This window comes from Haliaeetus leucocephalus, unplaced genomic scaffold, assembly GCF_000737465.1.
Source record: "Haliaeetus leucocephalus isolate CR32 unplaced genomic scaffold, Haliaeetus_leucocephalus-4.0 Scaffold526, whole genome shotgun sequence".
Classification (NCBI taxonomy): Eukaryota; Metazoa; Chordata; class Aves; order Accipitriformes; family Accipitridae; genus Haliaeetus; species Haliaeetus leucocephalus.
Genome location: NW_010972962.1, coordinates 6,887,206 through 6,959,294, shown reverse-complemented (window position 1 = coordinate 6,959,294; position 72,089 = coordinate 6,887,206). Strand labels below are relative to the sequence as shown.

The 72,089-nt window shown below is 40.9% G+C and overlaps 1 protein-coding gene across 1 annotated transcript; it reads right to left on the bottom strand.

Moving 5' to 3' along the window:
- Positions 1-13,523: 13,523 nt before the first annotated feature.
- EPAS1 (endothelial PAS domain protein 1) lies at positions 13,524-51,952 on the bottom strand. Its single transcript, XM_010576538.1, has 16 exons — positions 51,933-51,952; positions 49,949-50,139; positions 38,790-38,941; positions 38,108-38,192; positions 37,483-37,601; positions 37,175-37,377; positions 28,160-28,266; positions 22,936-23,083; positions 21,969-22,177; positions 21,458-21,645; positions 20,939-21,049; positions 18,752-19,236; positions 17,515-17,638; positions 17,312-17,429; positions 16,619-16,789; positions 13,524-15,888 (listed from the first exon to the last, which is right to left on the bottom strand). The coding sequence occupies exons 1-16, from the start codon at positions 51,950-51,952 to the stop codon at positions 15,737-15,739; spliced, it is 2,583 nt and encodes an 860-aa protein (XP_010574840.1). The 3' UTR covers positions 13,524-15,736.
- Positions 51,953-72,089: the final 20,137 nt, after the last annotated feature.

Sequence of the window (72,089 nt, the reverse complement as noted above, 5' to 3'; positions counted from 1 at the left end):
TGTGTTGCACAGGTTTTTTTTAGTGAAGAAACATACAGCATGATACTTTCGCTGGTCTAGAGGTTCTTTTCTGCTTACTCATCCCGGAGGGCTTAGTCTGTTACGGTTTTTTTGTTGTAAGCATAAACATTGTCTAACCATCGGGGAGACTTTGTCTGTGATCAGATCTGCTGATGTTAATGTTTCCTTTAGGAACTAATAAGAACACCTCAAGAAAAAATGTTTTTACATTGAGGAAAGATTGTAGAGTAAAATATACACAAATTATATATTTCCTGCTGCATAAGTATTTTGCCTCTAAACCCATCCTTTTAGAACTAAAGCAACTGAGGGGAGAGATGGTACTTTAGGAGTTTCAGTGTTTATTTTTTTATATTTCTAAGTGCGTGCCCTTCATGATACTCTGTAGCATTTCTTGGCAATTCTCTGCAGAAAATTTTGAAAAATTTGTGGAATAAACATTAAAAATTTATTAAGCAGCTGTACCTCAAAATCCTAGAGTAGTACAGTATCTCATTTCTTGCTTTCCTAAGGCTGTTAACAACTGGGTCCCTTACAATTCAGGACAGTTTTAAGGTCCTCGTCCTACATTTAGGTCAGTGAAATAGGCTCCCACTCTTTCACGTTTCTGTTGAATTCATAAAGTCTCTTTGCTGAGATCAGACTGCACTATCTGAGGACACGGAAGAGAAGAGCAAATGACATGGGAAGGGTTAAGCATGAAAAATAACCATAACAACATGACCTTTCCTGCTCGAGGGCTGTAGACTATCATTTGTTCTGCAAATGGTTTTCCTTGTCCAAGCAATGTATGATTGTGAGTTTTGAAATGGAATTGAGTCACTGTTACTCAGTTTTGTTTGTCTTTGCTCACTTTGTGCAGCTGAACCTCCTTCAGAAAGATATGGTGGTTCCTCCAAAGTATTTAAAAAGTGCAAGCATAGCAGCTGGGCCAGAACGTGGTGAAGGAACATCTGTAAGACTAGAGTTCTAGATGAAATTCAGCATTTTAACTTCACAGGGGCAGGTCTGTTAGCTTGCTATGAGGGGGGTCTGCTAACTGCCCTGGATCACACTGTGTCCAGGGTAGTCAGTGCATCAGGCTGTAGTTTGTGTGGTTTAAATTAGGATGTATTAACTGATGTTCATAGATTCACCGCTGCCACTATTTAGGATTAGAATTTGGGAGCTTAGCTATTAGTGATTGCTTAGCTACAGTTACACAAATGCTGAAGACAAAGTGTTGCACTACCAAATAGGGAGAGCGCTACACCCCTGGGAATGCAGGGGAAAAGGGTTGTCATGAAACTGTGAAGCTTAGTCTCTAGTTAGAAAGTGCTCCAATCAGCAGACCTGTTGTGATTATTTTATGTGAAATGCTGGTTTTGTTGATGCAAGGCAAGATGGGCTGAGCATGAAGAGGTGACCGAAAATTGCCTAGGGGATTCATACGTAATGCTGATGTAATGCACTGCTAAGCTAAAAAGAAGTGTACAGCAGTAGTGTGAAAGCGTTACTGGTGAGTGGCAGGTGCTTAGAGGTAGAGGTGGATTTAAATACCTCCTCTACATTGTCATCCCATGACTAAAATTCCTCTTTCTTGCTTCATATTATTTATATCTATGGAAATTTCTGCAAAGCCACAAATGGCTTCAAGGTTCCATCCTCAGAGGTACTTTGAAAACCAGCAGGGAGAGAAAATCCCTGCACCAGAGAGCTTCAAATCTAAATGGACCAGTGAGGCAAGGAAGGCAAGGGGTGCTACCCCCATCTTCTTCCACACCTGTGGTTCCTCCCTGTGTGGCTGCAGAGCCTCCTTCCTTCCTGTGGTCAGCAATTGGGAACCTGCTGCCTCCTGTGCAACACACCTTCTCAGTGCCCACATGTAGCCTCAAGACTAACCTTCAGGACCTTGCTGAGCACCCTCAGAAGGTCTGTGGACCTCTGGTGCTAAAATGAGGCCAAAGCTGCCATTGGAGGTTGGCTGCCATGGTCTCCGTTTCTTAGTCCTCCTGCTGAAACTGTTGCTCCTGCCTCTTGCCCCAGCACCCTTTGGCACACCCAGCAGGCTTTTGTGGCTGTGGCGGGGGAAGGCGAGTCCCCATGGCTTCCTGGGGCATGGGCTTTCTAAGAAGAGGTGCAGTGTTGTGGTGGGGGTGCTGTTGTTCATTTCTCTCCTCTCTCCATGCTGCTTTTTGGCCCCCTCTGCTGTGCCCTCCCTCCCTCTCGTGCCAGTGTGTGCCAGTCCCCCCCGGGCCAGAGGGGTGCCCAGCTGGGCTGTGCAGCTGGTGTAGTGGGGGCAGGAGGCAAGGGCAGCCCCCGTACCAGCTGCATCCTCACACAGGAAGGCCTCCACAGGCTGTTTCCACATCTGCTGGAGAGGTGACGTGTCTGCCAATTTACCAGTCGCGTATGGCTTGCTGCCCTTACAGCTGCATAAAATCCATGAGAATCAGTCCCGTCCTCCTCCTGTGCCCCTCATGGGAGGATGAGCGTGCCCGGGGGATGCTGGCAAGGTGGTGACTACCCCCAGTTCTGCTGAGAATGGAAGCTGCAGCTGGCAGCACAGAGGGGGCATTCTTTGTGTCAGGGCACATGCCCCTGGAGGGGCAAAACAGGCTGTGCCGAAAATGAGAGAGGAGTTGGCAGGTGTAGTAGGGTGGTAAAGGCTGTGCTCCCTCGCTTTGAGGAGCGCCATCATCCTTTTCCATTGCTACTCCTGTATCCCCGATGACTCTAAGCAATATTCCAGCTTCCACCTTTAAACTTGCTTGAACGTGCATTGCCATGTCACCTGCTTTTCACCCATATGCTCTAGTTAGTGAGCTTCCACTTGCAGTACTCCCAGCGACATGATTTGCCTCTTTTCAGCAGAAGGTAGTTTGTCTTAGGAGAGTATTTGTTAAACGTGATACAGTCTTAAATTAACATCTGACATAAGTGTTGCTGAAAGAAAATGGATCCCACCTATTGTGCAGCAGGTATAATGGGGCTTCTTAAACAGCATGGTTTGGGAATAACCCAATTCCTTAATTAACTCTCTTTTTCTATGCCAAACACAAGCTGCTCAGGCAGTTTTATTCTTTTCCCATGTCTGGGAGGCATTACAGTGTTTAAAAGACTTCTGTAAAGCTACATGTTGATTTTTAATAACACCTGTGTCTTGAGGCTGATTGTAGGGGATTGTTGTCTGTCATTAGTCAGTCATCTTGTTTAAGCTTACTAACCAGTTTGTTGTCAAAAATATCTCTGTTTTGGAAGAAATCTGACACCTTTTTGCTCTATTTCTTTGACAGATTAGTTTGCTTTTCCTCGGCTCCTGTGCAAAGGGAGTCTGCCACCCTGGAACCAAGCTCCTGTTTGAAATAACTAGTATATACCTAAGAAGTATTCATGAAAGGATTCAGGCTTTTTGTTTGTTCTTTAATTATTCCTAATTAAACATCAGAGGATCACTTGAGATAGTTGGAAGCTAAAACGCTTTTTCTGCATAGAACTCTTCTCTCAGTTATTTACCTGTTACGGTACAGCTGATGAGTAGCTCAGGTTTGTCTCCTATGAGGGAGAAAAACAAAAGTACTTTCAAATGTCTGGTTTCTGTGGGTGGATGTAGGCTCTGGCTAAGAGTCATGTACATGTGCTGTGGTGGTAGCAGCCATCAGACTGGTCCTGTGACCCACCGTGTACTCTGCCCTGGTCCTACCACTTCTGTCTCTGCAGGCAGGCTCCACCTGATACAGAGGGTGCTCCTATGCAATGGGCATCTTTGTTCCAAGAGTGGGAAAGGGCAGGAGGTGAACAGCCTTGTGTCTTCTCACCAGCGATGCTCCTCCTTTTCCCCTAGGAAAGTTCTGAAGGTTAACCAGGCAGAGCCCATGTGGAGTCCCTGCTGTGGCATGATAAATCTTCACCCCATCTCCACAGACTGCTTGGGGAAAGGAGGTTTAGTGATTGGTACCTCTAATCCCTTAAAGCCCCACTGACTCTCAACTCAGGATGTTATAGGTGACATGTGAAGGACTTAGAGCTTCTGTCATAATCTGGGATGTGTTGTAGCAGGAGTATATTTCTCATTCTTGGCTTATGGCTTTAGAAGGAAATGGGTTGCCTGGATTTTTGTCTATAGATGTATTATGCTTTGAATGGGAGCCATTCTTTCCCCAGCTTTAAACCATGTCACTGTGCTTGTTGTCCTGTGATCATGCTACAGGCTAAAAAAAGATAACCTCTCCTCCCCTCCCCATCTCCATGCCCTTTTACAGGTATATCCAGCACCTTTCAGACAACTCTGAACCATAGTTGAACCTTATATATTCCTACTGAGCAGGTCTAGTGACACCCATAGTAACCTTGATGGTAAAGGTGGAGTGCTCTGTGACCTCCTAACTCTGCAATGTACTTGTCACTTGTTCAGCAGATGGTCTGGGCAGCTACTTAGGCATTCAGAGGGTCAGAAACAAGCCTTTCTCTGATTACTATTATATATTGTGACTACTACTTTGCTTTCCAAAGCAAGGGTGGGGTGGACATTTGTGTGTGATACTAAACGAAAAAAAAATTACACAAGAATGAGCAAATTCAAGCCAAGACTGTTTTCAGATTATGATTTCAAGTTTATCAGAGTTGTGTGGGGGTTGACAGTGTCGCCTTTTGTGGTACCATCCCATCATTGCGTGTATTCCCTTGTAAGTCTCTTTGTGCAGCTCTCTGTGCTCCTATTGACTCATGACAAAAAGCTCCAAGGAGCACTGGCGGGTTTGTATTGCAGCCTGGGATGGCTCAGTAATGAATCCCTGAGTGGGAATTTCCATCTCTGCTTCTAGCTTCTGTCTCCTGCCATGGGCTATCTATATATATGTGGCTCATGGTTTAGATAGGCTAATGAACCAGGAGGGTCCCAGTCTCTACCCAGGTCTTAGACATGTTGTACACAGGCGCCAGGGAAATCAACTCCTCCATGGGGGAGCATGGTCAGCACAGCACAAACTCCCTGCTGCCTGCAGACTGGACTATCTTAAGCCACCAATTTTGAACATTCAGAACATATTTGTGACCCTACCAAAGCAGTTAATAAGACTTTATTTTCATTTAAGCATGTTCACAAAGTGGAAGGCAATGTGACTCCCTTGCATCAATATACAGCCTGAGCTCCTGTAAATTACAGGCCATGTTGTAATAAGATGGCTTTTTGCCTTTAAGGTTTAGCAGAAAAATTCTGTAATGCCTTTTTTTTTTGCTATTACTTGCACACAGGAATTGACTAAGTAAAGAAAGACCATTATAACTGTGGTTTCAGAGGCTGTTCAGCTTGAAACAAAGGGATTTCTTCACATTCAACCTCATTAGTCTGATTAGTGGGCTTGTAAAATGAAGCATGAAAATGAAACATGACATAGACATGAATTGATTGTACTAAAATCTACACAAACTGCTGCTTGGAAATGAAAGGATGACAGCCATCTTCTTTAAGCTGTTTAAAAAGTTAAGTTTTCAAAGTAGCTCATTTTTTAGAGCCTGTAAACTACATTTCTGTAGCTGCTAAGGGGAGTCACTAAGAAGCTAAAAAAATCCAAATGAGTCAGGTGATTTCTTTTTTTTATTTTTATTTTTTTTTTTTTTTTAAATAGAGCAGAAAAATCTGAAGGTGTAACAAATTATCAGTAGAAAGAAATGTTGGGCCGGAACACGTTATGATTGGGTAGAAATGGATGACAGTCTACTTGTTTCCATTTAAAAAATGGAGAGAATAGTTGGCATTATTTTCAAAAAGGCCTCTTTGTATCCTGCTGACTTCTGCCTTCAAACACACTCTATCCTTTTTCCTTGGTTAATGTAAAAATACTTGTTTGGATGGATCGTGACTGGAGATCCGGAAGGAGAGCAAGTTTACTCTTTCAGCATTAGTTCAGTGATTGGCACCGTGTGGTGCAAGTGCAACGTAGCGTTCTATACCTAGTGTTAGCTGTACAGCTACAACGTATTCTCTTTAAAATTCAGTTTTGAATGCCTACTTCTCTTAACAGAGCTTAGTCCCACAAGCCCATATCTCTTTGGGTATGGACTGATTTTGTTCTACATACGACTCGTACTGTCAAAAGTAGGCCTGTCCAACTGCAGCGTGTGCCGCACTTGACTGCGCAACTGTCCACATCCTTTTTCTTCTGTAGCTAACTTTACAAAAAAACCCCAAAACACCCAAATAATTTGAATGTACGTTTCAGTGCTGCTGCAATACTACTTTCAAAGATGAGTCATGGTGGTACAGATAAGATCCCAGAACTCCTTTTGTAATTGCGTGGTCTGCATTTCCAATAAGAGCGTCTGGCAAAGGATGTCTAAGTGCTGTGTGACATTGTGGAAAGGTCAGCTGGCGATGTTCACTCAGGAGAAGAATTTGGCACCTTGGTAATGAAGAAAGGGAGGCTATAGCTGGGGGGTGCAGCAAATTGAGGAAGTATCTGATTGCTGTGTGTGAAATTATGTGTTGTGAGTGAGGGCTCCTGAGCACAAGTGTGCTTGGGGGACCCTGCAATGCTGCTTTTGGTCCTAGCAAGCTGCTGCCATTATAGTGTGGCTCACTGGGAGGAGCCGGGTACAACACTAGCATAGTGGGTGTGCTATGCTGTTGTCCTTCAAGCGGTGAAGTTTGGGGGTCTAGTTTGAAAGGGGAAAGAACGGGTTTTGGAAAGCTTCCTGGGGCAATTTCCTGTTAGGCAGCTTTTACTCTGCATGGTATTGCTCTGTAATGCCCAGCCACAAAGTATTTCCATGAACCATGGAAGTAACACATTACCAGGTTTATTTACCCTCTTGCTCCATATGTAAGTGAATTGTGTATTATCTACGTTAAACCTAGTAGATGGGTTTCGTATAGGTGACCTGTGTTGGGGAAAGCACATGAAATGAACAGCTTGCTCAGCCACTGTGCCTCTGGCCTACGACTTGAGAACAGGCGTGTCTGCCAGGCACAGCTGCAGCATGTCCTGCAGCTTGCTGGGCATTCCTGTGTTGGGGTCAGGAGTGCCCTATGGAGTGCGTGAGTTCCTGCCATAGACAGCAGAAGACCCATTTTTCAGGGGCTTGGGGGACAGTCGCCCCTCATCAACTGGTTTGTAGCATAGGCTTTGTAGACACGTGGGATTCATTTCCTTGGCATGAGTCAGGATGTGATTTTGCCTGTAAGAATCAAAATACTCTGAAAGATTTCCATGGGAAGGAGGCATAAAGTGGGGAAAAGGGAAGGGGAGGAAGGAGGATCACTTGTATTTTCTTGGAAATGTCCCGGGGAATGGCTCAGCAGGAGAGAGCGGGAGCATTTCCTGCTCTCTAAAGGTGGCTTGTTTGGGATCCAGTCTCAATGTACCCACCAGGGAAAGCATTCTCCTGGTGGGTTTTGAAGAGGATCTGCTTTGAGCAGGTTTCAGGACAAGTCTTTTGGCTATGCCCAGCATGGCAGTGTGCCATTCAGAGGCACTTCTTGTGGTTCTTGAGCGCTGGGCACAGGCACTTTTCACCCTGTTTATTTTCAGCACAGGTTTGTGGTACACTGAACAGGACAGAAGAAATCCTGGATAAACAAAATTGTATTTAGCTAAGTGTGTGTGTTTCTAATACAAAACCTCAGTGCAAACAAACCCTGCCCTGCAGGGACTGTGTTGCAGAAAGAAGAATGAGAACATTGTTGACTTGAACGTTCCCTGTCTTTCCAATGAACTTAAATGAGTTCCGGATATTTCATTGGTTCCTTGTTCCTCCGCTGGTTACCCAGACAAGTATTTTAGTGACTTTAATTTCATTTTTTTCTGAAGATGCTTTTTTCTTGGTCTTGCATGGGGGAGAGGGAGAATGTGTAAGGGGAGAGGTTGGAGAAGTCACTCTAAAAATGAAAGCACAAGTTGAAGTGTTTATTTGGTATATTAAGATATAATTGATGGTTCCAAAAGCCAGGTTTTTGTCCACTTTTCAGAGTGCTTGGGTGGCTTTGCATAGATTATGCTTGCTGTGGATCCAGGGAAGGAAGAAAGGGGTGCTAGATAAGAGCAAACCTACCACATAGTTGTTTAAGGTGTTGCCTATCATTAAACAAATCTCTTCTGCAGAAGAGAGGTTTTGAGAGGGAAGAGGGAGGTTGACCAAAAATTATTCAGTGTTGGTGTCTCCTTTATCTTTGAGATTTCTGTGGTGATCAGACTGGCCCCAAAACAGATGATACTGTGCACTCCACAAACTGACTAAAGATTAAACAAATTGAAGTTGTGAACACCAACCTGTGTTAAAAGGTGTAAATATGCTAAAAAAATATGAGCATTTCTGTAGTTAAGTAAGACACACGAAAGCTCATCTTGATGTTTGCAGCTGAAGTTAAAATAATGGAGAGCAACCTGTTCTTCCATTCAGCTTCCATTGGTTTGCTTTCTGTGAACTCCAGTGTGTTTTGGGGGCTGCGGTTAAGGACAGCACTATCTGTGTTAGCAGTAAGGCAGTAGACACAATTAGTATTGCCTGCCCTTCCAGGAGAAAAGCCAACAGATGTCATGTGACGTATCTAAAACTGGACGGTGACAACATCCATTTTATGCTTTGTTTGATCCAGTGTAATACTGTTGTGGTGCTGCTGTGTGGAGGAGGGGCTGAATTAAAATTATATATATATATTTGTATTGATCATAAGGCTCATCGTATGAGGCAACTTTTGTGGTTTGCCACTTAGAAGTCTGTGCAACTTCTACAAAATAATGCCAGGGAGCTGCGGGCTTCAGTCTGGGTTTTTGACAGTTGTGGGTTTTTTTGATTTATTCTTTCCCTTTCTGTCTCAAATTTGGTCTTTACCAACATCTTGAGAAAAAGAGAGCAGGACTTTCAAGCTGCTGGTTTTTTTCACTAGAGAATCTAAAATAAAGTGCAGTTGCATAAACAGTTATAACTGGGAAAATGCATTCCTGTCAATGTCTTTAGAAAGAACTTTATTCTGGGGAACTGTTGAAGTGGTGTTGTGATCACTTTACTGTCTGCGGGAGTGTTAACCTTTGATTTTCCTGACTTATGGGTTATAACTGGACAGAGATATCCCTGCAGGTCACTGTCCCCTGGGGCACTGCAGGGTTCTCAATTCTGAACAGGCAAACTCTGGAGTGAGTGCATAACTCAGGGCTGAAAATACTGAGGGATAAGCTGGACTTGGAAATAGCACCCTATGTGAACTTGTCGGTGTCCGTTAAACACATACAAGCATCTGGAAGTGCTCTAATGAGTGTATGTGCCTCTATCTCAAGCTTAATTTTTGTCCTGAACATGCAATTATTTGTATGGGGAGAAGATTTGGGGAACCATAAACATGGGTTTTCTTCCCACTAGTGTTAGCTCTATGGTGCTGTTAGGACTAAAAGAGCAAACGTATACTGCTCCTCTTATGGCAGGGAAATTGTTCTGGCTTTACAGACAGAGTTCAGCCATCTGGGGAAATTGCTCAACTTTGCTCTCATTTCCAAAACTGCAGGAGAAACTATATGTAGATCTGAAATTTGTTAGGATTTTGCTTGAAGAATAGTGTCAAGGGGATGATGAAAGAGATACTGTCTGAGCCAGCAGCAACTTTTTCATCCATACCCCACCATTGCTTGCTTGAGTAGCAAATGGAAAGAGCCATATAATAGCTGAGGAAAATGTCTGAAATCAATTGGTGGTGGTGTTGCAGGTCTCAGGGGGATGCACTAGCTTCATGTGACTTGGAGCATTAAATCAGCTTCCATGTTAGGGCAAGGATTGTGGTCTGTTGTGTCATGCCCAGCAACTAGAGTGGGAATGGGGTTTGGACATTTTCAACATGAGCTCAGATTAAGAACCACAGAAGCTGATGGTTTGGGCAAAAAGGGCTGGGGATCTGGCTGATAGTCATATCAAACAGACAGCCAAGGCAAGGACATGACCAGAGAGAACCTATAGTGGAAGTCCCCGAATCTGTGCTAAAAACTGCTGCCTGCAACGAGGGGCATGTAGAGGTGTGGCAGGTTGGAACAAGCTTGTCAGGAGGGGAAGGTGAGCTGGAGAAGGGGAAGGCAGCATGAGGCAGAAACCAGAATGATGAAACCACAGACCTAGGTAAGAGCTGGGAGCTAGGCGAGAAATGGGATTGGTGTTAGAGGAAAGGCCAGGAATCAAGATTAAGCGATAAGGGTTGCTTGCTGCAGCCAAGAATCATGTTCAGCTGTTGAGAGACTGGAGGACTTTCCATGTTTGATGGATGAACTAGCCACCCTGTGTTGCTGTGGTTTATCTAGGACCTTTGGTCCTTCTGGAGGGTGACACCAATACACCTGGAGGACGCAACACTTGAGGTAGGTTTCTGCCACAAGAGACTTCACTGGAGGTTTTTCTTTGCCAGTGCTGTGGGGAGACAGAGCTTCAGTCACTAGAGATGTTGTGTAATGCTTTTTCTTGCAAAACCCAGCCAGTGCCAGTCCTTCAAAGAAAGACCAGCAGTGAGACCCCAGATAAATAGCTTACAAATGGTATAATTTTAAAAAGTATACCTGGTGGGAGTTCACTCTTGTCTTCTGGTGCTGGTGCCTTTGAGTATCTAGGTTGCCAGCTTTGTCTGTAATTCCAAGATCTAAACACAGACTTTTCAAGCGGCAACATTGGGGTGTTGCTTATTTTTCTTTTTTTTAACGAAGCTAAGGGGAGTTGGGTTTTTTGAGATGTGACCCAGGTCTAAGCAGTCCTTCCAGCCACTGCGGTTAAGGTGCAGCAGTTTCCACAGCAGATAGCACACGAGCCAGGGACGCAGCTGCTGTTGCCTCCAGCTGCCTGCTGCTGTCTGGTGTCAAAAGGCAGTAGTAGCTGGTGCCGGTTGGCTTGCAGGTAGTCTTTGCAAGCCAGGTTCATGGATGTGCTTCTGTTCCCTAATGAGACATCTTAACCACATTACTAACTGAGAGGCATGACTGAAGAGAATTAAGTAACCCCTTGAATACAGGAGTTTAGGACTTTAAGGAAAATGTTCCATGTGAGACCTGTGGCACATTACAAGCTGCCAAAAATGCAGGCTGGCTTTCAGACAAAAGAAACGTCTGTGATGCTTCCAAACTGTGTAGCTAAGGTCTCTCTCTCTCTCTCTCTGAAGCCATTTTTTATTGGAGCGCCCAAAAATCGGGTACATATCAATTGCTAGAGCCTTCCTATGGTGCTTTTGTAGCTTCAGTTGACTAAGGAAAGCAACCATAACAAACAGAGCCCAGGGTAGTGGGAATCCACACCTGCCTTCCTGGCGGGCAAGGGTGAGCTCAGAGGCAGCCCCAGATAACCAAAAAGAGGCTGTTGTGCTGTGTGTTGGCTTGTGCTAAGAGAGCAGAACAGGGATGTGTAACAGATTTTGTTGTCCTAAGAAAACATTGTTAAGGATTTTCTTTTTTCTTAGAAATTGTTTAATCCTCTCTTGGGAAGCCTGTAAGAGAGTGGGGGGGGGGGGGGAGAAAGAAAATAATGCTGTTTATTTAAATGTAGGTGAATATTTCCAATTCTCCACTGTAGCTCTTAAAAAACAAAACCAAAAAAACCCACAAAAATATCTGGCATGTCTATGAATAGCTTTATAAAATTCCTCAGGGGAGAAGTAACAGATGAAACCTTCACCATCTAGAATTGGACCAGCTGTGTGTTGGAGTGAGTGTTTTCCTGTGCTCTGCTTACTGTCTGTCATCTCAAGCAAGTGTGATGAATCACCTACTGTCCACAGATCTCAGTAGTCCTTAGGAGATGGTGTCTTGACTGAAAATATAACTTGGATTTTGCTCCAAGTTATCTGGGCTTTTTTGTAGTTTTATTAGTAATCACAATATATACAAGGATGTTGAGAATTTCCTACAGTATTTTGTTGTAACCACTTGCTCAATAAACAGCGTGAATCTTACCTGCATGAAATCTGTGGTCTAGGAAAAATTTATGCTTGATCACTTTAAAAAGAAGATGACTGATAGACTTGAAAATCAGGCAGAGACTGAGAGAAGCCCAAGTCAGGAGAGGTTGGCAAAACTGCCTGATTTTTCAGCACAATGTAGTGAGTGTTGAACAACATAGTTGGGATCAGTGCTATGCTGTTAGAGATACAAGATCTGATGCCAAGAAATGGTGCTTTTAGGCAGTGAAAGATGATCTACACTTAATTTTAAGCACTTATGCTGGCCTACTGGGGGTGGGGTGGGGGCGTGAGGAAATAAAATTTTTTAAAAAGTTGTAATAAATCCCTGTTCAGCAGAACAAAACTTGGCTATTGATGCAATCTATGTATTATGTTTCTGGCCAGGGTTTGGGTCTTTTGGGTATGTAAATTGCAATGTCAGAGCTTAGCTGTCCAGGATGTTCACATAGGTAAGGGAAAAACACTAAAACTCACTAGCATGAGAAGTGTTTAGCCCTAGTAGAAAGTGGTGGTGGGGGGGGCTAAAGACACTTACGAGTATGTTCATTAAGCTACTTGAACATGGGAGTAGTGAATGCTGGAAGCTCTTCAGCATGAGAGTGCTAGCAATAAGCTGTGTGCAGACATCCCAAAAAATAATGCCTGGTAGCACTAATTTATATTAGCAATTAGTGATTACAACCTTTAAAAGATAAAATGGATCTGAATAGGTTAATCTCTACTTGAGATTGGCTTTTTTTTAACCCTCAGTTGGATTAAGATCTGACATGCTGAGTTAGTCTTTGTCCAAGTGCCCTGAAGATCAATGGAATGCTTTAAAAGAGAGGGTATGAGGTACACTACCTTTAGCTCTTGACTACCGGGTGTTGTGTGATTACTGTTAATTACAACAGATTCAGAGGCAGGGAGTTACTTTCTATGCCTGCAGAGCATCCCATCTAGAACAGGAGGTGACAATAGCCCACTTATGCAGGTTATTCAGAAGATTTGCTGTTGTTGGCAAAGCTCAAAGGTGCCAATACGGGCACTGCGTGTTTCAAAGGCAGTTATCATCAGAAGGGTCAAGCACCAACAGCTTCCACACAGGCCAGTCTCAATTTAAGTGCATGTATGGAAATGAGTTTCTTAATGTGTCTGTCCTCCTACAGCGTGATCGCTATTATTGCACAGGCAAAACTGGCAATTTCTATGTTTAGCAGCAGCATTGGGATAAAGGACTGGGTGGGTGAAGCAGAGGCATATTCATGGGCTTGTCAGGACTGCCAGAATATGGTGTCTTATGTTACTGCTACAAAAACTGAAGTGGGAAGCTGTGGCAATTCAGTCTCTAAAATGTTTTGTCAACTTAAATTTTTTATTTTTTTTTTTAAGGGTAGCATTACAAGAGGCAGACAGAAATCCACTTTGAAATAGAAGCAGCAGTCTGAACCATAGGATATGTTTCAGAAGGGCAGTCTGCAGGGCGTTAATCCTCTATTTGAGGAAAGCTGGGTAAACTCTACACAAAGGTTGGTGGTACAGACATTTAGCACACCACTTCCCAGCTCTCAAATATGGGTAGCTTTTGTTTGTTCTTTCATTCTTCAAAGATCAATGCAAACCTTTATTTTCTAGAAATAATTTAATAAATACTTTTCTTTTACAATGATACAACAAATAACAAATTCATAGCAAACGAGTCACAAAAAATTTAGGATCAGTATACTTTAATAAAGTATCAGTGTCAAAATACATTTCCTTATCAAGTTAAAGTTCCCATACAGTTATAATATTGTCAATAAGAATTTAGCAATATAGATTATGAAATAATTATGATAAAAAGTATGATTAATATTAAGACATGGAATATTTTTCAGAGTGTTTTAGTAAACTGTTAGGGTATAATGTTTTTAATGCTGAAACTACACAAATAAGGAACAGAAGAGCAGTATTCAAGTGTCTTTAATCCTTGAAGCCTTTAAGTCCTTGCCACTGCAAATTTGTCAAATCTGGTTTGCCACTTTTCATCAGATTTTGATGCTTACAATATATTTTTTCCACACAGTAATAACTTCACTTTAGGAATAGATTATTTTTGGTAATAAACTCCTGAAAGATTGCCTACAACAGGGACTAACTTTTTTTTTTTTACGTTATGTACCAATAACGAAAGATCTTCAGCTTTTCTCAGTATGTGTGGTTAAGACTCACTTAACACAGTGAACTCTGAAGTGCTCTATGAACCTAAGGCTCTCTTCTCTGCAAGTGTCAGTGCATGATACAAAGCAATTTCATAAGCCAGACTTCAGTGGAATCAGAAGTCTCAAAAGAATATATCTTTGTTCTAAGTTTCTGGGCCAGAATTTACCTTTTGTACATTGCCACTGTTCCATGTTCTTCAATGAAGCTATGATGATTTATACCAGTGGAGGAAACAAGATGATATATCCCAACATGTATCTAGGTTTGTATGTATTTTAAAGTCAGAACTGCTCACCTGTCTTTTATTACTTTAACATTTTTACTGTTTAAATATGTTGTAATTTAAACTTTCAAATCCCTTTGACTTTGAAAGCATCCAAAGCCTTATTTTTAAAAATATGTGCATGACAACTAATGATAGTTGGAAAGGAGCTCTGAAAATGTCTGGCTGCCTTTTAATGACATTTCAGCTACTGATTAATGTAAGGCAAGTAAAAATGATAGAGACCTGCCTGCCAGATATTCATCTCACTACACAATCCTTAATTCTTTTTGTCTACTTTTAACTGAGTTAGCCTAATATGTTGGGAAATACTACTTTAACTTTTAGTTTTAATGATTCAATATTGCAATTACATTGCTAGCTAGCATATAAAATGAAAAAGGGTGACATTAATCAGAGGTGTTAGTACTGGCCACTGGTCAGATTCCTAAAGCATCAGCAACAACATAACAAATTCTGCTAGAACTAGTAGTAACGGCTCTTAAAGTTGCTGTGTCACAGATATAGCAAAAGTACCAAGAGATGATTAACAACTGACCCAGCGAGAAATTAAAAAAAATCTGGTTTTTTTTGTAAAAAATGAAGGAAACAACAAAGCAAGAAACCCCAACACAAATGAAAACACAGGTCTAAATCCTCCACTGGGGTAAATCTGTAGTACTGCCTTGGCTGTAGAGCTAAGCCAGGTTAAGGCATCTGAGAATGTGGCTCGCTTCTGAGGAAAAAAGCTTACAAGGTGCAACTTTCACAGATACCCACAAACATTGCAGTTCACCATTCACATTTCTTTCAACAGCATGTATAAAAAGGAAGGAGGTGGGGAGGCAGAAGGGTGGGATTTTCCTTTAGTATGCTTTTCCAAAGTTATTAAAGTTACAATACGATAAATGCTGGAAAACAGAAAGACTCAAAGGATTTCAATTTGGCAGATCAACAAAAAACTGTGGTAGGAAATCAGATTTGTTTCATTCATCTTTGGCAATAAAAATAAATCTTTGCAGTACTGCAGCCAAAGTGTCACGTGATGAGGCATTTATACCACAGCTTTTTATGAGCATGAAATTTGAAGAAAATTTCAGTATATAAATTACAGGTAATGAGATAAGGGGAGGGTAATCAAACTCTCTAAACAACACTTTAATTGCAATGGAGAAAATACAGTAGATGTATTTCTTTAATATGAATAATAAAGTCAGTAACTTCAAAAGGCCACTATTTGGTAACGTGGACACGTTCAATATCTAAGTAAAATCCTGTAAAAGTGTATTGGTATTAGAAATTGTCTACTTGCAAAAATATATTTAAAAACTGAAGCTGTTTTGAACAGTATAGGCCATGGAATATTGCAGGATTGCTCAGGTGGCCTGGTCCAGTGCTCTGAGCAGTTCACTGCCCTGCAGAAGCATAGAGCTGCCCAAAACAGGGACATTCACCTCACAGTCATATCTTGTCAACTCAGGCAACAAGTGGGGTTCAAAGGAGGGCCCCAGCAGACGACTGGTCATACCTGGAAGAGATTAGTGAAGTAAGTCATGGTGCTGAGACCAGAGAGACACAGAGGACTTCTTTCCTCTCCTCCTTCTTCTGTTTATATCAGTTATAATTTCATTTTGTGTTTATGTCAATATGCCTCAAACCACCAGCAAATTACAGGTTTCAGAGCAAACCTACACATTGCTCTGCCTTAAACTGTTGCAAGCATGTCACATGGACATGGGCAGTTTTTCACATCCACCCCCAATTTAGATTGTTCCGAGAAAAATGATATTAGTGCAGATGAGGAAAGCGGTAGTAAACAACACAGTTTATAAATTAACACCCACTCCCCTTATATATTAAAAGGGACATACATATGTCTCCTTTAATTAATTAACCTTTAAGAAGGTATGCGTTAAGACTCTTAACTTACAAACCTCCCAAGCTGTTTAGTACAATTTAATCAATTCCATCACAAGACAAGTGTATGGATGGAGGTTGGCTGGACCTCCAAGGTAAAAAGGTATTAAGTTTAATTGAAATGAAGGGCAAAATTTTTTTCCTCATATATTACAAATGTAGACATTAAAAGTTTCACACTAAACAAGAGAATTAATTTTTCATTCTATGAAACAATACATATTTGGTTCTTAGCCTACCCCCCCCCCCCCCTTTTTTTTTTTTAAAGTGTTTTCTTTCATGGAATCAGTATTGGAACTAAATACCAATATTTTGCAGTTTTGGTATTTGACAGCTCTTACCCGATGCTTTATGAGCTGGCTGGGCAGTATAGTCCTGATAACGGGAACTGTAAAATGGAGGGGGAAACGCTCCTGCTTTCAAATTCTCACCAAGACTGCCACAGGTGGGTGGTTGCTGCTGCAGTTGATTCATTGGTTGGCTCAGACCTCTCAAGTTGCAGACAAATTCATCTGTTTCACATAGCAGCAGAAAAAAAAGTTAAATTAAGCCAGTGTAATAACTATAGTAGATAATACTAATTCAAAGCAAAGCAATCCTCGTCATGGTGGTCACATAGCATACCTACATCTTGTCACAAAGGAAGTCCAGAAACTGCACTAGCTCTAGAAGTAGTATTGCACCCAGGATATGCTTGTGTAAGGAAACAGTGTTGTAGAGAGAAAGTATCCTTTTTAGCTCTGAGATGCCTGCACCTTGGATCAGCATGAAGTAAACCCATCTCCATTAAGCTGATCTCTGTTACCTCCAAAGCAAGGATGTGAACATACATGAAACCATCTACCTGGTAGTTATCAAATGTATCTTAAATTGTTCAGCTCTTAGTGATATAACCTGATCTTTAACTTTCTCTTAGTCTAATATTTACAGAGCTTATTTACATTTCCTTTTGAAAGAGTCTTTGTTTCTATTCAACCTGTCTTAAAATTGTGTTTCGATACAAAACATTGCAAAACCACTTTCTTTTCTCTTACCAGTAAGAACACTTGTGCTGAGAGACTTCTTTTCTGTAACCAAGGAACAGTTTTCCCCTTTGAGAAATTTCATTCTCTTCCACATTAGGTGAGAAGGGTTAATGACAGATGGATCTCCCTAGAATGTGAAGAAAAGCAAAATAAATACACTACTGACCATGGTGAGTCCAAAGTTGTGAAGGGGATGCATTTCTTATGATTACCCCACTCAGCTGTTGCAACGCTTGTTCTTCGTAATCCAGTTGTCGCTTCAGTTTCAAACTGTTAGACAGAGCAATTCTTGCCGGGCTTACATCTATGCCTCGTTGCCCAAAAGCATCCAGGGGCCTGTGGAGAAAACGTCTCTGGGTAAGTGAGCAGGGAGGCAATTCTAAACCATCTTGTTCACATATGCAGATTCTTCTTTCATTTAAAGACATTTAAGGTGTTCTTTGACACATGACAGTGGACAGACCTCAAATGTCAGATGTTTTTATTTCTTTTTGTTAGTCATCCCACAAGCTTTGGAAACTTCTGACTTTTGGGATCAAAGACTAATGATAGTCTAGCATAAACAGCCTCTAGGGATCTCCAGGCAGACATAAAAATGCTGTGGAAAAGAAAGTCATGCAATTTTTTAAGGATAGGATTTTGAGAGCCACACCTGTCCCTTTGCTTTGCCTACAAAATATGAACACACAGGTTGCTGTTTGGGGACAAACCCTTTCCTTCCAGATGCATATTCAGACACTGGTATTTCTGCCAACAAGAAATCTCAGAAAGCAAACTGCACAGCTTCATGTTTTAAAGTGATCCTTGCTACTTTATGTACTTCCTGAATGTTTTAGCGTGACCAACAATGAAGACCCAAGAGCTACAGAGAAGCTTCTAGCTATGACAGGAAACTTCTAGGACTGTAGCCTGTGATCTACATCTCATCACATACTGTTCCCATGTGTAAAAGTGAACAAGGTGAGGAAGGGTTGTAGAAAAAAGCCTATAATTTTAAATCTTACTTACATATGCCAAAAATAAATGTACTGTCATCCCTCCCTCTCCTCTATTTTCTGTTGTGCAAAAAATATATGCAAGGTAAGAAAGTATGCATGGGTCCCAGCTTACTGCTGGACCAGTAAGCCTTTTCAGTACTTTTCTTAAACTGCAGAAAGTCAAGCAGGCTTTGCAGAATTACTGGAGTAATTTCTACCTGACCAGCAGGAAAATCCATTCATGCACCCTTACAGGCAATGAAAAATTAGCTCACCCAGTCTGCTTCCACTAGACTGACTGCCCCAGGAGAGCACCACACTAATTTCCCCAGAGGTGCAGTCTGATGCCTATCAAAAGAACTTATTCCAGCTGAACTGAGAAAAAAGAATTTTTTCAAGATTATGACCCCCCTCATCTCCCAAAATATTTTCTGAGTAAAATAATACATAGTTATACCACAAAAACTCTTACCTTTTTTTATATATGGGCATGCTTGGAGAATGTACTGATGGCCCTGAGGGGGAACTTGATAGGGATCCTGAGTATTTATCCATAAGTCTCCATTTAGCAGGAACATATTCTAATGGAGGATCAGGTGGCCACTGGGTGTTTGGTATTCCTCCCATCGAAGACAGGGGAGTGCTGGCTTGGTCATGGTACAGTGGCAGAGATGACCGACTCATGTTGTTGAAGAACACTGATGACAGGGACCCATGACCAGGGTTAATGTTTTTATTTGATAGCTGCGGGCGATATTTCTCTGTGAGGAACTGACTCTCTGAACCAGAAGCAAGGGGTTGGAAGATGGTACTCATGCTACTTAGACTCTGCTGGGTATTTTGTGCACTTTCAGAGAGAGGACGTTCTTCTTGGCAGATTGGGCTGAGCTGGAAATCCTCTCCGTCCATAGGAATGTAAGGAGCCAAGGTTTCAAGGTCCAGTTCATTGAAGTCAGTCTGTGCAAAAATAAAGTAAGTTCATAAAGAAACTAGAAGTTAATAGTAGTTGTGGCAGTTAGTGTGATATGCAATACTAGTAGATGCAAAGCTGAAAAATCACTGTATGCCAAATTTACCTATGTGAAACTGGCCAGCTCCTATTTAAAAATGTCTTATTTCTGTAACATACATGTTCATCATATCATCATCAGCAAAGTAATACAACAAACTGAAGAAAAAAACCCCTCCCAGATAAGCAGTATTGCTAAAGCAGCTTGCATGAAGCCTGCAAGATCAGTGTGATCTGAAGTAGATCTTGTGTTCCATTACACTTTGAATAACTTGTCTGCCAAGACTCTACAACATGTGGCATGTAGTTGAACCTCAGGGTTTTTCATGCTAAAATAGAAACACAGCTTTCCTGTAATCTAGCTACATGAAAAAAATGCATCTAAAAATGCAAAAGTTTTAAAATATGTAGTTGGAAGGGCACTATTGCACCTAAATCTGTAATTTTTTTTTCCCTTGGAGGACTAGTCATATTTAAATTCATTTATCTTGGTGTTTTACCAGAGCTGAACAGAGAGGGAAATCGATATGGGCCCACCAGCCAGATCATAACAGGGGCACTTTTCTAATGCTCATTTTTCCCACCAAAGCTGCTGATGTGGTGGGACACACCTGAGCAAGCAGATGCTGAATCTGACAAAACTGAAGTTTGCACATGTGAAGTCTTGCACTGAGTTTGATCCTGATACACATTTTCCTCCTATCTGTCCACTCTTTCTATTGCTTTCATTGCTGTTTCTATGTCCAGATTTAGATGAAATTTCTTCAGGACATTGACTATCACCTACCTAATTCTGCAAATTGCACTGGCAAATTGAGGCACCTCATTTGGGTCCCAATCACCCCAGACTTTCCATAGGATTAATAGAAGGAGATGAGTGTAAGGGCTGAGCTGACAGCCAGCAATGCCTGTTCCTTTCTCTTAACCATAAAGAAGTATAAGCTTTTAACAAAGGCATTTCAATTAAGTATCTAAACTTAGGTGGGCTGCATCAGGCCTATACCTCTTATTCACTAGCTCACCTGATGTAATGTTATAATAGTGGAGGATTAAGAGAGTTATTTATAGAGGGAATTTCCACACTTACACCCTGATTAGAATGCAGGAGATGGAGACCATGTTACTTTATGTGCAAGTAATTGTCACCTCTCTCTGAAATCCTCCGAGAGGTAAGACAAGAAGAATATATCCAAAATGACAGTTTTCATTTTGTAGTTGAAGGAGATATGTGCTATGAGGGGCATTCCTTCCTCATTTTGCCATTTTGCCAGAATTAGTTTATTTATACTTTGTTCTAGAAAGGATGTTTACTCACTAGTCAGTACACCAGATTTAAAAAAAATTGCTGCTGCTTATATTCCTTATCCAGTCTACAGAAGCTTCCAAATTCTGAAAGCTCTCTCCTGCTTCTTTCTTCTTAGCAGTGCCAGCACGGTGACACCATAAAGCACTTGCTTCAGAGAGTTAGGGTTAGAAATTTACACCCCAGCTTTTTAAAGTGCATGTTTTTGTTAGCATTGTGCATCAAAGCTTTGGTGTATACACGTTTGGATGTTATATCACAGTATCTGCACATACAGCATGCATCTGTACTACCTACTAGGAGGGGACTGATTTTTATGGCTTTTGGATGAGATATTAGTTCCTTACCTGGGAGGTGCACTGACTTTTTGATTCTGTGTCCATGGCAAAAAGTTTTTCAATCACCTCTATCTTAAGATCTTCATCCATAGAACTGTAATAATCTCCTGGGCTGCTTGGCTGCACAGAAATACGAATTTGCTATAAGCAGCAATGCAACAACAGATGCTAATGCTATTGGCTTAGCATCATGCCATTTATACTTAAGATGTATGCAGTACTGGAGGGATATAGATACACTGGGCCTTGTTAATAAGCAATGACATGATGCCTATCAAAAGAACTTATTCCAGCTGAACTGAGAAAAAAGAATTTTTTCAAGATTATGACCCCCCTCATCTCCCAAAATATTTTCTGAGTAAAATACATAGTTATACCACAAAAACTCTTACCTTTTTTTATATATGGGCACACTTGGAGAATGTACTGGATTGGACTGCTAACATGAAAACGTCATCTACATGTATTGATGGGACTTACATGTAAAACATAACATACTTTTTTTTTTTTTTTTAAAGCTCTTCTTACCGTGGAACAGCTGCTGTTGCTGCTTGCACTTGGAGTACTGCTTCCAGGTGCAATCTGAGGCATTGTAAAGGATGGTATCGTCAGTGTTTCACCTTGAGCAGTGTGGCTTTTTACTTCCACTGGCCATGCTTTGTTTGGTGTCGAAACAGTACTGGTGAAGGCAGGGGCTTCCTCAAACTTCTGTGTCCCTGGATGGAGTTTTAACAATATTAATGAATGCTTTTAGCTTGTGGTGTGTTATGATATAATTGCAGCTATTCATTAAAAGTAAACACTGCTTCTAGTTGCCATGACAATAAGTTGGCATAGACTTAATGCATGTTGTTTAGTCAGCAAGAAAGCCCAATTCTGCTCTCATTCACAGAAATTTTCCACTGGTGTGAGCACGTGGGCTCTTATAGCTATTAATCCCGCTTTGTACCCAGAGCAACCAGACTTGTCTATTAAGTTTCTAAATGTAGACTCACATGTGGTTCTTTGTTGCACAAAAATTATTTATACAAATACTAACCAAAATCCAGGGAAATAATGGCATCGCCGGGTGTTGGTGCCAGCTGAGCAAGTTCCTCTGGCTCCTCCTTTAACTTAGTAAACAAGAAGTCGCTCTTCTCTGACCCAGAGATGCCACTCTCATAGGCGGTGCTCATCGCCAGCAGGTGAGGCTTGAAGAGCGATTCCGTTTGGTCCATGGAGAACACAACATCGTTCTTCTCAATTTCACTAACAAGAAAATAGGTTTTAGGCATTTTGCACTCTAAAAAAAAAAAAAAATGCGGGTAATGTAGGCAGTACAAACTGTCTAAAGCTGGGACCCGTACAAGTGTTTTGGCCTCTCTCGGTCGCATGCCAGGCTCTCAACAGGCGAGGCACAGTTCCAGCGTTGCTGAGCACCATCATCTCAGATGACGCAGAGAGTGTTGTCAGGACTTCTGTGGGAATACTCGGGGCTTTGTTGCTCTGCTTTTTAAAGGGATGTAGTTGAGGCTATAACGACCCAGACTATCACTCAAATAAGTATTTCCTCTTTTGGGCCCATCTAGGACCAAAAAATACTTGAGTTTTGCCAGACATAGGCAAAACTCCTGATTGGTCCTGATTTTTGAGGCAGTAAACAGCTTCTCCTAGCAACATAAGATACAATTACTACTTAATTTTATCTCTCTGTCACAGCATTAGAAAAACAGAGCACATTAGCAGTTATGTTACACAATAAAATCATCAGTGCAGGCTTTATACTCTGTTGTATCTGCACAGCAGCCACTCTGCAGAAGAAAAAGGCTGTGGCATATTTCAACAGCATGTATGAGAGCAGGCATGCCACATTTTTCATTGATGTCTAACATCAGTAAACAAGACTGAACAAACATGACTAAACTGATTTCAGAATAACAACACTGAATAAATAGATCCTTCAAAAGTTCCTCTGATTATTGCATTTCTTCCAGCACATGAATCCATATGTGGTTTTTCTGTCTTACCTCAGCACATAGTTGACACAGACGATACACTGAGGCTGTAGGTTGCGAGTATTGTAAATCACCGTCCCTTGAGTCTCTAGCCATACATATCCACCATGCTTGGCAAGCATACGGTACTGGCTTGTCACTACTTGACCTTTTGTACACACTGAGAAAAGGGGGCAGAGAGATATAAATAATGCAGCAGGACAGGAACGCACAATATATAATACTTGTTTTAAATAAACCCACTTCTGAGTTTTCATTAGTGCAGTTTTGCATAAGACATTTGCTAGCAAGGACACTTAACTTTGGGAAAATTCAGCCATTTTAAATATAAAAGGGGCCATTCATTTGATGTTTCCACTCAAGATTGGAAATTTGAATTCTTGAGATGGTCTGAGTATTCAGATCAGAGTGTGGAATTTTTTTCATTTAATATAAGATCCCAGCTGCACCCAAAATAATGCCTGCTAACTGCATGTTTCTTGAGAGTCCCTGTTCTAGAAGTGCCTCAGTTTGGGCTCCCAAGTTGATATGTGGAAAAGTGAATTTATTTAGGAAACTAATAGTTTTCTGGTTTAGATGATGGATAAGCCCAAGAGTCACATGGTTTAAAAGCTATACTCACAAAAAATTAAAAATATCTCACAGTTTAAATCTATACCTATCTCTTTTTATACCTTACAGTTAGGAGCTGGCGATACCAACACCACAAATAAAGTGGTGTCACTAGCACAGCATTGGTCTTAAGAGGCTGAAGAAGTAATATAACTCTTAAAAAAGTATCAAAATTAAGAACAGTAAATGGGACTGTTTTGCCTAGGACAAAAATAAAACTGAACTACTGTATTCCTCTGTCTGATTGAACTGTGTTGTTCCTCTGCAATAGCTTGAAATTAGCAGACTAGAAGGAACCAAGACCCATGTGAGAAATCAAACAAAGTTCACTTAACTAAAAAGAATTTTTTTTTTAACTGGCCTGTGTTTCTCAAGCAACATACTGACAATAGTACAACTCAGGTTTAAAGCGTCATCTAGATGTTTGAAGGGCCGATCCCCACCCACCCCCCACCCCCGCAATGTTTTGTAATATTTGAAGAGAATGAGTTTTCAGCATGGAGCTTTGGACTTCCGAGATGTAAAGTTTTATGATGTCCTGTCTGCTGTAAACCCTTTCCTAAAAGCAATTAATATTGTCATGCAATTCACAGTTGTCAGTTGAGGAAAAATACTGTCAATCAATGGCAATAAAATTAGGGCAGGAGTATGCAAGCAGTACTCATACTAATAGAAGTTTGTATTCGTAAGCAGAGGTAGTTGCACTGAGTAGCGGAAGTGGGAACTGGCTCAACTAAACCTTTGACCCCATTGCCAATCTTTCCTTTTAAACAGCTTTTATACCTGAAGACAGTATGCCATCAAATTAATGCCCTAAAAATAATGCAGTTTGACTCAGTAAGGCTGGAACCTTGATTCTACAGTCTTTGTACAGAAAAATTCCTTGTGAATGTGGCCATTAACAGAAGCTATTTATTGTCAGTCTCTCCTATATCGCCACCATACAAATCCAGGCCTGTGAAATGCAACAACTGTTTTGCAGATAATTGTTGCTGTGTTTATCCTTCTATCTCTGAAGTTTGTTTGTTTTCTTCCTAGCAGTATTTAATCATCCTTCATTTAATTTATTTAGACAAAGTAGAACATTACTTATATTGATTAAATACTTCTAGTGGAACAAAATCAAAAGGCTTTCATTTCAAAGTGTTTTAGTGACTGGACTGTTCTGCTCTGCTTGTGAAACATAATTACACTGCTTCCTAATCATCAGCTCATCAATAAGAGTCACAGTGTAGGCGTCTGTTACATTACAAAGAAGCTTTTTACTGCTTTAATCTTTTTTATTATTATTATTCAAAGCATGTCATGTTCTGATATAATAAAGTACAGCAGAATCCTTCCGTGGGGTAATGTCATAAATTACCAATACGCTTGTAACTGCTGACTTTGTTATCAACACTACATTTAAGGTTCTGCCTTCAGAGTGAACTTTTCCCTTTTTTTTTTTTTTAAAGTATACTTTACCTGTATCTTTACAGAACTAGTAACATCTCAATGAAATAGGCTCCAGTTATATTCCTTATCTTTAGGTGGAGAAAGGGGGAAGGCAGGGATGAATTTAACTGAACACAAAATTTGTTTTTTAATTGCTGAGAGACACTTGAGAAATATGATTCACTTGGAAGGCTTGTCAAACTTCTGCTACATACTACCAAGTGGCAGGTCCCAGATGGTGATATTCAGCTCCCCACTGAAGTCAATAGCAAAATTCCCATTGGCTTTAATGGCAACAAGACCAGACTCTAAATGGAAGCGATTATAGATTATTAATTGCTGAATTGGAAAGTATAGCTCTACAGTTAATCTTTTGTGTAGATTTACGTAACAAGACAGAGATTTTCATCTTGCTTGCATAACGTGAAAAACTGGGTATGCTAAATACTGCCAAATGCACTCTAATCTTCCATTTGATGGTGACTAATTAAGACTTTTGTACTCCATATGCGACTATAGTTCCAGCCAAGAACACAAACACTATTGTGGCTTGCTTGAATGTGAGGTTGTTATTTCACCTCAAGAAAAAAAACAACCCTGCAGTACAGTAAAACTGCAATAAGTGTGATTTTTCACTAAATTAGAAGGAAGAAAAGGGAAAGAGTTCTGCTTCTATCCAAGAGACTCATTTGAGGTTTTTCTTCCTCTCTGTCTTCAAACTTCAGTCTCCTTCCTCTATTTCCTATGCATCTTTACAACACTAAATGGTTGGCACTGTCAGAATTGATGACTGTATTATTGCATGAATATATACTCTACTCATAGCATATTTCTAATAAAAATTATTGTTTAATAAATACAAGTGTGCTGAACATGAATTTTGAAGTGGATATTTTCATGTGTAAATGACCACGGCCAGGAAGAACCAATAACTTCTGTACAGCTATGTGCTAGGAAGAACTAGGAAGTTGTGTATAAGCTATATACCTGCTTGGTTACCCTGTGCATTAGACTTCATCTCAGTGGCACACATTATGAAACCTAAGGATTTCCTATTTGGAGGGCTTGTTTTCTCAAGTCACAGCTTGCTGTCACTTTGCCTTTGTGGTTGTTCTCTGAGTCAGCAAGAAGTCTGACTGTCCCAGAAGACACAGAAAGTATTTATCTTAGAAAAATTAAAGGGATCAAATTTGCTGGTGATGTAAACTGATGGTTAGTTGTGGGCAATGGCATTTATCACAGCACAGATTTTGGTCCTGTGCTTCCAACAGTAAAGACCATCCATGCTGATCCTGTGCTATCATAAACGCTATGGAACGGATTGATCCTAAATATTTATGACCTGTCCAGTGCACAGTGTCTTGAGCACTTTTGCTAGTATAACTCACCCCTCTAGACTTTCCTTTGCCTTCACTCTGCATCTTGATCAGTCCTCATGCCCAACAGCAAAAGTTTGTAGGACACGGCCCTTTTCAGTAGGCACAAATGGCATGTAGACACACACTCTGCACTACATGAGGTGAATTGAATTGCTAGGGTGACGAGCAACCTCAACCAATGCCTGGTCAAGATGGGTACTAGAAATTCTCCAGAAACCTTTACATGGACAAGTCCCAGGTCAGTGGTCCCATTTAATTAACTAGATAGGGATAACCAACAAGGGCTCTCTCTCTCTCTCCTGTTACCAAAGGGATTGCCAGCTCTCATTTCATTCCGTCCCTGGTGTTGTCCCATTCTTAGAAATGCAACTCCATGATTCAAAAGCAACAGTGCAGCATACCCCCCTGATTTCTCAGGATGACTCTCAATAACCCAGCATAGGATATGGACATCCTATCTATGAATATTACTTATTCCTTTTCACTATTAAAAACTTGAACACATTACCTAAGAAACAATTTTAACAAATACATTCCCAGACAATTCTCTGTCAGTATGGTTCAATTTCTTTTTTTTCTGTTAAGCAGCTCTGGAAATGGGATGATTCATACCAACAGTTTTACAGCACACAACTTTAATCACTGCCAAACATTCTTTCAAATAACATTTCAGCTCAAAACTGTCCTGAATCCTTGCCATTGGAGCTAATGCATATTCCCTTTTCCCCTTAAGGTCAGACAGTTATTCTTTGCTGCTACTTTTCTCTGGGAAGTACAGGAATACTATTTGTCTATTTGGTAGGCAATTTCCTACAGACATGACCTAAGTCATGGGCTTGCTCCTGAGGACAGAGACTTTGATCAGAGTAACTATAAGGTGGGGATGTTTTTAGCTTGTGGACTTCAGTCTAGGAGCTTTGCTCTGTTTTTATAAAAAGAGCAGCGGCAGATGTTTTAGTGATACGTTGCTGAGAACTCTTCCATACCCTAGTTCAGTGGCTGTAACAGCCATGGGTGGGAAATGTCATTTCTACATTAGTGCACCGTGCTGCCTCCAGCCATAGTGCCAACTCTAAGGACAGAGACTGAAGATTTAAATCCAATAATTTTAAAGACACCTTATGTGAGAGAGCGAGGAAGCATAATTGTGTGGCCTGCTGAAGAAAGGTAGCAGATCTTGGATCTGATCTCTGCTCCTGGAATAATTTGGGTACTTTATGTTAAAACCAGCTAAAACTGGTAGTTCACATATGCATAAGAATAACAAGAAGCAGCTGTTCCTGGCAGTATGTATTATTTGTATAAAGAATATCCCTTTTAGAAAGTCTACTTGCACATTTATTTTGGGTGAGGAAGATAGTTGTTATTTGGTAGCAGAAGACAGACATTCAAAAATGCACTGCAATAAGGTCTTCCTATTACACTTTACAGCTGCTCTTCCTGCTGAGCCCAATGGCACAGCAGAAGGATAATACCACCAGTAAACACACTTCTCACCAGGCTTGTACTGCCCAACTCAGCTTTTCAAGTTTTCAGCTGATCCTTGTATTATCACTTAGAGAGACAGTGATTCTCCTCTCTACCATCCAAGTTTAGTTTTAATTATGGCAGAAATCAGACCTTCTGGAAAGATCAGCAGCAGGTTTCAGCTAGACAAGCATGGAAACCTGTAAGCTTTCTTGCAAAGAGTAAATACTGTTCTCAGAGAATATCTGCACACGAGGTGCATTTGTGTTTTCAGCTACTTATTGAGGAACCCACTAGCTGTGCTTTATGTGCAAACTGTGAAGAACAATAAGAACGTGACTTACAGTTCTGGTGACTCTTGGTCATACTCTCCGAGTCCAAGGCATGGTAGAACTCGTATGCTGAACGGCCCAGCAGCTCCTCTGGATGGTATCCAATCAACTCTGTTATTCTTGGTTAAGAAAAAACCAGATATTTAAAATTCAGGTCACCTTAGCCTTATGCTTATATGTGCAGGGCAGCTATCAGCTCTAGTCCTTAGACTAACAGAATTAAAACCATAATATGAGAAATTCTGAACTTCCAAACACATTAGGAGCTGTAGACGACTTCTGATCACATTCTGAAATATTTCCATGTTCAGAATAAACTGCCTTTTACTACTAACGGAATAAAAATTCTTAGGGATGTCATTACATGCGTGCAAATTTTCCCAGGCCTATTGCACAGTATCTCTTATAGAAGGCCTTAGCTGGAAAACTGTTGCTGACAAAGTTCTCAGGCTGTCCACTACATGCAGAGACTCCCAACTACCATCATTCAAAATCGAATGCATGTGAGGGGGGTAGTGGTTGGCACCATCAGGTTTAAAAGTATGTGTACATTTAAAAAACATATGTAGAAGGGTTAAATCATTACTTTGGGTATTGCATTTAGTAAAATAAAAATGCAAGGTGAGAAATTAAGTGCAGTTAAAGAAAAAAATCAGCTCTTCTACTTAGTGTTTCTTAATTATATGAGAACTTTAGCATATGGATTAGGTTACTTGGGTGACTAATCCACAAACTAAGTAGTATTTTACACAAAGGAAGCCATGATCTCAAAAACTAGACTTTTTTCAGAGCCCTTCTGAGTACTCAGGCAAGGCAGGATTTCTCACAAGGTCCTGAATAAATGAAAATATGTCATCAAACTGTGAAGATGATTTTTGCTTATGAGAGAGTGGAGGAAAAGAGTTCTTTTTTCCTAAATTCAATTTGAAATACCATCACACACTACTTTACAGGAAACACAGTAAGTAAAAAAATAATTCAAAAGCAAGGACATCATACCTTTTGGGAAAGTAAGGAAACATTACTGTTTTCCAAGTCAACAGTGCTCTTGGATGCCTTTTCCTAGCTTTTAAACTGCAATAACAACCCGTAATGTAGCAGAGAGCAGTAGCAGAAATGACTACAAACTGACTGCTAAGCTGTCATAAACCTTGAAAAGCCAGGAGGTTTGCAAGGAACAGTCACATCTTGCAGCACACCACTGACATCAACGGTGGTGCCCAAGTTTTATGCCTCGTAACTAACTCCCTTGGAAAGGCTTTATCTGCCACCACCACATTTGATTAGTGGCATTGTTGCTTTTAAGAGACACATCCTCAGGTTTGTGTACTTTCAGAACATGGCTTAGAGGGCATGGTTGATGGTTGGACTCGGTGATCTTGAAGGTCTTTTCCAACCTAAATGATTCTGTGATTCTACTCCAAGGACAGCCTTGGCCCAGCCCTACAGACACAAGCATGTCCTTACAAGACAGACATGTAAATACTGTGAAACAGAGCAAGAGCATGGTATTCATCTCCTGCATCCCCGTCCAGCAAGGAAGATACATAAGATGGAGCTATTCTGTGTATGGGTTGAATGCCAAGGCGTTGAGTCAACTTTTCCCTCACCTCCACAGAACTGTATAGCTCATATCCCTGGGACACCTTGGTTTTGTCATTCTGAAAACTACTCTCTGTCCTGATTTCCATGGAACAAACCTGGGTTTATAATGGTTTAGTTGAGCAAAAACGATAGTTGGTTTTATTGGGTTCCCCCTGAAGACTTACTCTTCTCTTTACATTTACAGTTTTATTTATGCTTGCAGTTAGGCTGACAAAGGGGAAATTCTTGAATCAAGTTTCAGAGTTGCTTTTTCGACTCTTTTCACTAACGAGCTTCTAAGCTTTTAAATTGTTCCCCAGTCAAATCTGTAACTTTTCTCTGAAACCAAAATTGCTTTTTCTTTTTTAATAAAAGCAGTTCTCATAATAAGTTGGTCATCAGACCTGAACCATCAGGAGAAAACAACAAATACAGAAGGAGCCCTAATAAAAGTAAGGCTCCCAAAATACGGTTACTGCCTGCCTTTACACAGTCAGCTGGGACACATTGGTGTCAGTGGCCAGAGGCTTTTGCCAGGACCAGTGTAAATATACATTCTTTAAAAACAGAAACTCTGGCCTTTGGTTATATAATGGCATAGTACCATAAAACCATCCCAGTTAGTTTGGAGCTCATCACAAGGGGAAGGCTTTTAAAATTCAGGAAGTTGAGGACTTACTCTTAATCTAGTTATTGGGAGCTGAGAGCCAAGTGGGGGTTAGGCAGGGAGAAGGAAAAAGAAATAAAGATAATGGCAAAAAAAGAAGCATTGTGTACCCAGCAGCACCAATGCAAATCCAAAACCACATTATAGCCTTCATAGGTGTCAACAGTGGAACTCAGATAGCAAGCAGAAAATATGCATTACAGAGGGCTGGGGGACTCTTAACTCTTATCATATAGGAATTGCAATCTCTATGCAAAATTGTCTATTCCATCCTGTAATTCCCCTCCCAAATTGCTCCTCGCTGTTCATAACAGAGCACCCTCACTATAAAATTACTCTTCTTGTCATTCCATGGCACAGAACAACTTGTGGTGCAATCCTGCTGTGACAATGTCAAATTTAATTAGATCTAATGTAATCTTGGGTGAAAGTTAGCAAGTGGTGGGTTGATATCTTTTTACTACAATCAACTAAATAGTATACAGAAAGATAAATAAGATATCAAAGAATTACTCACAAACCCCACAACATTGGCTGCATTCTAAACCCATGCCTGGTAACACTGAAATACTAATCAAAAGTAATTGTTTTAAAATAGTTACTTTAAAAAAAAAAAGGGGGGGGGGGCTAAACAGCTTCTATGCCCTTGTTAAGTGATCTGTTAATCTGTTACCACTATTCAGATTCATTAAATTTCTCTTTAAACACTCCTGGGAATAAAATGATTTTTTAAAAAATTATAGAATGTTTCTTTCTCCCATTCCCGAAAACCCCTAAAACTGGCTGACAATTCTTCCTAGATTTTTAAATACTACTATTTTATAACAAACACCCTCTCTCCAAGAATTGTTAGCGGTATTGGTTTTGGGTGCATGAATTGGCAGATCATACCCTCCTTTATTCCTCCTCTGGTGCTGCTGGCTCTGAAAAGCTTAAAAAAAAAGTCTTGCAGGCTGCAGGCAGTGCAAGGCTGGAAATCAGATTACCCAATTCCATGCCGCATTATGCACCAAGGCTGAGGCGGGCAGCTATCCCTATCTCCATCACACCCATCCTGTGAGTGTCCCGAGATGTTCATGGAAGAAGAGTGGCCACAGCTGAGAGCCCGAACAGCACCTGGGCCAGGAGGCAGCAGCAAGTGCTTCAGCAAAGGTCCCTGCACTGACCTCACTTAAGCATCACTTTGTGGTTCGCCAGTGAGGCGCACCCTCCAAACTCTGCGTGCTTTCCATAGGAGCCTCTTAGCAATATGAAATGCCAAGTGAATACACAGAGGACTAAGTGCAAAGGAAAAAGCATTCGATGGAACTATGAGGAGGAGGAGTACAGAACTAAGGGAGTCACAGAAATGTATACGCCCCGTGGGACCAAACAACACTAAGTTCAGAACACAAGACTTCTACTTTTGCTTACACACCAGACAGAAAATTGCTCTTTGTGAAAGCTGTGGAATGACAAAATTGGAAAACAAACTGTATGGTGGTTTTGGATGGCATTCCTGCCTCAGTAGGCTTTGTATTTCCTTTGCATTTGTAAAAGCTAAATTGGTGCTAATTAGAAGGATAATAATAATTTTTGTTGAAGATGACAGTTGGGCTGAGAGGCTATTTATTCTCCCATAAACCACTAGTTTCTGAAAACACAAATACCTTTGGGGGAATGTTAATTTTGCCAGATTGGCACTTCAGTTTTCTGAGCTAAACTTGTCACCATAAGGTACTGAGGTCAAAATCTCGGAAAAACATAGTAAAGAGGTGGGCAGTAGCCCTCTGCAGTAGAGGATCTGTCCCAGCCACTGCTACTTAAATGCTTTCTGAGCACTACTTCAGTTTCTCTTAATATACCCATTTCTTGGGATGTGGAGTAAAGGCAAAGTTTTGTGCTTAAGGTACACAATGGAGAAACAAGCAATCTGAATCCTATTTCTAGATTTGTATAACTTTGCTCTGCTTTATCTCTTTGAGACATGGCAAAGCAAACAAAGCTTACTACTTCAAAGGCTACATCTCCTATGAGATGAGCTATTTCAAGTGTTTCGGTTTTTCTTAAAATTGTGCTTTTCTGTCTCTTTATGGGAGCACATATGTTTTTATTGTATACCATTTCTTGAGTTAAAATAGTATCGTAAGAACCATCAGGACTGAGAAGTCAGGCTCTTTGTGAAAGACTGCTGTAATGTTTACTGCTCATAAAAAACCAGCTGGGTGTATATTCGTCAAGCCACGTGTGGACTGTGTGTGTGTGAGGGTGTGGATCTCTTAACAAAGTCTTTCTGTATTCAAACTGTTACCAAGTTATTGAAGTTAAATTGATCTTGACAGGAGCAAACAAACAAAGTTATACTTAAACCAGAATGAGTTAAAAAAAAAAAAAAAGTAAAGCCCAACACAGCCACTAGACCTGGGGTAAAGCACCCTGCCAACCTGCTAGAGCAGGCAGCAGGGCAGTGTGGCAGTCCTGCCAAGTACCCACATTTCCTCTTGAAAAAATTCATGACTTCTTCTACCCTAACCCAGGCCAATGAAAAAAATAAAATGCAAAATTCTGGGACCCCTGTCCACTCTTCAGAGGGACAGCTGGCCTGGTCAGATGTATCTGCCCTGCTAGGCAAAAAAAAAAGATGGGTACATGAAAAACTTCACCAGGACTCTGTCTCTCCTACTCATTTGGTCTACCTAAATCAAAGTTTCATTATTAACAAAAGAAGTTGGTCATGTTTTTTTCTTAAATGTGACATATATCAAAAGCCAGTTTTGCCATCACTTCACTGTTGTCTCCATACTACATTTTCTCCCTGAGCAGGGATGGAGGGACAGGAGGTCCTTTCAAATGCTTATTTGCATTCTCACCCAATTTAAAAATATTCCCCAAATATAGGTACAATGGCAAACTGACTTAAATCCTCATATAAGGCCCTGTGCCTGCATATTTCTGTTTTACAGGGACATAACTGGAAGCACAGTACAACTCAGTTTTCTCTCAGTCGGGCACAGCCTGGATCCCACATGTACACTCATATTAGGAGAAACTTGACTGGGATCAACACTATTGGCATTGCATCTTCCTGCACCATCCTGTTCTGAATCACCATACATCCTCCATCGCTCCTTTTTCTTCTTCAACTCTTCCATTAAAATGTTCCAATCAAGAAAAAGCAAAAAAAAGTATAACTAATTGACTTTCTTGTAACCAAGAACATACAATTCCCCCAAACAAGCCATGCCTTCAAAGTAATGGAGAACATACGCTTCTCAGTGTGCCAGTGCCAGGGAACTGGTTTGTGACGCAGCCTCTGGAGTTGTTGCCTACAGATCTCACCCCATGCAGAACAGATCTGTTTCCTTATCCTTCTCTCCTCTCACGCATGTCACCCACAGCAGTCATGGGCAAAGAGCACTTCCCTCTCCCGTCCCCAGCACCTCAGAGAGGTCACAGGGTTGAAGCTGAAAAGCTCAACGCCACCTACACCACCATGTTACCATCCCTGATTTGAAAACTCTGGTTCCCTCCAAAACACAGCATATGGTTTTCCTTTGTTATGCATAAACCATAAAGGCTTAGACTGCATCTGCTGAGGCACCTGAAGTAGTTTTGGGGGTTTCTATCAAATTCAGATACAGTTTTCATTTTTGTTTTGTGGATTTTTCCACCACAGAAACATACTGTCACTGTTTGTATCTACCCATCACACCTGTGGCCTTGCACAGGAAGATACACCGAGCATCAGCTATGCCACCAGGGTAACAAAATTGCTTTCGTACAAACACTTGCCTTTTTTTCTGACTAAAACACCCTTACTGGCCATCTTCCCAACCCAAAAGCATTGTGCAGCTGAACTAAATCTTCACTTGGATTATTGAATTGTACCACTGATCGGCATTTCCGTATTACAGCTAAAATAATCCTTCCTGTAAACCACTTAGCCAAAATAAGTGGAGCAAGGGAACATTTTTAAATTGCTCTCCAAGAACGGCTGAAGCAGGCATTTAACAGAACAACCTATTTTTATTATTTATATCTCACAAACTTTTCTCTACAGGCTCATCACCTTGCAAAAGATGTTTTAAGAATAGAAACGTATCCCACCTAACCATTGGCAAGTCACAGGCCCACATATATAAATTATTTTTGGAGAGCAAAATATACGGGCTAGTGCCTCACACTTTTTAAATGAGGGATGGCCAGTCTTGCCTGCTTCATATTGCATCTATCCTGTACCCTCCTGAGGAAAAGCCAGAAGAATCAAGGCACTTCACTTCAGCCAACTAGGTTTTGTTAACAAAGTGTTGAAAGGTAGCCAGCCTGTATTTTGTGTGTTGCTTTGTGAGAGACTATGAGCTTTCCTAAGGAGATGACAGACGTGATCCTCATTTTCCACAAGGATAAATTTCAGCTTCATGTACAAGGGCAGCTCTCTTTTGTACCCACTTAAGCTTCACGCTGAAGGTGGATGCTTCCATTAGTAAGGTCCAGCACAGCTGCCATTCATTAAGGTACCTTCTCAGAAATCCTAGAGTTTCTTTAACTGAATACTTGAAAAATAAAAACTTAGTGCTCCCTGGAAGCAGACCTGTCCACACCAGATGAACTGCAAAGGGGATACTCAGGTCACTGCAGAAGCCTGCTAGAGGAGGCACGCTGCCCTCAATGATATCAGCCTTGAACTGGAAAGACATAGTCTCTTATGGAGAAATGAGCTGTCAGCCCTGCTGCATCGCTGCAGAAAGGCCAGAGTACATTGAAAAGGGTTCAGGCATCTGACCGGCACATGCTGCTTTTCCTCCTCCACTCCTCAGCCTGGATTTACATTCTTGGCATAAGCTGCTCCTTCAATGCAATTTGTCTAGCAGCACCAAATTTGATAAGAACAGCTGAGTGTTTTGCATTTTTATGTGTCCAGTGATGTGTCGCCTGTTGGAGAGAAATCAACATCCCTCTTGGAGGGAAGTGAGAGCCAGGAGGATCTGCTGGGAAGAACCTAAAAGGTTCACAAGGTCTCTTCCTTCTCTGGCCTGGCTGACTTTTTACAGCTTTATCATAATCTCAATAAAACATGAATGAAACATCCAACCAAAACTATCTAGTAAAAGATGTGCTCGTTTGTTGCCTGGTTTTAAAGAAAAATCTCTGAAATTCCCTACAAGTTAAATCCTCCAGAGGAAGCTGTTGTATTTCACTGCCATGTGAAAAGTTTTCCCTGTAAATCAACTCCCACTGTTTAAGACAGGGCATAATATGTCATTCTTTTTAAAATAAGCATGTGTATCTTTAATGGGATAGTAGCAGTCCCTCTAATTTGCATTTATAATTGCTTATGCAATAAGTCTGAGCAGAGACATGTGAATGCTGCAATACAGCAAAATCCTCTCCTCTGTTACTCTCTTCTAGCCTACCATTGAATGGCCCCAGTAATTCAGAGGTATATTGCTTTTAATAATGAGTCACTACCATATTGTTGCTCCCCCCCCAGCAGCAAAATCCTATTGATATCTCAATATTTTCATCCTGAAAATATTAACAAGAAAAAAAAGGGGGAGAGGGGAAGTCTGTTTTGCTGCGGTTACATCAGATGACATTTCAAGTTACAGCACACTTGCTGCTAAATTCTCAGAGAGGTCGAAGGTCAGTGACAAGTTTCACACTTGTAATCTTGCTTTCATTCACAGCTGCTAATGCTGCTAGTTTATACAGTTGCTTCATCACATTGTTTAAAATAGTAATCTTGCTTAGCACAAGTTTTGAAAAACCTTCAAAGGATGAAAAAAATAACCAAGATCTCAATCCCGTGAGTTTTTGCATAAGATGCGAGCATATGTATAACCCCAGTGATAACCCTACAGACCTCAGCAGTTGCTAGCACCTCTGAATTTCAGGAGGCCATTTAATTAGACAGAAAATTTCATATTAAATTCAGGGATGACCTCATAAACTTAAAAACCTCCCAACAAACACCAAACTTGCAGTAGTGCAAACAGGACTTTCTGGGGAAACAGAGAACAGGACACTTCATGTGAAGGGATCTCTGGCTCACTCACACACAGGGAAGATGGTTACCCAATACGTAGACAGGGAGAAGAGGTAGATGGTATCAAATGCCAGGGAGATCCGAGGGGAAATTGGGCAGGTGGAGACTAGAAGGATCTCCAATTTTTCTACTCAAGAGGGAAGTGTGAGGAGTGGAGGACACAGCCCCTTGCTTGACCCAAGATCCTCACCTCCTCTGTATTTTGCTACTAAAAGGAGCAGATAGATAACCAGCAAAGACTGTTTGCTTTTCACTGAGCAAGAGGCTGCAACCTCATTTCAGAGCTGCAGATGCTCTGGATGCCTTAGCAATTCTTAATCTAGATCATAAAGTACTTTCCAGCTAACCAACAATAGCATCCTGGGCCAAACCAACCATAAAATAGTCCTTGACTAAGGTCCATAATGCATGTCATTTCAGATGTTCTCTTGAAAACGAGAAGAGAAACCCTTTGTACTCTTCAGTTTGTTAAAATCCAAGAAGCTAATGCTTATGGCTCTAAGTTGCCTCGTCTTCTGCCAGTGAACTTGAATTCCTCACTCAGCAGGAGGAGGAAATACAGCAGGAGTACCATTTTGACTAAACTGAGATTTGAGATGGATTAAGCGAGCCACTGAATAGTTGTCTTGGTAATAGACTGTACTTCTTGTCCTAGCTTACCAGGTCCACAGAGGAGGACATTTGGAAGGACTGGTTGTTTTGTTCAAGAAGATAGAAACACCCATGGAAAGGAAAAAGCAGTGGAGTTTACCTGTCATCACAGTAGGTAAATTTCATGTCCATGCTATGGCGACTCAGGAAGGTCTTGCTGTCCAGGGGGATATCGATGTTTGAAGGATGCTGAATAGGCTCACACATTATTATAAGGCAGGTGAGAAGAGGCTCTTTATACCCACACAGAGTGTGAGGAGGGCACGTTTTATACACTTTAACTTGTCCAGTACAGTGCAAAACCTGAAATGATCATTTTTGAATGAGAAACAAACTTAGACTATACTTTCTCTACATGCCAAAATGTCTTTTTATGTCAAAGCACTTATTACGGCTAAAATATGGTACCTTCCACGTGGCAGACTTGAGGTTAACAGTTCTGCCTCTGTTGGTAACAGTGCATTTCATCCTCATGAAGAAGTCACGCTCAGTTGACATCTCTTTGCTTTTCTTTCCAAAGCCTGGACCTGTATAAGGAAAACGGCAAATGAGTTTTCTCAGTTTTGCTTCTTGATTTCTTCTATTTATAAGCATGAAGGGTTCAATAGAAATAGCAGACTAATTTTCAGATAATTCACCTGCAGAGACCATCAAAGATTCATGGAGCATTGAAGAGCAGTTTGCAGAGCTTAGACCTAAAACTTTAAGTGGAACTTAAATGGGACTTTGTGCATTTAAACCTATGTTTTAGCTTGCAGCACATAAATCTTCGCAAAGTCTTACAAGTGAAAACGTTATGCCTCTCTTAACTTGATGAAAGGAAAACACTAAACAAGCAGTTCTTAGTGCTATCATATATATAAGGAATATTTAGCAAAACAAAACAAATCTGCAAAGTATTGAATAACAGTTAATGATTACTGTAGGAATGAAAATTCCCTTTACCATGACTAAGAGATCTCTACTGTCAGCCAATTATTCTGTTTGGTTATTTAAAAAGCAAACAGTGACTCTTTTCTATTTTCATTATTACCATTTTTCAGACTCAGATTCTCTCGAATTTCTTCATGGTCACATGGATGAGTGAAGTCAAAAATGCTGTGTCCAGTTAATTCCACCTGTGCAGAAGTAAGAACTGTATTTAGCCAAATAAAAGCAACTAATAGTATTTATCTGTTTTTAAATACCAGATGAAACTGGTCACTAGAACTAAGTGCATCAACAGGATGCTCACAGACACAAATCCTGTGACCCTCCCTTTGTTTATCCTATGCACAACTTCTCATTTTCTCCCCAACAATTCCCTATCTCTGGATTTGCATGGTGCAGTTAACAGTCAACACCACTGGTTATTTTCAACACAGAAGGAGAAAACCCCCAATCCACAAAGCAGAAAAAGGAGGACCCAAAAGAGCAGCTCCATCCCCTCTGTCCCAGTGTCTAAGGCACAAGTTGAATAAACACCCATTCTCCTCTCCATGGTAATATCTAGGAAGGCAACTTTGCAGTCACCAAAGACATTACAACTTTGACAGAAAGGGAGAGGAAAAAAAACCCCACTGTTGTCTGGTGTGCAGGGTACCCGTCTGAGAAATCAGACATTTTATTTCCAGTTTTTTCTGCAGTGACACACAGCTGGTTTTCTGCATTTAGGCATAGGATTAGTTTCTAGGAATTGTATTACAAAGACAGGAAAGTGTTAGGGAACAAGTTACCTGGGTAAGACCCATGTATTTGTTGACATTCTCTGACAAAAAGATCATGTCTCCATCCTGTGTCACCACGGCAATAAATCCCTCCAAAGCTTTCAGGTACAAGTTGTCCATCTGCTGGTCTGCCTCTAGTTCATTCTCGTTGTCAGCACATACTGAGAAAAAAAAAGAAAAAAGAGCATTCAAAGTCTTCAGCACCCTGGCCAGCCTTTTTCAATGCAAGCACAGTCAGTTACAAGGCAACAAAATATTTTTCTGCTGTTAGAATTTCCTTTCCACAAACCGCTTCTGGTGGGGCCTTCCAAACAGTGTATGAAAGGCATACCCTTATCACTAGAAAGGCAGGAGATATCTTCCTAAACTTTTTGGCGAATGCAACAGACCCTCTATTCACCTTCAGCGTATTTCTGCAAGACGTGTTTTCAGTATGTAACACCTATATACCTAGACACTGAAGCGCATCTTTTTCGTGCACATTGTTTTGGCTACATGCAACCTTTGTATCTCCTAACAGGCACAAGGTATAGGGCAAATCTTACAGATGATAAGCAAATTTGTGCATTCCGAACAAACATCTAACAAAAGACTTTTCCATCAGGTGAAGTTTTCCAAGAAGTTCAAATACTGTTCCTACAAAGCATGCCTAAACAGACATCTCCACTCAGTATGGAGATGTCTGTTAACACTACCTTTAGTAGAAAAAGTAGAAACCACTCCCCTGAAGTCCTTTTAGGAGAATCTCTCTTTCATACCATAAATCTCAGTATTCCTGGGAAAACCACATCCCACCAACACCTGTTTTTTCATCTGCAGACATCAGAACTCCCTACGCACCACTCCACCAAACTCTGGCAAGCTTCGTCACTTTGGTGCCTCACGTAGGTGAGGCAAACTCACCTACGCTTCTCCTGTCCCGCAAGGAGGAAAGCCTCAGACCCCACTTGCATCCCATGTGTTTGCCTATGCAGATTCATGAACCCAGTGCATCTTACCAATTTTGGGGAAAGACACGCCACTGCTATGCTGAAATCTAAGGCCATGCTAGAATATTTATTAAAGCGGGTTTTTTTGGTTACGCATTTTCCTGTTGCTTTTCGGCTGTGCTGTAGAGACAATTGATGGCATTGCGATGCCCTGTTGTGGGTGCCCCACATTGCTCATCTCTTGTGATGGGAAGCAGTAAGTAGGCAAAGCCACAGGCAGGAGGGAAGGCGAGACACTGCTTCTCCTAATACCAGTCACCCAAGTGTCCACTCAGCACTCTTGCCTTCCCTTCTACACTTTTAAGCATGTTTCAGCTCCATAAGCCTGCAGGAGATGATTTGTAGATGACTAGTATAAAAAAAATTTCTGTGTAGGAGCTGACCCATTAATTTCTTGATGTTTTCCATTAAACTTCTGGGATTATTTTTTTACGAAACTGTTTACAGATATCGCATCTGGTCTGTGTACCTCAGACATGCTGTGGTGAGCTTATCTTTAGTTTTGCCAGTTAGCCTGCACACTTGTGATCAGTCATTGCAAATATGTGTAGTGGTAAGGCACTAAATTTGGGGGGGGGGAGCAAACAAGCAAACAAACAAACAAAACCCTTACTGTCTCAGAATAAAGAATAACCAACTCCAACCATACACTGCTGAAGATACAAGGCCATGGGTAAGTCCCTTCTAGATCAAAGGTGCTCAATAGCCCAAGGCAGCCAGGGTGATGTGAGAGGAGCTGCAGGGATGCTGCTCTCTGTGGCCCTCCCTGGTGGCACACGAGTGCTTCAGGCTGGACCCACCACTGATTTTGCTGGCCAGAGGCTCCAGCCGTAATAGCATCAGCCTTACTTGCAAGAACACTGGGACTCTTAAATGAGTTTCTTGAAGAAGTTGCTCTTCTTCATTGGTTTAATGTTGCAATTTCAGCATACAGTTTTTGTTCTCTAGTACACATAATGTTAGCACTTGAGAAAAGCATTTCATTTTTTTTCTTTTCCACCCTGAAACAGCACATTCATAATTTCCCTTCATGTTTCTTGTCAGAATACTCATTTTGGAAGAAGTCTAGAAGAGGAATGGGGTATTGCTTTGTAAAACATTATTAGAAGTTGTTTGGGTTTGGTGTTTTTTTGGATATGGAAGAGGCTGAGCAAAACTAATGCAGTTTTTACTTTGAAGTATTAATGAGTAATGATTAAAGGATGAGTTTGATCTATATACCTCCTGCAACTGCATCTGCTAGTGCCTAAGGATGGACAGTGAGCAATTGCAGAGGGATGAGCTTGCAGAGCCTACTGAGCTGCTGTTTGGAACAGAGGAGTGGTGACAAAAATGATGCTGGCTGCTGCTGCTGCATCATCCTCTTGCTCCTCAACATCCCTCCCTGGCAGCAGCCCATTACCCATTGTGCAAACAAAGGAACAAACGGACTCAGCCCCAGAGCCATTAGGAGCACTTGGTTTATTATTTGCTTCTCAACATGATAATTTGGTAGCAGGGAAGAGAAGATGGTCTCTGGGGATGGCCAGCACAGGCTGGAGATTTATCATTTCGTGTCCCTGCACTGCAATTCTAACTACACACGCAGGGGCCAGTTCCTCCTCAGTACAAAGCAACTGACTTCAGGAAATTACATCAGGGCTAGCATTTAAAATACAGAAAATACACAATAATATATTTGAATAGTATGTACTTTGACCATAATGACATTTAGGGAAGGGGAAAAAAAAAAAAAAAAAGGTAAGGGACCATCTGCTCCCAAGCTTGTTTCTGCTGTGTAAAGAATGTCAACGGTCTTTTTTTACTTTTCCGGAAGCAAACAAATGGTTTATTCAGCAGGGATCATGGCTATAGCCCAAGACAATCAGCCAAGTGTGGGTTCAGAGAAAAAAAAAAAATGACTTTTCAGCTGTAACCCCAGACCCTCCTTTCCATTTTTTTTTTCCCCAGCTCATTAAGTTTGCATTAACAAAACATGACCATTCAAAGGCAGGAAGGCTATTCAAAGCATTTGTATTCTTAAATGCCTCCAACAGTGGAAGACAAACACTTTACTTGTATTATCAGATGATCAAGTTTGCTTTTCCATGTATATAAATTATATTACTTATACAAATACACACAGAGAACATAGGATCACTCACATCGGGGCTGCAGGTTCAAACCCTTAACATCCTAGCTGAGCACAGCACTTAAAGATATAGTCAGCTTTAAAGCACACAGTTACAGGGTTTTGTGGGATCAGAGTTCAACCTTCGTCCAGCTGGAGGCATCTGTAATGTGGACTGGGAGGAGGGAGGGAAGAGGCTTTGTGCTGCTGTGCACCCCCTCTCACAGAACCCAAAAGCACAACCAAGGTGTCTTGCAGACACCCTCCAGCTTCCTTGGTAACTCAATAAACCCCACTGCATCCCCTTCTTCCCCCTTAGCAGCCCCAGCTAGCAAGGGTAGCTGGCAGATATGGGTTTCTTGCAGTACTTAATAAGGCATGCTCACATTTCAAAGACAGAGCAGCTGTATCGAGGACACTGTAGGCACTATCAAGCACATAAATGTAGGTGACAAGTACCTTCAGGGGCCACTGTGCTGCTGCTGCCCATCTATTCCTTGCCTGTCCCCCATGAGCATCCCCCAGCAGCCTGCCCAGGGAAGCCCAGACACTGAGAGATGCACCAAGGGTGCTCACATCTTCTGCTGTGTCCAGGTTCTTCGAGGTGGTTGCAAACACACAGTCCCAGAAGGTGTCACCTGTGCTAAACCCCTGAAGCATATTAGCTACCTGAAGATCCTTAGTCAGCAGCAAAAAAATATGCTGGGCATCACTGTGGCAGCCCTAGTATGCCCTATATCAGGTAACTTAGTATAATTATACTAATATAAATAACAAATAACAGTGCCTCATATGGCTGCAGTTACAGCATTGTAGCTTGTTCCCTTTCTCCTGTGAAAATCACTAGCTACTAATACACAGAGGGTATACACACATTAGGAGACTGATATCTCAGATGCAATTCAGTTATTGCCACTAGCAAAAATTTGGTTTGCTTTAGAAAAAAATCTGTTTTGCAGAAGAAAAACAAACAAAGGCATGGCTACTGCAAGCTGCTCCCAGAAATCTCTGTTGTCTTTCACTTTGCTTTAAATTTTCTTCATTAATTTACCTCGGGGCTGGACTGGAGCATTAGCATAAGAAAATTCAGCTTCAGATGGAAAACATTTGAGAAAGCTGGGACCAAATGGAAGTGGGAGGTTAGCATGAGGAAATGGAGACCTTTGGTTTCCAGTAGGTCTGAGGTCACTTTATCCAGGTAGCAGCACCCCATGTAGACTTGCCAAAATTTTCCAGGTCTTAAAGAAAGGTAACTGTGGACTCAGTTTACCCTGATTTTTAGGTTTCTTTGTCAGCATCGCTTTTCAAAATAGCTGCTAACTAAATTTTGAAATAAAGATGCATTTCTTGTTTTTTTCCTACTTTTTCCATCTCCCCTCTACTAATCGAAGTATCTCAGTTCAGGCACCATGGCAGTATAGCAGGGAGACTGGACTGCAGATATGCCAGCTTAACTATAAATTAAAAGCACATTCAGCAGAATGAAGTGTTGTAATATTATTGTTCATATTATAGTTACATTTATGGATCCCGGCCAAGATCATGCTCATTTAGTACTGGGAAGCCTATAAAGGAGGGAGAACCCCTGTCTAGGTGAGATCGGGAGATGTTGAAACATGTCAGAGAACCTCAGAAAAGTGCAGTGGCCTCCCTGGGCTGACTGTCAGAGCTACAGCAGAACCAGGAACAGAGCAACCATGGTCCATGTCCCAGTTTGATGGGTCATCCACTGTTCATACTGCCCCAAGTTTGTATTTCTTAGTCTGCATCAAATTTTGATATAGTATTTTTCAGTCCATGTCTCAGTCTGAATTAAATTTTAGTAAGTATTTTTTGATCAGCTCTATTTTGAAAAATTTTCTAACCACCAAAGTAGAATTTATTCATCAACAAGAAACTTTGAACTGTAATGGCAAATGCTTATTGCAGTGTTTATGATAACCTTTTATGCTAAAAATAGCTCTTGTAAACAAGCTTTGATTAATTCCCACTGTCAGGATGTGCACTGTTCCCAAGTTTAAGAACACTTTTTCCGTAGATGCTTGCTCATTTCCTTCAGTCCAACCTCTTGGAATGAGTCTGAAGGCTCAAAAATCAGGCTCTCCTTACAAGAAATAACTGCTCAGTTATAAACAAACTCCTAGCAAACAGTCTATACTCTTCTCAACACCTTTGATCTGACTCAAAGGGGCCTTTTTAGTCAGTTCAGAGGTAGAGAGTGATAAAAAGGGTTTCTACTGGAGGTCACATTGTCACCTCCACAGAATTTTCACGGCTTTGTCTCTCATCCTGGATCCTACAAGTACCAGAAAGTTGCTTGGATATTGTGCATAATAGACACCAGGCTATAGCTGCTACTCCAGAGGAGGGTTGTAAAACCTGCCTGATGCCACGATGCAAAAGTTAGGGAAAATCTAACAGCAGTTCCATCCTGCATCAGAGACAGCTTTGAGACAGACTTGTCTCTTTCTGGTTTCTTGTTTTCCATCAAAGGAAAGCAACTGTGGTTTGTTGTTTGGTTTTTTTTTTAATTTTAATTTTTTTTCTGTCTTGACAGGGCAGTGCATACTGTTCAAGGGAATATTTTCAATGTGTTCAATAAAAGCTTTCAATTTAGATATATCAAGAAAAAGCTGCTCTTAAACTTGAAGCTTCCTGAAGGGCTCTTATCTCCAAGTTAACAAGCAACTTCGATAAAGAAAACACTTCTGTTAACGTTGTTTTGATTGCAGAGTTTGTATCTAGCCAAATCATTCAGATGCATCCCAGGAAGCTGCTTCAAGTCCTGCAGCCATCGATGTTGAACAGCAGGACACAGCACCCCGTCACGCCAAGCTTCCTGAACGCCATGGGACCTTCTAGTGCACCCTCTCAGAAAAGGGACATCACTTTAAGCAGCTGAAGCACTCAGCACCCAGCTCCACTCTCATTCCTAGCAGCACTATTGACACAAAACTATTTTTCCAATTTAATAAAAGCAAACGAGTAGACATGCTATTTTTAAAGCACTGTTTTATGCCACAATGGTCTGAGATTAGATGCAGCTTATCCAGACATTCAAAAAACAATGCCCACATCACTTCTCCCTATGGTTTGTCCTCTCCCGTAAAAGCCTAGAGAAAACCTATTTTTTCCCTTCTGCTCCCTGCTGGCTTTCCGGCTCTGTTGTCTCCCTCCCTTGAAACAACTTCACACTGGCTTCCTCATGGCCTCCTTCTCCCAAACAACTTCCCGTCTGCTTCCCTGTTCCCTCCCCATTTCTGCTGCTGTCTCCCTGCACAGGAGCAACTCCCATCCAGTTTCCTTTGCTGGATCTCTGCACAGAAGACACCCGGGTGACCACACAATTGGGATGAGATTAAAGAAAGCCGATAAAATTGTGTTTGCCTGATTAGCCTGACTAAAAACTCTGTAGTCCTGGCACACAGAAACTCACTGGTACCAAAGAGTTCTGGTTTCTGCAATGCTGTTAGCATCAGCATGGACCAAATAAACACTTAAAATTACTGGCATTACATGCTAATGCCTATACAGGCTTCCTAAAGTGGATTCTCTTCCTTATATTCAGGCAAAAAAAGACTGAGGCAGCCTTAGCAACTATCACGATGATAGCTGCTAACTAAGACAGCCATTCTTTAGCAAAAGACAGTTCTTTCTCTTTTGCCATCTATTAACTCCCCCCCCCTCAAAAAAAAAAAAAAGCATTAGGCTAATTTAGCAGCTATACTAGAGAATAGTAGGGGACAAGTACTGCTATCAATTTTTCTGACTAAAGGACATAAGATCCCAAATCCAAAAGCTCCACTACTGATAAGTATCAAACTATTTTCAGTAGCAACTTTATGGGATCAAAACCTTTACTTGAAATGAACAAAGATCAGTTCTAAATTTATCTCAAACATTTGAATGTGATGATGGCAAAAATATATTATGCCAACAGAATTAGGAGACATCTTGAAAAATTATTTAAGATGATCATAATTAAATGGTATTTCTACTTAGCATTCCAATTATACTGTGTACTGTTCTGTGCACAACATGGAAACAGTATTATAAAGCTATTGTTTCAGTTTGCTTCCTGTGATACTAATCTCAATCAGGCTGTCAGACCAACAGCCTGCATTTCTAAATGTTAAAGGCTTCCTCTCCAACATTCCCACACAGAATTGCCTACTGTGAAAATCAAAGGGAAATGTGTTACTAAGTAAAGTAGCAACTTTTATAAAGCAAAACCTGGTATTTTTTACCCTTTTGAACTCTGAGATATACAACCAGCTATTTCCTATTATGATAGGATACAAGGGCCAAGCTCAGGCCCTGCAACGCCTGCAGGAGATGTGCACCCTGCAATCCAGAAGCTGGGATTTTCAGAGGCACATAGCAGGAGAGCTCTCAATGAGGGCTCAGATTCATGGGCTCTGCCATTCACCTGCTGGAAGAATGTGGGCATAGATTTCCCTAGGTCTTGGCTTCCTGACAGATAAATAATCATTATGCAGACACAGCTAGTAAAACAGCCTGAGTTACACAAGTGAAAAGCCCTATTCCAAGTCAGGGAATAATAGGAAGGGGCACAAGACACTCAATGCCAGCGGACTGAGGCTGGCAAGTTGCCTACAGTCACCTCTGAAATCCCATCTGGAGCATCAGCTTGCAGAAAGCTGAGGATGCAGTCCTGGAAGGGCCTTGCTCTCTCTGCTCCCAGCAAAACTGCTGTGAAACAAAGAGATGCCTTTGCATTTGAGAATCATGCCCACAAACAGTAATATAAAATAAAATCTGGAGTACCAGTAGTTTTTGATAGAATAATTAATAAATAACAAAAATGCTATTCAAGCAGTACTTTTTTCTTTACTTCCTTTTGAAGCAGTTTTCAAGCTGCACTGCAAGCTTATTTTAGTGACATTGTGTATATATATATATATATATAAATGCAGTAAATGTTATTTTAATGTCCTAATTAATGACAGGACAAACACTCCCACTTAACTCCAGTTTACACTAGTTGTTTAGCCCAAATAATCAAAACTATTTCCATGAAGACAACATAAGGCAAAGAGAGGGTTGTGGGCTGGGGCAGGCATTTGCTTCTAATGCACACTGCAGTTCTCCATGTCCCCATTTCTCAGTTCACCTGTCAGAGACAACACAGTAACCTCCATGCTCCCTGTCAGTCGAATCGGGCTCCTCAAATGTAACACAGAATTGATGGCCAAATTCCAGTCTGTGTGTGTGAAATGGGGGCAGCTTTGCTTGGAGCTCAGAAAGGGTCCAGAGCACAAGTAAGAACGGGGCTTGGACAGGCATCACACAAGCCCAGTGTCCATTTTGTTCCACGCTCTCATCAAAACATGACGAGCAGCTAACCTTTTTGTCCGTAAGCCAAAAGCTCTATCAAAAACCTATCGCTTTGAATTAAATCAGACAGCCTTCCAGTGAAAGCCAGTATCCTTATAAATACTGACATTATTCAGAAGCCCACCATCAAAGACTTAAATTCTACTTTCACAGGAACAGATAAGAAAAACAGTACCTGTCAAACATTGCCTATATTAAGCAGCGATTGTACAGCAATGGTGTTAATCAGTCCTGAAAGGCGGTATTTTTTCAACAAAGCTCACCTGCCACAAACACCTATATTCAATTTTACAGCCTTGTCTCCTGAGAGCAAGAAACAGTTCTCAAACTGATAGAGATTTACTTTGGCCAGAGCAGTACTCCACACCTGTGAATCTCAGGAGTCTCAGCAAGTGTAAACTGTCGGGCAGTCGCAGGAGGAAGAAATAGTACTCTGAAGTCATTATCCTGATAACGATAATGAAAATTCTCTCTCTGATGCCACTTTATTCCAATGCCTGATAAATTTTATCTTTCAAATATTCAGGGCTTAAATTTTCAGCCTTCTTGTTTAGCTTGGCTAATTTAAATGTTAGCTATACTCAGAATAATATAAGTAGCAGACAAGGCCTTTACCAGCAAACAGTGGTTTTCTGACTTGAGTTCTTTCATTTCAGTGTACTCTCATTGTCAGAAAATAATACCCAGATCTTCCAGAAAAATCAGTCCCTTTAAAGTACCTTAAGTTCAATTCCTCAGAATAGGAGCACTAAAGATTTTAAAACTTTTATCTACATCTCCAGTGTCTAAAGATGCAGCGATGGACAAATCTGCGTTTGACTAACACACAAATTTTAATGAGAGGACTTACTCCAAGTCAATATTGAGACTGGAAAAGCGCATCAAGGTTTAAGGCTAAGCAAATAACTAACATAGAGAAAGCCTGGAATATTAAATCACAGCCTGTCACTACTGTAACATTTCATTTCCAGATTCCTTTCTAACTGCTGGGTCCTCATGGTTCTTCAAAAAAAATGTAAATCAGCTACATGAATCACATTGTTTTTCAAACACTGTCACAGAAAAATCATATATGTATGAATAATATATGCATATATTGAGTTGTCACCACTATCAAATAACATGAGCCTAAGCCTTAACACTACAGAAGCACTAAAACAAATATTTTACCTGTAGCTTTTTTCCTCACCAAGAAATTTAAGTTTATATGAAAAAGTTCACTTTAAACTTAGCAGTTTCCAGGTGTGCAAATGTCTCTTCTGATGATGACAGCATCAAACTATTTCACATCAAGTTTCACAGACACCCATATTATTTATATCATCTGTTACAGCCCTTCAGAAGTTTGCTTTTCCTATGCTGTGCCAGTCTCTAGTTCATGCCATATAAATATTTGAAAAGCTGAAGCTCAGTTTTTATGAGAAAGTTACTAACAAATTGGCTTGGTGTATGCCATGTTTAAGAACATTTACCTATTTATGCAACTTCTTCAAGTATTAGTTACATGATGAAATCAGAGATGATTTCCAAACAGTGTTCATCAAATAAACTTTTCTTTTCACAGAAGTAAATGTTAAAATCAGATTCTATATGCTAAGAAGAAAATACCCACATTTTATACAATAGTCTTAGCAGAACCAAAAAAAAGCTACAAAAATTACAGAGCATGCAGAAACAGAATTGAATTTGTCGTATCTTTCAGACTAACCAACAACAAACTAACAGCATGCTCTTCCACAAAATGAGATACTTCCTAATAACATTTATTAAAGCAATTGCTATGGTATGACTCAACTTTTCTAAAGACAGGAAGTGCAATCATGACTTTATTGGGAGTTTTGCCATTAATGAAGGAAAAGATGAAATTTTGGGTTTACCTTTCACAAACAATGCAGGCATTGTTTTGTTAACATATTCTTGACACTTATAGGTCACCATGTGAAAGTTCCCCTGGAAACATCAGTTGTTTCCATTGATCTACCCAAACCACAGATTTCCATCAAAGTGATTATTCAAATATAGGTGCAAAATTAGAATACTGTTGATGTTACTACTTTTGACAGGCTATGAAAATGATGCTGGTTCACATTTCTTACTAGTCCAACGTGAGCAAGATTCTGATGACATAGAATCCATTCATGTTGAGTATTTAAAAGGTGTTTGCTTTATCTATCTTAGTCTACCTCATCATAAACAATCTACCTACTACTCGTTACCAGCATATAGCACAGTTTGTCCTTTCAAACAAAGTACTGGACCTTCAGAACTTCCCAGCTGCCTTTTGAATGCACTGGCACAAACACGCTTGCCACACCAAAGCAAAATTTACTTGTTTCAGCACGGAAGCTTAAGATGTATGTTTGAATTCTGCTTAAACTCTTAAAAGCTTAAAATCTTGTAACTAAGCTTAATAAACCACATTCAAGAGATTTGAGAGGTTTTTTTTAGAGTGGCAAAACTGCATCAGTTGTTATTTTGGTAATGAAGACCTTATATGACTAATATCACTCAGATTTTTCTATCCCAATTAAAATATATGCAATTCTGATGAAAAACCCCCACCAACCTATCTTTAAATCTAGTTACATTCTCACAACACAAGCAGTTGTGTCCTGTTCTCACTTTAGGACCCAGTACCCAGAGAAGAACATGCACAATCTCACCAAGCTGCCATCAATTAGCATTGACAATTTCTTTTAGCCAGATTTTACCTGAAGACAGAAGCTTGTGAGTGCGTAGAAAACTGATTGCCAGGCGCATTATGGATGCCTTGTCCAGGTGGGAACTGATGTTGTGGGGCAGGGGCAGCTCATGTGCCAGCTCATAGAAAACCTCGGTCTCTTTGCTTCTTCTGCATCTTGCTGCATCTCTGGATTTCTCCTTCCTCCGTTCGGAACTGCTCCTGGTAGGTAAAGGAGAGAAAGGAAAAAACATTTCTTCAAATGCTTTTCACAACCTAAGAGGCATTTACAAGAGTAAATCTTCTCAGCAATGAATCCATTCTGTCAACCGGTTTAAATCAACAGACCAGACTTTATTATCTATTTGCTCTTTTTAAAATGGGAATTAGGAGGGGAATACCACATCTGGAAAGGGCTCTGATTCTAAACAAGCCAGTCTTTGGACACCCTGAATCCCGGTTGAGTGTAACAGGATCAAGATCTGCCTTAGGCGAGAGATTTGAAATGAAATAGCAAACTATTATTCCTGAGATTCAGGAAAAGTTAAAAATAAAAATTTTGTTTGTTCAACCTAAATTTACTTGAAAAATACTCTGGGATGAGGTGAGAATCCATTTTAAAGCTGGAATAATTACAGTGCACGTGGCTGAGTCGTAGATATTTCAATGTAATAGGGTTTCCATGGCTGTACCCCGCATTAAAATAAAAGTAATAATAGGGTATCAAACTGTGTATATACAACTGTCTCAGCTCTTAATGCAACACTACTCTGGAAAACCACCTTTCCTTGACCATGAAGGATACAAAATGGGAAAGAAAATACTGTTGCTTACAATAAACCCTTATTTAGAAGCTGTTCTAATTAAATCATCATCTCTCCATAGTCTATGAAAATAGATTCCTTCTTGAGTAAAATAACATGACTGATAGAGCCAGCCTCCTTCAAACTCTGCAAAGAACAGAAGAGCAGGAAAGGAGAAGGCGCTTTATGAAGCAAATATGCAAAATTAAGCCACTGAGGGACATACAGCTAAATTTAACATGTGAGAAACACAAGGGCTATATGTATAATGGAGCTGGGATAGGACGTTTTAAGAGGGAGCTTCACTATCTCTAAGGTTCTTTTATAAATTACAATTCTTATTTCAGAACATGAAGAGCATGAATCCATTCAAAACCATCAGCTGTTTCAACCCCATGTAGCTCTGCTGATACTACAAGTTTCCTTCACTTGCATGAGTTGAGGTTTTGCACCTTAGTCACGCCAACACAGAATGTATTACTTTCAGGCAGATTCCTGTAATACTCTACCACTGCAAACAGCACAGCTTGGATGAGCACAGAACGGGGTATGGAGAAGATCAGCCCTACCATTTTTGCTGTTGTGGTTGCACATTCATTTCTAGAATCACCAGCTCTCTATTTGCAAGGCTGCCTAAAAATGAAGCATCTTATAACCTGCTTTTCCCAATGTCAGTATAAAATAATGAGCCTATAAACTAAAAATGGATCAACCAAAAAAAAAAATCCTATCAAAACAGGATATTTCAATAAGTATATTCTCTTGTGTGATGATGATGAGGAAAACAAATATTAATCCCATCACTTAATCCTAGAAACTATTCCAATCATGCCTGGTCTCATATAAAACTATATAAAATAGGAAAAGAGTATTAATACATAGTAATGTATTCTAAAGAAGATGACCATTTCTAGAAGAGCTAGACTGCCTGCAAAAGCTTCTAGCATGGAAACCACAGGTGGCTTCGTAAATTAGAAGGAAAAATAGTCAGGGTGCGTGATAAATGTTAAGAGTAAAGTTACAGTAAGGTGTTTACTGGGGCCCAGGCCAGGCTGGGCATTCAACATTATCATCCAAAGCAGAAATATGCTCACAACACATCAGTAGGACCCTCATGCTGCAAAACATGTGAATCAAGGCATATGCTTAGGGATCAAATAGGTGCTCACCAGTGGGTGTGCTAACAGGGCAAGGGGCCTCATAAATGCTTACGGTATCTTCTCGAGATCCATGACCAGCCCTCAGCAAACCTCTTTCACAATTATTTTGCCTGGGGTGAATATTTTCTAACAAAGCATCTGTTACAGGAAGTATGCACGGGATGAGACCTACACACATTTCAGTACATAATGGCAGGATCCAACTTTGATAATGACTTCAGGAGCATCGTCGGAGTGAACACCAACCCACCCAAGTTTGAATCTAAAGAATCAGATATTCACAAGGTGACACTAACTCCATTCTGTTATCCTTGCCAAGTAAAAGTCATACTACATCTATGTAAAAGGAAGTCCCTTGGTACAGCTGTCTGAGAAGGTACAACAGAAAATGCCCTGTGCCCCCGCGAGGTAGGTGCTGGGAACGGGAGAGCCACATGAACTACTTACACTGATGCTTCTTTCTGAGGTACATCTTGCTCTCTAAAGAAAAATGTGTCTACACTGTGCCTATAAAGATGCCAGACTGGGAACAAACCTTCTCAGTTTCTAATTCTACTAACAAAATAAAAGAGTAGAAACAAAACAAACCCAAACAGAACAAAACCCACGTGGCAATATTTGCGAGAATTTCCAATTGTAGCTTGGAAAATTTAACTTGAACCATAAATGTTCGAGCTCTGCTCTAAATCTAGAGCCCACAATTTTCACATTAGAACCAACTTGGGCAAAACAAGATCCAGTCCCTCCTTGTTTAAATATGAAACTTTGGGAACCAAGGCCAAAGCCATGTTGCAATTCTTGCAGTAAAAATTAGTTGTATGAGACAGGGTCTCTCATGACGCCACTCTGGCCACAAAAAAAATATTTAGTTTTGCTAACCTCTGTAAATATAATTTTGAAGTGCAGCTAATGAAACAAGCTGGTTTCATTAACCATGGGTTGCTCAAGGTTTCTAATAACTAATGCTACGAGCAGAGAATGATTTTTTTTCTCTGTGCCGCAGATGCTTTCTCTCAACACTGCTTCTGACTGTTGGGCTCACTTTCTCTGCAGAGAGATATCGTTGTTCATTACACACTGCATGAGAGCCTTCTCACATCAGAAAACAAGGGGAGGAATCAGCCAGCCTTGTTGCCTTCAAAGGACTTTCTTGCTCACCCATTATCATTTAAAACAAACAATTTGCTTGTTAAGCATTTCCCCCTGTAACTTCCTGCACCTCCATTTTCCTTGCCTTCTTCCCTCACTCAGCACACCCTCATGTTGCATTGTTATTGTAGCCAGCCCAGCACAAGCACACCAAGGCCCAAAACACCCCCACGCATTTCCCCCCCGCCCCGGCACAGACAGACATCTGTGCTTGCTTGCTGTCCCTCCCAGGGACACCCATGTCGAAGATGGTCATTCTATGCTTACTTGTCCTGGTTCCAAAAGCCTCCAAAAATTGCAGTCAAGCAACAGAATTCTGCAAAAAGCAGTATTCTCACAGTTTTCATTTGCAGACAGCAGACCATTAAATCTCTCTGCAGTTACCCCCATTTTATGCCCGGGATTAGCATTTTACACAGGCCGAGGCTGGACTACCCACAGCTAGGGAGTGAAAATGTAACCATGTGACAACCTGCCTGTTTGAAGGCTAGGAAGAAAGGCTGACACGAATCCTCTTCACACATCATCAGTGCAATAGAGAAAAGGCCCAGGCTCTAGCTAATTTATGAATCATTCCCTCCCAGCACATAAACCACCCACTTATGTGGCAAAAAAAGGGTACACATGTGCGTCACTGCTTGGAGAAGGTGACGCAAGCAGAAGCAGAAACCTCACTTGACCAAACCTGTGTCAGATTTTTAAAAATGCAGAGGGGAGAGAGAGGAGAAAGACATCACAAATCAAGCTGCCCATACGCTGGTCCAAGGCCCAGAGGTACCACAGGGGAAGCCTACTGGGAGCTCCCTGACAATCATTTCTTCAGGTGTCCAGGGATCCCCCAGGATAACACCCCACTCAGCCACAGGCCCACCCTCACATTGCAATCGCAGCGTGACCGCTCGCGGGAAGGGAAGGGAAGGGAAGGGAAGGGAAGGGAAGGGAAGGGAAGGGAAGGGAAGGGAAGGCTCGATTCTCTGTTGGAAATAGGAAGACAGAGCTGCGGAACAGGCCTGGCCTGGGGACTCCATCCAGGACTCGGCTATGCAGAGGGTGGTTGGAAGGCTTGAGGAGAAGGAAAAGGAAGGTGCTGCTCCCCCGCGAGGACTTTCCCAGGGCTGCCGGACAATGCTGCGGGGCTGCAGCGCCTATGCGTGCGCAAGCCATCAGGCATGGAAGGAAGAGTTAAGGTAGTGCAGGCACTTTCCTGCCACAGAACACAAGTATGGCACTGTACCCCCAGGATGGCTGTTTACATGATTTCCCACTCCCTCCTGGCGTGTTTAGTTTGCGCTCTGAAAATAGAATTTACAGGCTGACCTATGTGAGCAAAGATGACAAACAACTGGCAAGTGTTTGCCCTCTCAGGTGAAGCTCCTGAATTTTCAGGAGCCAAAGCTCTCCATGCTTGTCCCAAGAACCCAAACAACAAACCAGTCCCAAGGGTACACCCATGTACGGAACAGAGCACACGATCCCACCCGCCGGAAGCATCCGAAGGGGTGTAGGAATGCCCTGCACAGATCCCAGGAGCCTGATTCCTGTCCTCTTATTCATCTCTGACAGCCCCTTGCAACACAGCTTCACTGAAATTGGTGGGAATGCCTGCGGATGAAGGTCTTGCACACCCGAGGTGAAGCGCATAATCTGGCTTTCCAAAGCCTCTCTTACTGCAGGACTGGCTTAAATGACCTTGGAAAACTATCATGTCAGTTTAGGGACTGTCTTCCCAGTGCTCACTGCTGTGATGGCCCCAGACTCCAGCAGCCAGCAGAAATGCTGGGGCAGCCAGCCGGGGCCAGGGGCTGCACTGCTGCCACTGCCTTGCCCAGGCACCTGCAGAAGGTACCTGTGACCCAGACACAGCGGGGATCAGCCCCACAAATACTGGGGCACACAGACCAGTGCACACATGGGAGCTTACGTGCAGGTATATGGTGTCACTCACTGGTCTGAAGTGAGGCTAGGCACCCACACAACCTTCCTCGGCTCAGCAGACAGGGACCAACCTGACGTTTTGGTTGCGTTTCCGCTGACTGTGACCGTACTGGCTCTCTGCAGTCTCAACCCTACTAGTACTTCATCTCCACCGGTAATCCCTGCCCACCACCTCCACCCATACATCTCCCTGGTCCTTCCCACATGCAGTTACCCCCTCAAAGCCCTGGGTACCCACTCAGCTGACGACGGTGCCAGGTGGTCAGCTTCAGTGATCCTCCCTTCTGTCAAGGGCATCAGTGGCCTCCTTTAAGCTGATGGAGGGGACTTGCCAAGGTAGCAATCTTCTGCTCAGGGTTTCACTGCTCTCATGTGGGTCGATACTTTGGTTGTGTACACACACACTTGCTTGTTTAAGACTAGGCAGCACAGTAATTGCACTGAATTACGCTCCCACCTTGTAGGCTCCAGATCACAGAAGCTTTTAGAGAAATTGTAATCTGCACCTTGCATAAAAATTCCTTATACGTAACCTGGTAGCCTTTGCTCATACATACATACTGTGTGACACATTCGTACAACACTTTGAAATCCATAGTTCAGATTGACTTGCTTGAGTTTACTTCATGCTTTTGGTGACCCTTGGACTTTGCTTCAAACTGCCATGTAGGCAAGCTAGTAAAACAACAAGCATATTACTTTGTATCCAATGGCTGGTTATTAAATGTTTCTAGCTCCAGCACTTTAAAGGTCAAGAACCCACAGTTAATTAAGCTGTCACATGAAATTTCTATAGTAAATGCTCATTTCAAATGGTTTAGAGTTAAAGCTTCAAATGCTAACTTGCAGAACAAGAAAAATACAATCTAGGGATGCAAAAATAAAATATTTTACAGTACAGATAAATGAAAAAAAAGATCAGATGCTTAGCATAAAAAAAGATTTTCCAATTCAAACCTGTAAAAATTCAATAAAAATATTTTAACGGACAGTACCATCTTAGATAACAACAAAGATTTATTTCCAACTAGCAAATCTATTTTTTGCTGTGTGTTTATATTTTGCTTTACCTTCTGCTCAGCAAATCCCTAGATGATTTTAACCAGGATAATATCTAGAGGAGTTTCGGTGACTGTGAGGCACTCCATAGCTATCTCAAAACCACACCGCTTGACAGCCCCAGAGATGTGCTTGCACGGACACCAAGCAGCCAGCGGTCATGCTTACTTAGCCTTAAAATTCCTTTTAAAAGTATTTGTAACCATTCTACCTGACAAGCAGTTAATTCTGGATGGCATGCTGTGCTTTTGAAAGCCCCCTCTGTTAAAGTAAAAAAAGTGACCATTAGTAAATAAAAAAAGCTACAAACAGCATTTTACCTGCTCACCAGGAACTCAGGCTGATCTATGAAAGCTGTGAATGAAACCCATACACAATGCCATACACATCTCTCCTTATACCTCTTTCCAGTGAAAATAATTATTTCTAAAGTCTGAGAAGACACCAGATGCCCAGGTTCAGCACACAAGCAAGAGTGATAGGAAGGGGAAGGATGCAGTTATTCTTGGATGGAGATAAAAAAAAAAGGCTTGAAAATACGTGGAGTGCTGATGGTGGGCAAGTGCTAAAGCTGCATGGCTGCACATTGGGATGTGGTGCCCAGTATGCTGACAAAACAAACACAAATGACGTCAAAATGGGGAATCCGTTAATAGAGGAAATGAGAGTTCGAAGGTAACAAGAAAAGCTACTAACAGAAAGGGCTATTAGAAAAATAAGGAAATGAAATACCTTCCACCCTTCCTTTAAAGCTGCCCTAACTTACAGTAAGTCACCAATAACTCCTTGGTTAGATTGGGGGATTTCTTGTGTTTCTGTACATACCCACTAAATAACAAATCACTGCTAGTTCAGTAAAGCTTGGCACTTACTGCCATATCAATATGTGATGCAATTCTTTCCGCTAAGTTTAAAACCAAAGGTTAGATGAGAGTCAGGAAAATGAAAAATTGGAACGTCTCAGGGACAGACAACGGAAGAGTTCAGTGTTAAGGGCGAGGAACTAATTTCCATTCTCATTAGGCCTTTTCAAAGAATGCTTAGCACAACAATAAGGGACTCGTAGGATTAAAGTATCAAGGGATGCGGGCTAAGCGAATACCAAATTTTTGGTGTCTTTGAGCATATTTATGATTCACTAAGTCCATGTCACCCTAGGACCACCACAGTTGACAATAACACAGCCAGGAATATGTTTTCTTGAATGGGGAACACATAAGCTCTTTAGACAGGATAAATTCCATATGAACTTTAAAACCACATGGAAGACTAACTTCTCCAATGTCTGAAGCTCTGATGGTACCTTTAGTCTTAATAATTAAGCTGTACTGGATTTGTATTTTATTTATTTTCCTGAATGTTCCTGGCATTTATTTTGGAAAAAAAAGGTGGTGCGGAGACAAAAAGTATTACACCTATACAGTTTTAAAATGCTTATACCACTAGCATGTTTTTTATACCCATAGCTGCATTAAATGCAGCTACTAAAAGAAAAACAGTTTGCCCCTGCAATTTAAAGTATCATTGTGAACACTGAAGTTGTCACAGCACCTAAATAGTATTTGGGGATTCAATGTTGAAAACCTCTACTGAGGCTGCAGGAGCACTTACATTTTTTTAAGGTATTTAGGTTCACAACATGTCACCAGAGTCTGATAAATTTAATCACAGTAAGCAAAACAATGTCCACAGGATTTATGTTCTACCATTTTTTCTCTAGTTTCATGAGTATCTTGAACCAGAAAGATAAGTATTAGGATTTCAGCAGCCATTAAATCTGGTCCAGGATTATTTTACGGTGCTGTGAGTGCAGCCTGTCCTGCAGTCGCCACGCCAGCACGAGCCTGGTACCTCAGAAGACATGCTGAACATGTTGCTCCTGGGGCAAGGCACAGCCCCGTGGAACCATGTGAGGCCCACAGTGTGCAGAGAAGATGCCAGGCTGCTGTTTGCCCAGCAGTTAGAGCAGATAGGGGCACTGCTTTTTTGCCTTTTCAACACATTCCCTGCATTAGGGCTAGATGGCAGATAAGACTTTTCTCATGGCTTAGTTTTCAGGCAGAGCAGTTTCCTGCTCCAAGTCACTGTGTGCTCAGCAAGCCCCCATGCTGGTCACAGAAAGGGTCAGGACAGCTCTGGATCACCCTTTGTAAAGCTACTGCAGCCCACACTTAAAACAGGTCAGCAAAAAACCTCCTCTGTCTTCTCAAATAATAAGGAGATTTGGAGAGAAGCAAGCAGACCAGCATACACGGTCAAATACCAAACAGAGGAGCACAAAGTCATCTAAACTCAGTCTTCCCTCCCGAGACCGGTTTTGCACTGCTCTGCTCCATCAAGATACGGGATCATGGATTCCTTCCCTGTGGCAATCAACTCTTTGATACCAGCCAAGATACAGCAAGCTTCACAGATAACCTGCAGACTAAAAAAGCCCACCACCAAACCCACTAAACAGTGCTACAGAAAGGACTGTTTCAACATTGGCCAAAACTGAACTTGCTTTCAAATCAGCAAATTTTGGGGGAGTGATGACTATACCACTCTGCTTTTCTCCATAGTTTCCACTTACACATTCAAGAGTCTCTGCAGCACAGCTAGAGCTGGAATTGCACCGCAGCAGTGGGGATAAGGTTATGACAATGCACAACTCGAGATCTCTATCAATGATTTGTGTTTGAGAGATTACAGATCTTTATCTTGTGGCATTACTTGTAGTAATCAGTCAATTTTGACAGCTAATCTAGAGGTCCATAGATATTGTTGCTCAGAAGCTCAGCAGGTATTGCTAAGATCTGTTTTCAGATAACCCAACTATTTACCTACTCTAAAAAACACATACCAAAGGATGTGCTTTATCTCTTCACCAGAGGGTTAAAGCTAAAGGTGAACCAAGTGCAATTTGCTGGTGGGGGGCAGGGGGATGAGGGGGACGCAGAAGTTAAATGCAAAACCAGCCTCATTTTTCAGATGGGGCACTGACCACATCCCAGCCCATACCAAACCACAAGCAGCATTATTTATCAAGATGGCGCAGCTGCAGGTAAACGAGGACAATTTTTCAATTAAGCTTTATTTCAAGTCTAAGGGACAAACATTGCCATCACATGACTTTACTATCAGTGGTATGCAAACCTACACTTCAGCCTCAAACCCACTCAACCGTAAATAGTTGAGAGCGTCACACTGAACATTGTTGACAAATCCAGAGTTTTACGATCTAGCGCTGTCTTACACCTTGGGCAATACCCACCAACATTTGCGGGCAAAAACCCTGGTGCTTCGGCAGGCTCAGACCAATATCCCATGATATTTTATCTCGTCATGCTGGCACATTTGCTGACAGGTTCACACAAGGGGCCTTTGTGGGTATGAACAATGAGAGAGGCGCGCTCGGCACAGGAAAATGGGTGGTGACCATGAAGGGCTGGAAAAAAGCCTCTTTCAAAGGAAGGTCTTTGAAAACATTCATTACACCCCACCCAGCTATTTTCACTACAATATTTCAGTACATAAAAACAACGCAGGGAAAATAAACAGACCACCCTTCAATATGTTGTAGGTTCTCCAACCCCTGAAAAGAGATCAGCAAGCCATAAAGACACAGAAATCTTCAAACAGAGCCATGTAAGAGGTCTGCAAGCACCCACCGAAACCTCCCCCACCACCTTTCTTCTCTCATGTATCTTTAGGTTCTCTACGTATTATGACTCCATTAGACATCTTTATTTCCAGAGTAAAGGAATCAAAATTTAAAACTGTACTGGTTGGTAAATAAATGATAGTGAGCATTTATAATGATGGTGAAGTAAATATATTGCCACAATTTAAAAAATTTCTACATAAGTGAATGGCCCTCCACAATGCTTTTCAGCTGTGATTTTTTTTTTTTTTTGCTAGTTCTGCCAATTAAAACAGTAGCTAGAACTAATAAAATATTTAAGACAAAACAGCTGCAAGAGAGAAAAGGAGCAATAAGGCCAATCCATAATGAAACAGATCTCTGAAATCAGCAGATAGTCAAAGACTGGGGGCCAGTCTTTGAAGGTATGGAGGCCATGCTCTCACACAGACTTGTCTCTGCCACAGGCAGCAAGGTTACCAACAGAGCAAAGATCGAGCAGGTGAACCCCCCCAGCCTTGGTAACATAAAAAGAGCTCCTCCTTTTCTTGAGGCTTTGGGCTGCTCTGCAATGATGCCTTCTACAGTACCCTTCCTCCCAAGTTCAGTATATAAAGACAGCAGAGCATCTACAAAAGGAATTTGGCCACTTTGTTTCAAGCACAGGGTCTGTATGTTGGATGCTCTAAAGATTGCAGTGGTGGCACACACTAGCTCAAAATGAAAATGTTTTCTCTCCTTTAGAGAATGCTTGAAATGACCATTAAAATTATTTTGCACCATTGCTTGTTAATAAGCCATGCCTTTTCCTTCCACAGTGTCAAATCTTCTAATAATACAGTTAAGAAAACAGCTCTTGCAATAAAACTTTCATGAAATAATGCCGACCTTTCTTTTCTTTTTGGACCTTAATCATTTTAACGTGTGCTCAGTTATGATGGAAGTTAATGGTTTCTCACTCTCTATCTCTTGGCGACTTGTAGCCATTTACAGTAAGAAGATGGATGTCCAGAAAGACAGATTAAACAGCCATTTCTTTGGCGAGCAGGGAGTAATAATTCTTGAGAGTAACAATACAGATACTCTAAATTTTGATCATTCCATGTAACACAGTTTCCTCCACTTCCTGCAACAATGATCAAGGGCAGGTCCTGAGAGCCAGGCTACATTTTTTGCCTTCTGGGGTGTGAGTTTTGTCTGTACAAACATCCTGGGACACAGCTCATTCTTAGTTCCTGCTTTCTTTTTCAGGGGGTAGTTATTTTATACAGTAGCTCTTTAATTGTATGTCTCCTCTTAAATAAGTCATTGGGTAAACTGGAACAGTAACAACTTTGCATGCTGTGATTTTGATCTCTTATTAGTATTCAAGTGTGTCACTAGTTTAAGTTGATAAAAATCAAAGATTAGTAGCTTGAGCTGGGGTAAATTGTATTCTCCCTCTTACTACAAGGTAAAAGGATTGAACCAAAGGGTCAGGCTACTTCAGCTACCTAGCCAGAAAACCAATAGTCACCTCAGCAAAGTTAGGCAAGTCCTCTAAATTTACAGCTAGAATCAGAGGCTGGAGTGATGTAACTTGGGGGCAATCAGTGCCTCCTCTGTCCACCCACCCACACATACCTTCAGCTCCTGGCAAAGACTCCTTCAGCTCCTGGCAATGCCCTGAGGAGCCTGCTTGCTGCTGACCTGCCTCTCAGCACCCACTGCTGCTGCAGAAGCCAGAGGGACATCGAAACGCCAGTACTTGAGGAGGAGACAATTGTGGTCTCTCCACACTCAACTGCGGTATTTCAAATATTTTAAAAATTAAGGTTTGGTTCTGTCGAACAATGGCTGCTAGCTCTTCTAACGCATTGCCCTGAATAATTACTCGCTAAACACAAATTTTCAAAGGAACTGATATAAGGGCAGTCTGTGTTGTAATACAAAGTAAATAACTGGATACAGTCTTTCTCTTTTGTTGTTTCTTGCTTTATTGTTTCCTTTCCTACTACAGCCTACTAACTCCTTAAACTTCTATGTATCCACAATCAACGGATGGTTACTCTAGACAAAAATAGAGGTTGATGATAAATGGGAAGCAGCAAAGCTAAGAAGCATTCAGTGCGTATACAAAGGTAAATTGACATGGCCACATTTCTTTGTATTTTCTGGTTTTTACCTCCGAACTATGAATTAACATATCAGTATTTTGCCATTACTCCTGCTGGAGCTTTTATTCTCACATGTGCATATATTGGGCCTGATTCTCACCTCCATCATGGTCCCGTCACCCCAAGAAGGCAAGAGGTGGGAGTCTAATAACTGTCATTAATTCTATTTATGACAAAGGTAGGTAGGTAAAACTCAGCTCTTCCAGAAAAGAAGATAGACTTTTTTGTTTAATTTGATGCAATTCACAATTGTCAGCTTACTTAACAAGAAACACACTGCAACCAGGCAGGTCTTGGACATCTATCAGAACCTTGCATGTGTCAGGGTGTGGTACCTCAATATTTCACTATTTTGATTCCAACTGTATAGCAGCAAAATTTCTGACAATGAAGCCCAAGATACGCATGCAGAAATGCATGCAACTGTATCAGTACAGGGATAAGGGGTCACAACAGTTACACAAAACAGATGGTACTTCCCAAGGCAGGGACAAGGGTTCTCTCATCTGTTTGGAGCTGAGAGTCTCAGTAACTACCAACACTGTTTTGTAAACATACCTTGTGCCTCTTTACAGAGGTTCTTGGAAAACACAATTTTTATTCTTCTTGTCCTTTCCTAAATTAAATAACTTAATTAACTGAACTGCATGATTGTTCCAAAACCAACTGCTTTCTCAGGAGAAGCAGAAAGAAAAGGAAATAGAGAAAAGACGCTTCACTCACTGCCAAAACTGATGATTTTGTTATTAGAAAACACAACTGGGATGGTACAGAGTCCAAAGATGAGGTACACTCAGAAACGATCTGACCACAACCCTACCCCAAAACAGTAGCGCAGAAGAGGGATGAGGCAGGCCCAGAGAGAGCACCATGTACCTGTGTTGATACAAGCTGAATCCAAAAGGTAACACTGCTTCTTATGTTAAGGTATCTTTTGAACTGTATGTGTATGCCAGTATAGTTAGCTACATTTGTACAAAACATGCTGGTATGTCCAAGAGTAGTTATAAAAAGATTTTTATTCCTTCACAGACAGGAAGGAAAAAAAAAAAAAAGATGAAGTCCTTTCATACAGAACATGAATAACTATTTAAGTCTTTTAGTGGAACAGCCATATGCTCCTGTGAAATACACTTAAGACTAAGAAACCTTTATAATGCAATGTGTATGGAAAACAACAATAATAATTAAAGAGTAAGGCAGAGCACACCTAATGGAGTCAGTCTAAATTGTACAAATATGATTTAACTTGACTTAACATAGTTTTTAGTCAATGGTACATTTATAAGATAACAAGCCTTAGAGGAATATATTTTATGTACATCCTATTCATTTTATTCCCAATTAAAAAAAAATAATCTTACTCATGATTGTACGTAACAATCACCACTATCAACTTCCCCCCCCCCCCCCTTCTTATTATCATTTTCTCATACAGGTAATGTACTTCTGCCAATTTCTGTTGACCCTCCCACTAGTCTTTCGAAGAAAACTTGAAAACATTGGAAAAAAACTCCAAGGACTCTAAAAGAACAACAGTCATTAACAGAACAAACCCACATGGGTGAACATTTCAACCACAGTTTCTCCACTTAGAGGGGTCCGACATCTCAGATCATTGACTAAGAATCAAATAGGCGATTTTCATGAATGATACTAAATAAAGCTTATTATCTACCAATAAATGTTTACCACAGCTGAGAAGAGGTTGTTTAGCTTTAACCAACAAAAGCTGGATAAAACCCTTCTGAAAGCACAGTGAGTAAAATTGACCCACAGTGTGACAAGAAATAGTAAAGTCCACTGATTTGCTATATTTTCAATTAAGCTTCAAATCAGAGTGGAGGTAGTGCATAGGTCTGTGCCTCTGCAGACTCAGGGATTTTATTCGCTATGATTATAGCATGTTTTATTAAAATCCTGAATGAAGATATGTTTCCCCAAAGCCCTGGCTTACTAACAGCTCTGAGAGAAGGACAAACGACAGCGTCAAACCTCATCAGCCCAGAAAGAAAGAATGCAAACAACTTGTCTAACCTGTAGATCAGAGGTTGCAGGATTCCTTGAACTAATACAATTCGAATCTGATCATTTCTTTAAAAGAGCAATCCAATCAATTTAAGCAACTTTCAGGGATGGAGAAGCAACCCACTGTAACATTTAGTAGGCTGCTCAACTGGTCAGATACCTTCACTGTCAAAATATTTGCACAGATTTTATTTTCCCTCCATAAGAATTAATTTCTTACTGCCTATTTTTATAGCTCTGAAGTTATTTTGGGCATATAGGCGTGCCAACCCAATACCACTTTCAGCCTCTGTTTTATGTTATGAAAAATCTCCTAACCAGCAGGATCATATCACTGATATGTTCTGTCCAGAAACAAGGTACAAATTCAAAACAAACATTTAACATGAGAAAACTTCAGGCTGAGCAGGAAAGAATGCAGAATTACAAACTGGAGTCTGGCTAGAGGAGAGAGGAAAGACAGAGAAACAAGCAAGATAAGCTGTGGGGTTTGGGGAGAACCCCCCCTCAACACAAACATCCCTACCAGCCAACCCCCCCAGTTCCCAGAAAATACAGTGTTTGCGTCTCCACTGGTGAATGCTATTTTTCCTTCTGCCTTACATATATGTACCAGCCACAGCAAGTCATTACTTAGGTGCTTTCAGAATTACACTGTTCACTAGTACTCACCATCACACAACTTTGCCAAGCATGAACATTTCTACAGATGAGTTGCTCTGGACAGTAAAAATCAAAGGGTGGCTACAGGCAGCAGCTGCAAAGCTCATTGCTGTGTGACCTCTCCCCAGTGTTTACATGGGAAGGACTGGATGCCATGGAGCATACCCTCTGATTTAGGGTTGACTCAAAACAGCTTTGCAAAGCCAGTCTCAAAACATGTCTTTCCCACGTTTTGGGGAGCTGCAGCTATTTAAATGATCATCTTGAAACGTTAAATTCCTCAATTCCTTGTTTTAGCATTAAAACCAAAACAGCAACAAAACGATTGGGAAAAACATTCTTGATGTGGGGAGTGGGATGTCCCATGCTTGACCCACTAGACTTCAACTTAGAGCAGGGATCCAGTACTGACACTCATGCCCCCACACAAACGGGGAACCCAAGCACATGAAGGACAGCAAAAACCACCTGAAACTCCATTCAGACAATGGCACTTGTGGTACAAAGGAAGAGGACACAGTGGGGGACAAACCAGTTCAGAATGAAGGGCTTGCCTGCAACACTACAAAGGCAAAGTCTCCCTTCCCCAGGTCCTCCTCTGGGGTATCACATCACACGGTGTCCCTGGGACCAATTCTCACCTCACCACATTAACTTAAATGAAGCTATCTTGAGTTGCATGGGTGGGAGATCAGAACACAGCTCTTCAAAATAAGTTTTATTTTATGGTTTCTTGTCTTGTGTCAATGCCAATAAACAGGAAATACTTTGCTCCCAGATTCTCCTGGGACATGTCACTCCTTACACCAGACACACTACTAGCACAGGCAGTGACTCTTTGGCATGGGAAGGAACATCCAGATTGCCGCATCAGCTCTGTTACTTGGCTACCAAGAGAGAAGGATAAACATTTAAAAAGAAAGTAGGTAGAAACAACAGTTTTGGTGGAAGTTTAAACAAAATGAGGGGTCTGCACAGAAAAAGTAACTCTTTCTACAAGTCTGTTACAATAAAAGAATGAAAGTTTCACATAACTCCATAGGCCAAGAAAGAATGAATGTCTAGCTAGTCTATGATACAGAAATTCCTATGTCTCAATACAATTCTATTTCATTATAGAAAAAAATAATAAAATTATTGAGGAGCATTTGAAATTGATACCACTTTAAGGAAAGCAAGAAGGGCCACTAACAGAGTTTCATTAAATGATGTTCTCTACCACACAGAGGCCCGAAGCATGGAGAGAACTGGAAACCAGATTTTTATCAAACCATCTCTGGAGGAAGTAGATAACACAATTCAGAAAATGGGAGAAAGATTTGGGAGTGCTGTCAGCAGATTTAGGGAGAGGAAAGGGAAAGCAGACAACCAAAAAAAGTCCCATGGGTGTAGAAAGACCTCGAAAGCGTGGAAAATATCTTGAAGTGCAGACCTAGAATTAGATAAAGAGAGAAGTGGAGAACTTTTCACCCTAAGTGTCTTGCTTCACACAGGGTAAAAGGTGCAAGTGTGGCTGAAATACAGGAACATCTGGACCCTGTGAAGTCCCAGTTATGCAAGTACCAATCACCCTAATTAACCAAGCTCTGAAAGCAGTCAGAAGGACAAAGATTAATTCTGTTTAGCTCCACGAATAACACTTAAGAACAAAAGGGCCCAGCCCACCCAGTAGCTTCAGCAGCCTGATGTATCAAGACTTAGTAGATCAGAAATGGTCTTAAAGAAAGAGCCACTTCTCATCCCCACAAGGATACTGTAAAGAAGAAGAAAAGTTACTGCATAAAAACTGTATAGAAAGGATAAAAATACACCTTAAGCAGTACCTTCATACAAACATACATGACTACAACTGTGCAGATACAACTTGGTCCTCAAAAAAAAAAAAACCTAGAATAAACCTTACATCAGGATCTATTTTCTATAGGCTCAAATATTTTTCGCCATGCTGCTGCCCACCAACTTGCACCGTCCTCACTCATGGGAAGCCCCCATGACAACTTGCTCAGTGAGCCCCATGCTAGCACTTGCACATTCAAGACCACTCCCAGCCCTTCTCAGAAAAGTAAGCACTCTCCCAATGAGGACAACTCTCCCTTGAAGCAGAGACAATTTCAGTCACTGAAAAGCCTTTTGCACTGCCTTTTCCAGTTTTGGCCTGAATAAACTTCTTTTCACAGCTGTCTGTCCAAACACCTCAGGTCTTACATGCTTTATCTCTGGTCTGACTGCTCACCTAAACTACCTAAAATGGCTAATTTTCTAGTGTGCTTCTGACACTCGCATCACAGGCCAGGAGGTGTTGAGCACTTGCAATCTCCTCCCTGAAGATGGATGGAAAGTTCAAACAAGAGCTTAGTCTAAGACCAGCCATTCTCAGGATTTAATTCCGCAGTAGTGTGCATCTCCATATGTAATTTACACTGAGTTTTCAGCAGAGACAGCATTTTCCTAAAGCTCTCAAATCTTCATGCTGCAGTGCTGCAGTTTTCAGTGGTTTTGTGGTCTACCCCTTTATTTCACTCTGTCATCAGGGAATAGGGGACGATTTTCTGCAGCAAAATTATTTTATCCAACATCCATACGTACCTACGAGATCACAAATATGTATGCAAATACGACAAACAGCAGAGCTACCCCTATTTCTACTTGTAAATTGGTGTTCACACTCTGCCCTTTGTTTCTAAATGAGCATCAGTTTTGCTACTCCATTTTGTTCTCTGCTGGTTTTGTTAACCAGTATGTAAACACGGTGCCAACACATTACACTGCTTTGCTATCTAGTTATGGTGATACAGCTTTGATGTTACTCATCAAAGTTTTACTTCATTCAAGTTGTGTTTAGCGTGCCATGAACAGGATCAGCTTGTGCAGCACATCCTGCCTGCCTGTTAAAAGACAGACTACAGCTGCTACTCTACACCAACAAGCAGACCTCTGCCACCATGCTTTCAGGTTATTGCCATAAATTTGGGTTGACATCAGTAAACGAATATTTAGGTTTTCTTCTGATATGACATTATTGTTATTATTCTGTTATATTGATGTCTAATTATTTTGCTACTAAATGCATCTTTGAAGGCAACTTTCACTTATTTGAACAGTATTGCAAAAGAATAACTTAATTATCTGTTCTGCTATAAACACATTTTTTATAGCACACTTTTTTTTCTAAACACTTTGAAGCTGCAGAGGGAATGAAGCATGACACGCAGAATGAACATCATACAGAAGCAAAGCTGAAAGTATTATAATGTTATAAATTTGTAACAACAGTGTTCAGCCACAATAGTGAAGCACTTCAGGACAATACAGACCCATAACAAGTACAGGATTAACACAAAGGTTTTTATCAGATAAAAGTACTTTAGAAAGTTCATACATGTGACATTTTCTCCTATGTTACACATGAAAAAAATCAAGATATTTATGCACAATAAAATAATAAACAATAGTAGCTTTGCACATCGTATAAACCTGCACCTATGAAGGAATTGTCTGACCAGCACCAGCAAGACTGTGTGCTCTAGCTAATACTCTGAACAGCCACACACACGAGAGGAGTTTCCCCAGCTTTCAAGGCACCCTTGTCTTATCTTTGGGGGCAAGGAGAGGGTGTTCTTGTGTCTTCCCAGATTGCCTGGACCAATGTCCTGGTTTCAGCTGGGATAGAGTTAACTGTCTTCCTAGTAGCTGGTACAGTGCTATGTTTTGAGTTCAGTATGTGAAGAATGTTGATAACACTGATGTTTTCAGTTGTTGCTCAGTAGTGTTTAGACTAGAGTCAAGGATTTTTCAGCTTCTCATGCCCAGCCAGGGCACCTGACCCAAACTGGCCAACAGCGTATTCCATACCATGTGACGTCCCATCTAGTTTAGGAACTGGGAAGTGGGGGGCAGGGATTCGCCGCTCGGGGACTGGCTGGGTGTCGGTCTGCAGGTGGTGAGCAATTGCCCTGCGCATCATTTGTACATTTCAATCCTTTTATTACTACTGTTGGCATTTTATTAGTGTTATCATTATTAGTTTCTTCTTTTCTGTTCTATTAAACCGTTCTTATCTCAACCCACGAGTTTTACTTGTTTTCCTGATTTTCTCCCCCATCCCACTGGATGGGGGGGAGTGAGTGAGTGGCTGCGTGGTGCTTAGTTGCTGGCTGGGGTGAAACCACGACAACCAACAAGGCCTGGGCTTCCCAAGGATTACAGCCATTGCAGCCGCACAGCAAAACAGCAATTGGCAGCAATAGCTGGAGAAGGAGTGCTGGAGAAAGGGCAGGTTTTCTGAAGGATGGTCAGAGGCAAACCATTTAGGAATGTGAGAGGGTAACTGTCCTTGACATTTGCGAACTGGCAAGCACTGTACAGCAGCGTCCAGGCTGCAAACATAGAATACTTTTAGGTACTGCAGCTAGAGTTTAGCAGTTGTTCGCTATTTAGTCATTCACAACTGAACATCTTTAAATAAATACTTTTACGAACTACAAATGTACCAATGAGCATGTCCAGCTCTTACAAGAAACCAATCATCCTTCAAGTACCCTATGGCTAAAGTTTTACCCTGGACACTGGCTTCCTGTCATAAAAGTAATCTGAAGTCCAAGCATTTAAAAAATGATGACTCAATTTCAAGAGAGATAAGGCTGGTTTACAAGGAAATTCTAAGATTTAAATGTTTGTGCATGTCTGTGTATATTTATATATGCACACATTAGAATCATCATGCACACGCACAAACACTGGGGGCTCAGAACTCTGTACATTTGCCTTCCCATTTCTGAGTTTTTGTGAGCAACTGGGACATGACTTCAAACTTCTCTATCTTACAGTTAAAAAAATTAAATTAAAAAAAAAAAAAAGAAAAAGACACAGACATACAGAAAGACAGACAGACAGAAAGGAAAGTATAAGTCTCACCTAAACACCAGATAAACCATTTTCTCAGTTTTCATCATTAGCAGACACATTCCTCAAGTTGGGATGGATAAAATTGTACTGATAACCACACTTCAAACTGTGTACATGCTTTGACTTGGCAATACTGCAGTACAGAAAAAGAAGGAAAAAAAATAATAGTAGTTATCCCTCAGAAAGTTACCCCTGCTGGGGTTTAGCATACCCATAATTTGATTGCTCTAAGCCACTACTGAAAAGGCCCTTGCTAGCATGGGAAGGGGGAGAAGACAATAAAAACCAGAAGAAAGAAGTAGGTTACAAGTGCTAGCAAACATTATCCATTTACTGCTAATGGCAAGCTCTGCTGTTATATTTTTATCATTGCTTTTCTGCAAATTACTTTTATCAGTGATAATTTAGCTTTTATTTCATTATCTGGCACAGCAGACAAAAGGAAAACAGATTTGTTTTACAGCAGCTCCAGCACTTGCTCTGTCCATTAACATTGACAGACAAAGCTAAATTAAAGCTCTTAGACCACATTTTCAGCATACATGGTACTGAAACCTCTGTATCTAACCAATATGTGTTTCTAAAGAAGAATAGAGTGCAGGCTGATGCTTTTATTCTGTCCACACAGTTAATGGAAGTTTTCATATTTTCACATTTAATATTTTTTCCCCATTCAGTTCTATCTGCCTCTAAAAACATCTCGGGGCAATTGGGGAGAATCAATATTTTAAACAAGGAAATTACTACATTTCAGTCAGCTGAAGAGCGAAATAGCACTTTCCTTCCTTCCATTTTTCTTAAGACCACAAAACCACAGAGAAGTTGTGTTTGATTAAAATATTAAATATGCATAAAGAACCCTTGGAGGATGTTATGTTGTTCCAATGCTCCTCTTCATTTTTTTTTTTAGGTGTGTTTTCAGCTATTCTATTTACTCCAGTAGAGGTAAACAGATTGCTTTATAAATTTCATCTAAAATAATAAACTTATTTATAGACGCTAATGTAACTACACAGCTGTTCTGGGCAAACAGTGGCCTTTCCATTTCAGTGATAGTATAATTACTTCAATCACAAACAATTTTGCAAGAAAAACAACAAAATATTATTGACTGCTCTAAAGATGCAACAAATAGTCATTAGTAACAGCCATTCTCCTAAGTAATAAAGTCACTTCTGTTCTTGCATGAAATATACTTTCACCTTTACTTAACAAAAAAAAAACATGTTAGCAAACCAGAATTTCAAAGTCTGAACTGACAGTCAGATGTTCTGGCTTGCTTCGAAGACCGCCTGTGCTAGCCTTAAAATAATAATAATAAAAAAATCTTTCATTCTAGATATTTGGGATAGTCTTAGTTTGTGATATACAGACCACATAAAAGGGGTCTTTCTCAAAGGCAATAAATAATGTAATTACTGGTTGTTCAGTCTGAAATTGCCACTACAACCCAAGCATAAACATTTATTAACATATAATGCAAAATTAATAGCTAGTGACAAGGCATTTCAAAGAAAGAATATTCTACTTTGTAAAAGCAAAATTAAAGAGCTCTGCTACCATAATTTCTTTAACGACTATTCAGTTTTGTGACAAATTATCCACTGATACCATCAAATGCCATTGCATTTTCTAATAAAAACTTCATTTTTCTTAGAATAAATTTTTTAAAAGCCTGAGATAAATTTAGTTTAGTTTTTGTGTCCCTTCAGCAATCATTACATGACCAATTAGAAAACAAATTTTACTGCTGGGGCAGGTCATGTTGATGAAAATAGATTAATATTAAAGCACATGGAAATTTGGAAGAGCAAGAAAATACTTCTTGGACTACCACCAAGGCAATTTCAAAGCACAAACATGAATATAATTTAAGCATTTCCTTACAAGTAGGCTTGGCTATGGGGGTCCCAAAGTAATGATAAAAATGAAGTCACACAGAATGTATTTTAAGAGGACCTTTACTGAGATGGGGGAGGAGAAAGAACATGGTAGTTGAATATTTTTAACCAGCTTTCCACAGATGAGTCTAAAACAAGCTCTTACGATTCTTCCATGTCATAACCCACTACAGAGGTCAAAGGTTGAAGCTTTCCCAGAGGTTCACTGTGCATAAAAAACACTAAAAGTTCCCCAAATTTAGTTTATATGTAACAGCAAAAGTGCTGTGGCCATTTACATCCCATACAGTCCCATTAGTGTTGAACAGGGCATAAGCAGGGCAGGCAAAACCATGAAAACACCACATTTTCAGTTAGCTTCTTTACTTGTGCCTGCAAAAATTAGTGTTTCCTACACTCTTTAAAATGTGCTGTGAAAGGATGACAAAACAAATCCTTTACTGCAAACCTAGAAACATTTTGTCATAGTGTATTTTTTTCCAATGTATTGTTTTTTCTAATTTTCTACATTTTTCTAATGTATTAAAATGATTAAGTGTTACAAAGGGACTTGGGGGTCCTCACATTCTTTTTTTGTTTTGAGCAGAGGTCCAATGAATAATTTGAGTAATTTGAGATCATGAGCTTTGCAACCTGGACTGGAGGAGCAAGTTCAATACCCTATGGCTAACCTGGGGGAATTCTGGGGACGTACAGTCAATGGGAGCTTGGCCACTCTGCCAAAGCTGAAGCCTTTGGCTCTTACTCCAGGCATCTGACCTGTATACTATTCCATGTCTATAATTTATCTT

What these genes read in the sequence shown, in the direction of transcription:
- EPAS1 (XM_010576538.1), bottom strand. Translation starts at nt 51,952, where the DNA reads ATGGATCTCGAGAAGATACC. An exon ending in ATGGATCTCGAGAAGATACC is followed by an intron (nt 50,140 to 51,932) that starts GTAAGCATTTAT and finishes TTTACCTACCAG; the next exon opens with GAGCAGTTCCGAACGGAGGA. An exon ending in CAGCACAAGTGTTCTTACTG is followed by an intron (nt 16,790 to 17,311) that starts GTAAGAGAAAAG and finishes TATGTGAAACAG; the next exon opens with ATGAATTTGTCTGCAACTTG.